Genomic DNA, 72089 nt, shown 5'->3' on the forward strand with positions numbered 1-72089 from the left:
TTATAGTTTGAAAACCAATGAGAAACTATGTATCTAATGTTTCTGAAGATGACATGTTTTAGAGGTAGGCATATGGTGTCCCCCTGACAGCGGGCAGCCAATCACAATCATAGTTCCTATAGGAAATATACTTAGATGTTCCCCTTAAGCCAATCCTGGCCCTTAGTACGTTTGTCATTATTGTCACGTAGTATGTGGCCCAAGATGGACCTGCCTGCTCTGCAGCGCAACAAGCCTAGGTGGGGCTCTGCCATCAGCACTGCAGTCCAGACGTTGCTGTGCCCCCTAGCGGGCATGTCTGCTTGTGTGCTCCTTCTGCGGTTCAGGAGCGGGACGAGCCCACTCCTCATGCTCTGCTTTTGTGGCACTGAGAAAAGGCCCTCCCCCACTGTCCCGTCTGGGCAAAAGTGTTCTTGAGTGAGCCGGGCCTGGCAGATGCCGGCCTCGTCACCTTGGCTGCACTGCATACACCACCTGGGAGATCTTTACCCGGGTGCACCACCCAGGTCTTCTGACCATTCTGGGCCCGCCTCTGGGAGGGCCATCAGCACGTAGGCCACAATTCTTCTATCTCACTGGGTCACACCACTGAAGTGGCCTAGGGTTTGTATCTGCCACGCCTGCCCGAACTAGCCACGGGAAGGGCAACGCACCCTCAGGCCACTACTTTACCCAGGCTGTCCCGCTCAGGCAGCCCAGGACTTCTACTCCTTGCTGGGCCGCTCATGGCATACACAGCCAGGCTTTCTTGAGTACTGAAGTCTAAGGGGCCAATCAAATGGCTGCGGGCCCAAGGGAGCCGTGCCACAGTGTCCCGGCTCCTCTTCTGTCTCCCTTTGATTGTTTTTTCTAACTGTCCCTTTCAATGGTTCCTCTTTGCCTTTGGCTATCCCAAAGCCGGTCTATTGTCCTTGGACATGGTAGGTCTGTTCTTTGTCCTTGCCCCTTAGAGTTCCAAAGACTACCTTAGTGATGAAAGAGCCCTGCTATGCTGTGATTCAGTACAGCACCAAAACACATTTACATGTAAATAAAGTATGTTTAAAACAACCCATTGTTGTCTATGTCTTTATTTATCTTTTTCCAGTAGGCAATGCAACCCCATCTAGCCGGGACGTAATTTGGTCAGGGATTACATGACCTCCCCCACTCCGCGCTTCAGGAACATTCTCGTCCTCGGGAATGCCTATGCCTGGTGACATATATTCAGGCCCATACAGGCTCAATCCATCCCAATGGTGCGCTGAATGTAACCCTGGTGTTATTTGGCCCTTCACGATCACCACAAACCCTGGGTTGGACCACTCGACACACCTCTACACCACAGTTCAGCTGCAAAAGTAGAGTGTGCTAGGCAACCTGCAATATACTGATGATCCTCGAAAAAGAATATGGGCTACCATCTGAGTGCTTATGAAGAGCCTCTTGCCATGCAACACTTAAATATCATTTTGCCGCAATGCATTACTCTATTTTTAAAATTATACACTGACACATGTCAACTTACAAATTACACATTGCCTAAATATTTGGACTCTCCCTGCACAACTCCATCTAAAGAAGACCTTATTCCTGCTACCCACCCCATGCTCCAGGAAGTTATGAGAGGACTCCCCGAGGCAGGCAGCCAGAGCAAAGCCTCCATTGGGGCCTGCATCTTCATCTTTTTCCCTCTAGGGATAAGCAATGCAACCTCACCAAGCCAGGCCCTAATTGGACCACTTGTTACAGTTCTATGGCACAGAATGTAATCTGAGCTGTTCAAGCTTCAGCATCTTCTGCATCCAGAGACTTAGTAGAAGTGGCCCACGCTGAGTTAACCCAGCTGCTCTCCTACGGTGTGGACAGCATCATACATGCCAACCCTCCCAATTTAGGCAAGAGACTCACAATTTTGCTATCATAAATGTTGCTATTTTTTACTTTTTCCCTACTAAAATTATCCTATCCCCAATGCGATTCAATAGGAAAAGTGTATTCTCACGCTTTCTAAGACAAACTCTTCCTCCCAGGTGATCCAAAATCTATGCCACATGACCTTCAGAACGTTAAAACATAGAAGTACCCCTGAAGAGAACACCAGCCCTGCTGTTAGTAATTACACTTTAATACCCAAAGGGAGAGAAATCCCCTGTTCGTTACTGAAGAGCAGCAACCAAAGACAGAGGAGTCCATACCTCTCAACACACAAGCTTTAGGCGGTTGTCACTCACCTTGAAATTAATTTATTCATCTGTCAAGCCTCCTACCCATCCACAGAGCCAGCCCGAGGCATGGGACTTTTGTGCGGTGACACAGGGCCCTGCAGCGGGGGAGGGGGGAGCGCAGGCATCTGACTCGTGGAGTAAGAGCAGAATGAATGCGCATCCTGCAATTGCATTCATTGGCACCTTTCGGCAGGCTCTGGCCGACAACAAGAGTGCAGTTTCACAGTTGAATGAATCACAGGCTCCGTATTGTGAAATCTCCTAAAGCAGCAAAGGCCCTTGCTATCACATCTCCCACCATTCAGGAAGAAACAATGCATGGGCAGAAAACCATATTGTCTGGTGTTCACAACCACCCACCCTCCATTCAAGCAGTTAAGAACTAACAATTTGACCCTGCAGTCACAGGCAGCCCATGGTCAACAATCAATTTAGAAGGTAAGCCCACTGTAAAACTATTTCGAATGGATTGTGTCCTCAAATGTATTCCTCATCTTACATGTATTCCATCCAGCTTCAGCTGCTTTGCAAATGTTTTCTCTCGGCAGAGGGCGCTTTGCGTCGATGTCGTCAAGTCAAAGTCCCTCGAAGGCCTCCGCTGAGGGTGACATCATCGGGTATACAAGAAGCACGCGCAGTGCCCGCTGGCCTCATTTCTGTTTTTCCGCAGTACATGTTGCTTCGGAGACTCTGAGTGCCTCGAGTAGTTCTGTGACGCAGTTATTGTGAAGTGATATTCGAGAATATTCTTGTCATCGACCCCGACTGCCCTGCGTTCGGGGTTCAAAAAGTGTAAATCCTGCGGTTCCAAAATGTCCATCGCGGATCCGCACTGAGAATGTCTGTGGTGCATCGGTGAAGGCCACAACATGGAGGACTGTACGAAGTGTCAGGCAATGATAGGGAAGGCCTTGCACGAGAGGAAGGCTGCAGGTAGCCAAAAAGCCTCTAGAGTCGAGTCGAGGTCCCATGAGCAGAAATCTCCTCGACGTGAAAGGCAAAAGCATCGGTCTAGGTCCCGAAGTGGTTTACACCACTCTTCGTCTTCCACGAAAAAGTTTTTAAAAAGACACCACCCGTCCCCTTCCACCTCGTCCACGGACAAATCCCCCAAAAGAATGAAATGCCCCACAAAACATTATTCCTACGAAGAATGGGAAGCATTTAGAATTAAAATGAAGGAGGTTTTTAAAAAGACTAAGTCTCGGTCTGCACTTTCTTCGGAAAGCCGGCCGGGAGCGTTACCATTCCGACACTCGCGTGCCCCCGAGCCCAGGTGATCGAAGGAGAAAAGATTGGGAACCCTCCAGGACCCCGAGCGAAAAAGATCACTCGAGTCGAGTCGACCGTTCGAGGTCACCAACGCTGTCCGGAACCCAACACACCTCGAAGGGCGAGCCTTCGAAGAGCGCCTCGACGCCCTCGAAGCCAGCTCCGTCGGCGACCACTATTTCGTCAGTGCCATCGACGCCCTTGTCGACATCGACCCCGAAGCCCTGAGTGCCGAATGTTTCAAAGGCTCCAATTCAGCCAGAAGCTGTCAAAATAGCAGCAAAAGAAAAAGCTGCAAGGGCTGTAAAGCCTTCAGTCTCTACTGCTACAACTCTCCCAGAAAAAATGTTTAAACCTCTTCCAAGGAAAGAATATTTTAAATCCTTAACTTCAATTTTTGAAGAACAAGAGAGGTCTGAGGATGAGGATGTTCCTTTTGGCCTGGAATATGGCACCCCGAATGTCCCAGAAGCCTGATTTCTGAGGAAAGCACAATAAGAGATCTGGTGTAAACCTTGCATAATGCAAGTGGAATTGACACTTCACCTAAAACAGATTTTGGCAGGCCAAAACCAGGGGAGCATGCCAGGCCTTCATACAGGCAGCTAATAACAAAGGTGGTAGATTATTTAGGATGGGCTAGACCACTAACTCAGTTCATCCAGGATGATCTGACCGATATATTGGATCATGGTCCCACCGAAGATCCGATTTTACCCTTCCATGTAGCCTTACAAAATAGGGTGGCCAAAAATTGGGATACCCCGGACTCTATTCCTCACTTCAAAATACCGCCCTTCCAGTAGTGACCCTGGCTATCTGTCCAAATACCCTACTCCTGAGAGTCTGGTGGTCCAGGCAGCCACAGCTTCAAATAAGGTGGCCTACCCTTCCACCCTCCAGATAGGAACGACAAGCGTGTGGATGGTTGGGAGCACAAGGTATTTTCAGCTGTGAGTATGGCGATAAAAACAGCCAACTTCACATGTGCCTTGGCAAAATTTTCGTACACTCTGTGGGAGTGCAGTGCAATGGCGGCGGAGCACATACCAGAAGGGGAAGAAAGGGAAGGATTCCTAGCCATTGTTAGAGATGGAAAGGAGGCCATGCAGGAATCCTTTCAGTCTGAATTGGACACTGCAGATAGTGTGAGCAGGTCCATAGCCACTAGCACGGTAATGCGCAGATTTGCGTGGTTGTGAAAATCGGGTTTCGCACCAGAAGTGCAAAACCGTCTTTTGAACATGCCCTTTGACGGGTCTCATAATTTTGGCAACAAGGCTGACGATAGCCTTCAGAGGTTGCAGACCTCAAAAGCAGCTTCCAAATCTTTAGGAGCTGCTATTAGGCAACCTCAGCCTTTTCGTGCATCAAGACAATCTTGGAGGGGACGATCCTATCGTTATTTCTCCTCATATGGAAAGGCGAGAGGAATGGTCAGTCAAAGAGGCCAGAAAAAGGACACTCGTGGTGGACGAGGAAACCATGCAAAGCCAGCCCCAGCTGCAGCCTCTTTAACATCAGCGGCCGCAGCAACCGCCACAAAACCACTTTGAGGTCTTCCATCACAAGACACCTGTGGGAGGCAGGCTGTCACAGCATCTGCAAGAATGGCGAGCCATTACTTCAGATGTTTGGGCTCTAGAAATAATAGCCCAAGGTTACTGCCTTCCTTTTCTAACGCAACCCCAAAGCAATCCACCAGGGAGACACTCTTTGAAGTTTCCAGACCCGCTCCTACAGAAGGAAGTCGTAGCCCTGCTGGAGAAAGGTGCTATAGAACCAGTACCTGTAGCGGAAAGGAACACGGGATGGTACTCCCCATATTTCTTGATTCCCAAAAAGGACGGAGGACTAAGACCCATCTTGGACTTAAGTGGCTCTTTTCTCAGATCCTTCAGGCCCTTCAACTTCAGGATTGGTTGGTGTCATTGGACCTCCAGGATGTTTATTTTCATGTGCCAATCCATCTCAAGCACAGAAAATACCTGAGGTTCGTAGTTCGCGATTCGCACTATCAATTTCAAGTCCTGCCATTCGGGTTCTCCAAGTTAATGGTAGTGGTGGCAGCGCACCTCAGGAGAGGGGGGATTCACATCTACCCCTACCGGGACGATTGGTTGATCAGGGCACGTTCTGCCGAACAAGCCCCAGATCATCTGAAAGTCATCTGCCACTTCCTCCACATACTGGGATTCTCCCTCAATTTCAAGAAGTCACAAATGATACCTTCCCAACAGCTCCAGTACATAGGGGCTGTATTAGACGAATCCGAGTGATTTGCCCGTGGCTGAAAGTACCACGGGCTAATCGTTTGCATGAGAAAGGTGCGAACTACCAAAAGTTTGCACCTTTCTCATGAAAACACACATACATTCTCACACCTACACACACACCCACAACACACCCATAACACACCACCCCACCCACACCCTCAGCACACCCCCACCCACAACCCCAACGCAAACAAACCCCACTTACCTGCAGGGTCCTTTTCTTTTCTTTTTTTTTTTTAACAGAAGGCTGCAGGGGTGTCCCCCGCATTCCCCGCTCACTATACCATAAGGTATAGTGAGCAAGGCGATGCGAGCCCCCGCTCACTATACCTTAAAGTATAGTGAGTGGGGCGATGCGGGAGACACCCTCGCACCCCCCGTTTTTTTGTTTTTTTGTTTAACGGAAGGCTGCGGGGGTGTCCCCCGCAGCCCCCGCTCACTATACCATAAAGTATAGTGAGTGGGGGCTGCGGGGACACCCCTGGGGCCCCCATTTTTTTTGTTCAATGCTACCACCAAAGGTTCGAACTTTTGGTGTTCGAACCTTTGGTGGTAGCATTTTTAGAACTTTTGGTTCATGAGAACCTTTAGATGCGAGAAAAACGTCCTAAACCGTATTAGACACATCCATGGGAAAGAGCTTGCCTCCCAAGTCGAGGGCTCAAGACATTCTTCAGATGGTTTCCAAATTCCAAAATGCCCAAAATCTCCAAACCTACGACTTCTTGAGGTTGCTCGGACACATGGCATCCTGCATTTTCCTAGTGCCAGAAGCACGCCTGAGGATGAGATCCCTTCAATGGGCTCTAAAGACTCAATGGTCCCAGTTTTCAGGTCAAATGACGGATCTCCTTCAAATTCAGAACAAGGTTCGGCACGATCTTCTGTGGTGGACTTGCACAGAGAACATCCTAAAAGGAGAACATTTTTGGCAACCATGGCCGGAGATTACAGTAGTGATGGACACCTCACTCATGGGCTGGGGAGCTCATGCCAACGATCTCACAATCAGAGGTTGTTGGTCTCCATCGGAGTCCAAACTACACATCAACCTTTTAGAGTTGAGAGCAATCAGACTAGCGCTGAAGGCTTTTCTGCCATCTGTCAGAGGAAAAAATGCCCTGATAATGACAGACAACACAGTGGCCATGCATTACCTAAACATAAGAGGAGGTGTAGGGTCACCACCTCTATGCAGAGAGGCAATGCGGCTCTGGTATTGGGCAATTTAAGAAGAAATCTCCTTAACGGCAGTTCATCTCGCCGGAGAGGAGAATATGACGGCGGATGCTCTGAGCAGGCAGAGTGCGGTGTCCCACGAGTGGGAACTGGCTCAGGAAGTCCTTCAGTAGATCTTCACCCTTTGGGGAACCCCTCAGGTAGACTTGTTTGCGACCCGAATCAACCGGAAGTGTGAAAAGTATTGCTCAAGAGAATTTCCCCCGAGAAGAGCCCTAGGGGACAAGTTTGTGTTGGAGTGGAACTTCCCACTGCTATACGCGTTCCCTCCAATTCCCGTCCTTCCTCAAGTCATCAGGAGATTGAGACGGTTCGGAAACCGCATGATCCTAATTGCCCCGGATTGGGCCAGGAGAACGTGGTACCCGGACCTTCTAGACATGTCCATCTGCCCTCTGTTACGTCTTCCTTAGAGAGAGGACCTTCTCTCACAAATGGAGGGCCAGGTTCTCCATCCAGAGGTCAGGACTCTCAACCTTCATGCTTGGTATCTGAAAGGCTTACAAGGATTGGGATCTTCCAGATGACATCATGGAGGTGTTGCTTTCCGCAAGAAGGCCAGCAACAAAATCTCTGTACCGTTGCCGGTGGAAGAAGTTTTGCAACTGGTGCAGGGAAAAGAATGTTGATCCTTTTCTGTGTTCTATCCCGGAAGTGTTGTCCTTCCTCTTGTCCCTGGTACATAGAGGCCTCAATGTTGGGACCATTAAAGGTTATCTTGCAGCACTTTCCATTTTCAAGCGCTTTTCGGAAGAATGTTCCTACTTTAAAATTCCTTTGATAATACAATTCTTAAAGGGACTCACCAATGCGTTCCCTCCTTCTTCTTTCCAAGTCCCAGTTTGGGACCTTAATCTGGTTCTAAAGTTTTTAATGTGTGCCCCTTTTGAACGCTTGCACACTTGTCCATTAAGATTACTAACGTTGAAAACCGCTTTCCTGGTTGCTTTAACATCTGCACGAAGAGTGAGCGAATTGCAGGCACTGTCTTCTGGGCCACCCAATACTGTGTTCCATGGGGACAGAGTGGTATTGAGGGTTAAACCCTCATTTTTACCTGAAATTGTGTCTGATTTCCATTTAAATCAGAAAATGATACTGCCAGTGTTCTATCCTCCACCTCATCCCAGTAAGGAGGAGGAAATATTGCACAGGCTGGGCTGGACCCGGGAAGAGCTCTAAGCTTTTACATTTCTAGGCTTTCCAAGCTTAGAGTGGATAATCAACTTTTGATTGGCTACATCGGAAGGAAATTGGGTCAATCGGTGTCAAAACAAACCATATCACGTTGGATTGTGCTTTGCATTTCAGAATGCTACAGATTGGCGTGCAAAGACCCACCAGAAGGCTTAAGGGCCCATTCCACCAGAGGCATAGCCTCTTCCACAGACCTTCAAAGAGGTGTTCCCATAAAATCTATTTGTGAAGAAGCAACTTGGTCATCGCTGCACATGGACCGGCACCCGCGAGCAGAGCATGTCGGATGCACCGGCACCATTCTGAATGGGGCTCAATGAGAATGGGGAGTAAAAGTTTCCAGCCTCTGGCAATGGGCAAATACAGGGTACGCCAGGGTTGTAATGGCCCTCTATTTCCCCATTGCCAGGTGCCGGAAACATTTGCAAGTTTGGCGGCAGCCTGCCGGTTTTACCGCCAAAGCTACCGCCCAACTTGTAATGAGGCCCAAAGTCTTATCCTATACACCGCAGTTGAGCCCTCAAGCTCCTCGGTACTGAGAAAATCACATAGGTCCTCTCACAAGAAGCATAAATGCACTCCCTTTTGAACCAGGAAATTGGGTCAATCGGTGTCAAAACAAACCATATCACGTTGGATTGTGCTTTGCATTTCAGAATGCTACAGATTGGCAGGCAAAGACCCACCAGAAGGCTTAAGGGCCCATTCTACCAGAGACATAACCTCTTCGACAGCCCTTCAAGGAGGTGTTCCCATAAAATCTATTTGTGAAGCAGCAACTTGGTCATCGCTGCACACTTTTTCTAAATTCTATAGTCTGGATCCTTCCCAGTCTAAAGAGCTTGCTTTTGGTAAACCAGTGCTATATTCGGCTATATAATAATATTAAAAATCTCCTCCCTCCTCCAGAGAGCTTTCTACACTGCTTTGGGAGCCTATCTAAGATGAGGAATACGTTGGAGGACACAATCCATTCAAAGAACACGTTACTTACCAACTGGTAACGTTCTTTCGACTGGATGTTCCTCCAACGTATTCCTCATCACCCTCCCATCCTACCCCTCTGTAGATTTTTCGTTTTATTGCCACTTCAACTCTTGCAAGGTTGACACCTGGCTTCCTACACTATCTATACAACAGAGCAAGAGGGGAAAAACAGAACTAAGGCCAATGAGGGCCGCGTGTGCTACTTGTATATCCGATGACGTCAGCCTCGGCAGAGGCTTTCGAGGGACTTCGACTCGACGACATCGACGCACGGCATCCTCTGCCGAGAGAAAACATTTCCAAAGCAGCTAAAGCTGGATGGAATACATCTAAGATGAGGAATACGTTGGAGGAACATCCATTCGGAAGAATGTTACCAGTTGGTAAGTAACTTGTTCATCATTAGTACTCCATTCACAGAAAAGTCTGAATGCCTGTGAAATTATGTGTAAATTCTGTTTTGGGCATTGCATCGCAGTGTTTTAAATTAAAATCTTTGACTTTTTTTCAACGCATGTTCATTTTGTGTCCCTTCCTATGACATCACTACATGTGAAAATTGGAGGGGGCCCCACACTTACTTTTCGCCCAGGACCCCGCAATTCCTAGGTTCGACCCTGCCCGTCCATTAATTTCAATGGGCTCTCACCTGCGCAAAACAAAACTCTCTTTTTGCACTCACCCTGGAGAATTAAAAGTTTGAGAGTTATGATTAGCTATATGGCCTTTACAGCAATGGGTCTCAGTCAAAGGATTGGTGGAGATTTTATAGTATGGGAATACTCAAATTAAAGAGAATCATGGGTTGTGCAGCTGAAGGTTTCTGTTAACATGCTTTTAACTTGTTTGATTTAAAGCAAATACCACCTATCCCAGAAAAAGCCCAAAGCTTGGCTCCATGAGCAAGACACCATTCTGATTGTTTAACCATTTCTTGATTTACATCTCCCTGCAAATATCTCTTACCCTGTAAAATCTGATGTATATACCTAAATCTGTAATTTGCACCATTCTATGTTCTCATAGTGTATATGTGTAAATGTTGTAATTCACTGATTGCCTATAATATGCCTGGACTTTCTTTTTTTTTATATTTACATTTTTATAAAATTACAACCATAACACTTAATAAGAGCCAAATATCAACAAGGATATCAAACCAATAAAAAAACTAAAAAACATACAATACATCATGGATTCTGTAACATTTAAGATTAGCGCTCAGTTGCCTAAGTGCTCAGTACGCTCTATAAATAAATAAACTAAACTAAACTAAAGATGCATACTTGCCAACCCTACGGATTTAGGCGGTAGGCTACTGCTTTTTATGTAGTCCTACCGTCTACAGATTGCAGTGTATGATCCTACCGATTTACAGTGGCACATTTATTGCTCCACAGGCTGCTGCCTCAGAGCCTGGCCCGGGATACCCGACTGCTGATCTCCAGTGAAAGAAGCATGTGTCTGTTTGTACGAGTCTGTCTGTGGACTCCTGTTTAGGCAGGTTTGTTTGTCAACTTAAGTAATTTATTTGGATTGATGTGTTGTCGCACTCCTGCTACGGACCTGACCAAGACTCATTCAGCCCTGCATATGGTGTGCAGAGGACGTCAGGTTTTCAGGGGCAAGCAGAACATGACTTGATGCAGCTGTGTCTGAGCTGTTTCTGTATCTTTCGTGCAAATCACTGCCCATGCTGGCTGCGCTGCTTCACACAGGGTGGCGAACCTGCCAGAGTAGTTCTTTATTGTTCATAAGAATTACGATCACATTCAATATAACAAGATTTGACCATTCAACATATTTCTACACTTATGTGCATGGGGTGCCGCTGTTACTTTTCTCTATGGGGTGATATTCTTTATGGCAGTGCACATACTGAACCTTAAAAAAGTAAGGTAAAATATTGGATTCTTTGTTCATGTGTCTAAAGGAGAATGTAGCACAATAGGTGTTACTATCAAAAATGTTTTGAGACTGCCTGCTTGAATTCTACCATATGAATGTAAGTTGCGCAAAGTTCTCTGGGGATCCACATATATGTGTAGATATTCCCGTGGGATGAAACAGTTTGAGTGAAAGAGGTAATTTTTTCCCCTTCGGTCGCACAACAGTTATCTACATGCAAAGTAATCTAAGCAACATCAAAATTCTAAAGCCCACCAAAGTTAGAAATACTGATAAATCGCTGACAACTTTTTTCATCTGGGGTGATTTACTTTATTTACACTCATGAATATATATATTTTTTTAATCAAACATTTTATTGTTTTTCGGAAACATAAAAACATACAGCCTGGCGCGGCGAGGTAACGCTTGTTTCCCTTTCCCGCCCAACAACAACTTCACACCATGGGTCCAATGCGATGGAGTCTCTAAACACATCTTGTTGCGTTTGTTGCACTAGCATCTCGTAATTCTAGTTTCCTGTGCATGTCCTTGAGTGCTGGCTCGGTCTACTGATGTTGATTACCTCTCAGTGTGCGTCTTCCCACTTTTGCCATATTTTCTGGGCTTTCTCAGGACATTCCCTAGCTGTGTAGACTCTTTTTTCCATTGCAATGCAAATGTCCACATCCGTGGTCCATTGCGCGTAGCTCGGTGTCGTCTCAGAACCCCAGAGTTGTGCTATGTTTCTCTTGATTAGTGCAGTAGTGGTAGATATAAACAGTTTTTCGTAACGTGACAGCTTGACTTCCTCTTCTATCCCCAACAGTAGATGGTTCTCAGTTCTGTGAATCGTCTTGCCCATAACCCTTGAGAGTTCATTGCAGCACTGCTGCCAGTATTGTTGAATTACGGTACATTCCCATAGTATGTAATAATAAGAGCCCTCTTCCCTTTTGCATCTCAGACAGGATGAGTCAGTGGTTTTGCCCCAGTTAAATAATGCTACCCTCGGGTAATAAATTCTGAGCAATATCATCAGTTTGATTAGTCTGAGCCTAGAAGAGATAGCTGATTCTCTGGGGAACATCAGAGCAGTTACCAATTCCTCTGGGAGTATGGCACCCAGGTCCCTTTCCCATTTGGTTTTCGGACCCGACAGTTCCCCAGTAGCATAGAAGGTTATGGCATTGTACATGGTGGACGTAACTTTGTGCTTAATCATTTCCGGGAATAGGTTGCCTTCTAGCGGGGTATAATCAGGCTTGTCAACCATTTCGGGAGATGGGCCTGTAGCGCATGTTCAATTTGGGTGTAGTGATACTGCTCATTTGGTGGGAGTGCGAAGGCAGTGGCTAAGTCTGTGAATGATATTGTTTTGTTTTCTTTCACTACATCACCAATTTTGGTAATGCCTAATTGGGCCCAAGAGTGCCATTACGGTAGTTTATTCACTTCTGGGAGGTGTTTATTATTCCACAGTGGTTGTACTGGAGTTAGCTTTTTGTCCCAGCCTAAGTATTTGTGTGTATCTGTCCATATGCAAGTTATGTGTCATCATGGACGGGGTAGCAGACCAGACTTTTTTGCAGTAGAGGCGTTTCATAATGGGTCTTTCTTGTTGGTTGGGGTCTTGCGTTCTGTTATGCAGTAGTGTGGTGTCCCCATGGAGTCTATTGTGCACTATTGGCATCTGGCTGTCCCAGTAGTAGGTTTGGAGGTGGGGGAGTCCAATTCCGCCTTCCCTTATGGATCTTTGTAGTGTGGTGAGGGCCAGACGAAGGTGACCCCCATTCCATGGCAATTTCCTTAGTGTCTGGTCTATTTTGTGGAATTCACTGGGCGCTATAGGTAGTGGTGCGTTTTGTAATATGTAGAGAAAGCGGGGGAGCGCCAGCATCTTAAAAAGTGCAGCTCTACCTAGTAGTGCTAGTGGCAAGGACATCCAGTGATGGATGTCCTCCTTGAATCTCGCCTTTATTGGGTGTAGGTTCTTGGGCACATAGTCTGTTAGGTTATTCGTAATCTGTATGCCTAGATATTTGAATTGTTCCTTCTCCACACGGTAGAGGCAATCGTCTGGCACTGCGTTATCTGTTTGCTTCAATGGGAATAGTATGGACTTAGTCCAATTGACACGGAGACCGTATCCAATTGACACGGTTGACCGTATCTAATTAGTAAAGGCGTCACTGTGGGGCAGGATTCACATGGGTCCTTCAGGTATATTAGCACGTCATCCACGTATAAGGATACCTTCTCCTCCCAGTCGTTCGACCACCTGAAGCCACTCCATGATTGTGTGGATCTTAATAGAATTGCTAAGGGTTCAATTGCTATAGCAAAGATCAAGGCTGATAGGGTGCAGCCTTGTCTCGTGCCTTTGCCTAATTGGAAAGGGTTGGAAACATGTCCATTCACCTTTGTTACCGCTTTTGGGAGGTTATATAGCAGTTTGACCCCGCTCATAAAGTACGGTCCTATGCCCATGCGCTGCATAATTACCCATATTGCTTCCCAGTAGACAGAGTCGATGGCTTTTTTGAAATCTATGGCGAGTAGGGCCAGGGGATCCTGTATCTCGGATAGTTTTTCTAATGCTGTATGCAGTCTGTATATGTTCTGCCTAGTAGACCTCTGTGGCATGAATCCACACTGGTCCGGATGTACCAGAGTGTGTATGACTTGTTGCAGCCGGTTGGCTAATACCTTCGCCAGTATTTTTGCCTCACAGTTTATCAGAGAGATAGGTCTATAGGAACTGCACTTATCGGGTGGTTTATCTGCCTTGGGCAGAACTATTATCGTGGCTTTCCTTAAGTCTGGAGGGAGACAGCCCTGTGAGTGTGAGTGTTGTAATAGGCGTAGCAGGTGTGGGGAGATTACATTTGCGCCTATTTTCTTCCATATTTCGATGGGGAAGCCAATCAGGCCTGGGGTGTTGCCAAATTGGAGTTCCGACATGGCTTGGGTTAGCTCTTCCTCAGTGATTTCTTGTTCTAATAAGTTAGACTGTTGTGCGTTTAGGGTGGGGATGGTAATTTCCTCCAGGATGTCTGCCGCGGGTGGTGAGGATGGTGCTTTGTATACCTCAGCATAGTTACACTCATGAATATTAAAAATATACGTAAACAGCTCTAAAGTAATTCTCTGCAAATTCAGGCATGCCATTTTGCATTGCTTTTAACATTATAAATGCTATATTATAAGTACCCGAATGCAACATGATAGGAGCCTAAAATCTAGGAATGAGTCATCATTTTATACCTGAGATTAGAAAACTTGAGATTGCATTAAACTGTCCTCAAGGTTTTACTAAATTGAAAAAGTAGACACCGCCCAAGAGATCCTTTATGGTGCCCATCTGCTTGTAAGTCACCATTTGACAAAGCCTACATTTTGTTTTGTAAAGCATGCAAAACGAACCATCCACATTAGTACTTAACCTGAGCTGAAATGTTTCAGAAGTATGAGCCACTTGTACACATGATTGCCACCACTATTAATTAAACTATTTCCCATTAGCAGAAACACCACTGGAAACAAAGACGGTGTGAAAAATAACATATTTGCTGTTCAAGAGGCCTGCAGGAAGAGCATGGACCTCCTGATGGCTCTTAGAGGGGGAGACAGCGGCTGGGATGAATAAGCATTGGTAATGCCGACAGTGTGGGATGTTGTGTAGGCATTTGCCAGGCACTGCTGTGATGTTTGTAACTGACCATTAATGGCAGAAGCTGCAATATAGCCACGGTACCTGGGCATATGATAGTAGTGCCTGGCAAATGCTTATCTAATACCCATACACAAGACAAAACTGCTGGCTTCGCCATTGCTTGTTTTTAGCAGGACTTCAGTAAAGACATGCACACTAATTATGAATCAAGAGACTGAAGGCACCCTTTGGTAAGCCATTTTACTGCTCCAATTAAGCCATGAACTCTCAGAAGACTGCTTTGAAATAACACTAGCAGGCACTTCAAGAACAACGTTTAATGTTACTGCTCAAAGGGATACAAGGAGGATGTGTTTTGCGCGGGGGTGGCAGGAAATGGGTGAGAATGTGCATAGGGATTAGGATTGGACAATGGGTGGGTCAATTATCCAACAACACCTACAAGCTTTGTGTATCTCCTCATATGCAATGTACCGCCTAGCTGTACTCCAATGCAACAGTATCTTCTGACAGGTGCATAGCCGCATAAAAGCCAAAACTACAAAGCCCATGCAAAGCTCTAAAATGGCAAACATTTCCTCACTGGGCGCCTAGACAGAATTTCTCCTTGAAACTTTCAAGATTTGCGTGAGGGCAAAGTGATGTTCCTATCCCTATTGCTCTAGGACAATAGACCAGTTGCCACCTCTGCCCCCATATCCTCTGCGTCAATGCTTGTGTGGATTGAAAAATCCAGTGATGGTAACAACAAAAGTTGTCATAACCCAAAAGGTTAGGCAATAAAGTCAAAAGCATACACTTAAAAAGCTTTCGGCTGAGCTTTCACGTTTTTCTGGCCATGCGTGAGAAGTCATCCAGTATTGTTTTTTCATGGAATTCTTGGATTTGCAGCTTCCTTAAATCTAAATGGGAAAGAAAAAAACGACACATCCCTGCAAGTTAAGGGGAAAAACAGGAATAGATGGCCTTTTCACAAGGGCCACAGGAAACTGTGCTGTGCGTTGTACTACAGTGCAGACTGTACGGAAATAAATTACTGTGGTGAACTCTGACCACAGTGCTCAGAGGTCACTCATTTACTAATATGATTTCTCATGATGATCTGGGTTAGACCATGCAATCCCATGCTTCACTGTGATCTTTTTACTGCCATATGTCAGGTGATGTTATTTCTTGTGATGTCATCAGGTCAGAAATGCAATTTCCTAAGATTTAATCATTATGCTAATTACTATTTTGAACGTAAAGAATCCTACATCTTTTTGGTTACAGAATGTTGGCAAGTATGAAGCTGCTGGAGGAGTTCAATAGAGAAGGAAAATAATGTCTGCCATAGAATTGGCAGCCGCACTTAGAATACCATTATTGGCTTCAAAGACTGTTAGCTACATTATAAAGTGATCGACCACTCTCAACGCGGCTCCCTCTGCCAGCATGGCGATCAGTAGCTGCACATTTTGTTAGTGATACTATTTGGGGACTCTCCCAAGGTCCGTTTTCTATGTCACGCTCACGTCGGCAGCCATCGAGTATCTAAGTACGTCAGGACGTTACGCAGCAGCGTTGCTCGGTTTGTCTTCACGTTTAGCACCCCTCGGATGCTGGCAACAGTTTTGCCGCTTGTTTTGGTCGTTTGAACGTTGCTGGCGCGCGACTGAGATTTAAACTTCACCACCTCTTCTGCAGCCGAGCCGTGGGGCGTTTGCCGACACGTGCGTGGTTCCCACAGCTTGTGTCTGGATTGGGCGGTGCTATGTCACGCTACACCCGGCCTCCCAATACCTCGCTCTTTGTGCGCAATGTGGAGGACGGGACCAGGTGAGAAAAAGGCCACATATCAGCCAACGGTGAAAGGTACACAGCCGAAGAAGGGAAGGCCTTACAGCCACCTTTCGGGCAAAGGGATGGGATAGTGTGACCTTACCCCTAGTAAGGGGCGGTGTTGGTGTGGGTTAAAAAAAAAAAAGTTACCACGCGGTACCCAACCCGCGAAAAGATGGTACTTTGCAGATACAGTGAGTCTGCTATTCTCACAGTGTGGACCGGGCACTTTAAAGTGTTTTTGAGAATCGTGCTTAAGTACTTAAGGCGCCGATTCGGAGGTGCGTGCAAATGTAAAAGCGTGTTCTCTATGAAGGAGGAACACGTTCCTTACACACGCCATGTTCTGATTAAAGAATGTCACGCAGAGACAATAGCACAACTGTGTTCTAGTTTAATGAAAACTTGATTATATTCTGAAAGTGGCAGTCTTTTAAGAAATGTTTGCAATGCCACTGGAGCACATGTTGGTTATTTTTGCATTTATAGCAGTGCATAAAGCCCATGGGCATCTAGGTGATAGTGAGTGCTCCAGATAAGATTTTGAGGTGGGAGTATTTTACTCCCTATTTTTAAACTTTGAGAGTAAATGTGATTTTAGAGAGTAAAAATGACTTTCTCCTTTGCAAGAAAGTAAAATGTATGCGACATCCAGCTGAAGTGTGCAAAAACTGTATCGAAATCATTACTATTTGGCAACTTTAAAGTCTGGCCATTTTATCTGTCCTGTATATGTTTAAAACACCAAAACCTAGCCAGTTACATAGTACATCAAGCATGATTTATATTGTGTATTTTGAGGTTTGATAGCAGAATTCTTTTGATGTTTAATGAAAGTCCTTGTTTCCAGGAGCTATTTATTACTAACTAATGGTATTGCCAATGTTATGGTACAACAGTGCAGAGAGACAAGGACTCCATGCTAAATTCTATATATAATCTCATGGTCAAATGGTTATTTATATAGCACTTTTGGCAAAGCGCTGTACATATAACATATTCATCACAATTATCAAACTGTTGGTACTCCTTTATGGAACTTGAAAGGCTGAGTTGGCCGTGCTGGGATTCGAACCTGCAGTCTACAGATCGCAGCAACAAGTGCTCAACCGACGGAGCTATCTTATTGGCTAACATCCTTCGTTGATTGGTTAACTGAGTATCAACTGAGGTATAATATTCACAGTTCTTAAATGTTGGGTGAACAATGAAGTTAAATACCTTCTGGATTATCACAGGGACAGGTTTTGTGCTACGTGGAGTCAGGTTTTGGATGTTTTGATTGTAGTCTTGACGATTTGAGAGGCTAGAGCACCTGTGATTGGTGTAATGACATCACCCTTGAACAAAAGCTTTGCTGCCACTTACAGTAATGTACCCCATTGACTGCAAGGTTGAATGGATGTAAATTAAACTGTGCATATTCCTCATTTTACATACTGTTTTTATAATTGGAGTGTAATATAAATTATAAGCGTAAAAATGATCTGCCTCTGCATGATTATGCACACAGCACAGGAACTCTGGAAAAATACAATTGTGCAATACTGATTTTGCTTTCACTGGTTAAAAAAAGCATACTTTGTTACAAAATATTCTCAATTGTAATTTAGTTTTCCATTTTATTAATTTTACAATCCTAAAATGCTAGGAAAATATGCAACGTGCTTCTGTTTGCTCCATGAGCAGCAACACAGAAGCTGAATGGAAATAAACCATTCCTTTATCAGTGTGCAGTTTCTTTTTTGAAAGGCTTTAGAGAAATGCATCCTGTTTCAGAGGCTTTATCCGTGGCTTGCAATTGCATCCATGTAGATAAAATCAAAAGAAGCCTTCTGGTTTCTGTCAAGTAACCTGCCCTTTGCTCTAAACTTGTGTGTAAATGTACACAGGGAAGTAATAAAGCTGTTGTATTTACAAGATTTCCATGCATAAAAAGGCCCAGTAAGCTCCTTATCTGGAGGCTTGTTGCTAGTTACAGAAAGTACACTTGTTTTGATGTTGTTCAGTGAGGTTAGTTGAACGGGTGGGTTTTTGAGATTTTTCCTGAACAAGGGGTTGGAGGATTCGCAGTGAAGGTTAAGCAGAAGGTAGTTCCAGAGAGCGGGCACATGAAGCGGGAAACTGGATCCTACAGCTTTCTTATGGATAAACCGTGGTAAGATGAGGCACTGGTGATGAGAAGGATGTAGGGCTCTAGCAACCTATGTCTGTCCTGAGCAAGGTACAGAGGTCCTGTGTTCCGTGGACTGTGGAGACAGGTCACTTCGGAGGAGTCCGTGGTCCTGGACACCGTTGGAAAAATAGGGGGGGGGGGGAGGGGCAGATGGCCCTAAGTACCATCAACAAGACGTCCCAGCCACACCGCCCTCAGCAACCCTACTCTAACTGCTGGTTAGTGTGATAAGCTGGAAAACCTAATTGTAGACAAAGATGGATCACCACAGGTTTTGGAGTACATGAAGAACCAAGTTCCAAGAGGAGTGTCTGCTGCAAGGAACCCTGACCCGAACGGCACAAGGGTGCAAACTAATGGGGATATTTTACTGAAGAACAGTGTCCAACCAAGAAGAAAACGGCAAAGCGTCCCAAAAGTAATAACCCTATGTGGTGACCTGTGTTGAATACTGCAGAGCGTCCAATACGTCACCACACGTGGGGGAAGAAGGCAGCAGAGCGCCCTTTAAGTGAAATGGTGTTTAAATCCTTTGGTGTTAGTGCTGGGTAAATCTGTGTTATTGTGCAGCAAAGCGTCTTCATGGAAAAGCGCTGATATGCAGGGCAAACGGACAGAACAGTAATTACACAGCAGCATAGGAATTGGAGCCCCGTGAAAAAAAGGAAAAGCAGACTCCGAAGCAGAAGATCGCGGGGAATCGGGTGTCGTACGTAAAGGACAATTCTTTTAGAGTAGTCGCAGGGGGGGAACAAAGCCAGATGTCAGATATCCACAAGGAAAGCAGTCAGAAGGGACCAGGAGTCAGAAACCAACCAGGAATTATTACGTGCAGAGTCCGTGTTCAGTCCTGAATTTGGTAACCAAGATCAATCAGAAATTTCTAGACAACTCGTGAGGCAACTTTCCGGAGCCGGTTCTCAGCAGTTGCGGAGCACCGAGCCGCAGCTGTCTGTTGACTAAAATCCGCCGTGCTGCGAGTTGCCAAGGGAATGTTGCGCACGCCACCATGAGATTGTGTCGCCAAGTCTACTGGGAGTCGTAGTTCGCCTACGTTTTCAGCCAAACTGATGCTGAAAAAGACGCCAGGGCTGCCTCCAAGAACTGCAAGGGAAAGCCCTGGTGTCTGCGCAGGAGAGCCCAGGATATGACGGGTGCAATGTTTAAAAGGCGCAACAGTGTGAGAGAGCCACTGAGGGCCCATGCGACTATGGATGCGGTTCGTTTTGCTTGACTTCGTGTGGCGATCAAATAGACACCCAAGGTTTTCATGGAAGGTGCAACAGGGGTCTTGTGGCCGTCAATAATGAATGAATTGTAGGCCGTGTCAAGTTTGGTGAGGAGGGCAGGATTTCCAACAAGAAACTTGGTTTTGTCACTGTTCAGGCATAGACAGTGTGAGGCCATCCAAGCTTGGATCAATTTGTAGGTGGTGTTGACTTTGAAGCTGTCCTGGACATAGTCGCCGTAGAGGGTGAAACAAATGTGGGTGTTTGCGTAATTTGTGTAAGAGATGCAGTGAGTCTGGGAGGCTTGGGTTGGAGATCAGGATGCCCTTTTTAAACCTCTTCCTACCAGATTTAGTGAGACAAGCAGGATAGTCAATAGAGAAGCGGTTTGAAAAAAGATAGCCGAAACAAAGGGCACCATCGGGAAGGAGAGGAGAGATGAAGAGAGGGGAGAGATACTAGGAAAGGACAATAGTAGACAATTGACCAGTTAGCACTACTGTCATCCTGACCCTGCCTTATGGTGTCTGTCAACAAAGGGATGGTCTGACATAAAATGCCCAGGAGTAGGGTTAGGAATGAGCATCCCAAAGGCTACCTTACATTAGACTACTGGGGGACACGGGGGGGAGGGAGGGGGGCAGTTGGATGGGGGAGGTGGTGTGGGGGTCCGAATTAGTAAGTTATCACTGCCACCAGCCATTAAAGTTATTTTGTCCTTTTAACAGAATTTTGTTTTTAGTGTGAAAGAGGATACATTGTATCACCCCAGCACTCCAAATTGGTGGGGTGTGCTGGTTTCATCCAAAAAAGTTAAGCCAGAGAAAGTTTAAAGGGGAGTCCCTAGGGCAACCCAGCAACAAGAAGCCCTAAAAAAGATTGTGAGTGTGGGGAAAAGGTTCCCACCCACTCGCAAAGGTAAAAGGAAAAATAATCCACCAGAAATGATTACTATTGAAATCTTACCCAACACTCCGAAGGCAGGGTTACCCTCCCTCCCCCACCTCCCCGGTTAGTAGCTTTTTCACCTGTGTGAAATGGCTACACTTGTTGGACTCACTTCATTAAGTAGTCACACAAATCCCCCTATAATATTTTGTATGTCATGGGAAGTGGCCATCTTTGGCCACTGGATGCCTATGTACCAGGACATGGGGCTGTGATCGGCCTGAAACCAGAGTGTCTAGGATCATTTTTATTCACTTCTTTGTGTGAGCCCTTCCTGTGTGCATGGGGGTGTTTTGATGGATGGTCTGCATTGGATGAGTACCCCTTTGAATACTACTTGGTGTGCAATTAGGTGCTATATCCGTTCACTGCCTCTTGTGGAGGAGAAAAGCAACTCTCCTCCCCACATGCCCACTCACTGTCTGCTGCTGGAGCTCTATGCCAGCACTCCTGGAAACCTGCTTCTTGTGGAAGGAGCAAGGCTCTGCCCCAGCATCCTTTTGATCCTCTGCTGCTCCAGAAAACAAGAAGAAAATTGCGCCCCTCCACTCCTGATTCGGTTGGGCAACTGGGTCACAAGTCCTGTTTCAAGTAATACTTTCTCTGAAACGTCTGATTGTCTCAGTTGCGGGAGCCTTTTGCTGGCAGGACCCAAAGAAAAAATGAAAATTCATCCAAGGACAAGCGCCCTGGTTTATATTCCTCCTCTTTGCACCGCCTAGCTCCTTTCAATCTTGGAAGCTCCAGGGGCCTGTGCTGCCTACTGTTCTGCAATTGCACTGCCAAACACACTTCCTGGTCCTCCTTCGATTGCTGGCCTGTCTGAGTGACTTAGCAAACTTTCACAAATAATTATTCTTCACTGTGATCTTCTCAAGGTCGATTTCCCCCACCATGCAGAGCCGAATCCTGTGCCGACGAATGAAGGGGCAACCCTGACTGATAAACTCTACATTGCTGACTTCTGCAGACCGGGCATCTTTACCTTTCAGCTCCTCTGGCTCAGACCCTCTTTTGGGTACCATAGAATCTTCAATAACCTCTATTCCCAAAGGTAGAGAGGGGGGGGGCCTAAATAAATTGGTGTAAAAGTAAGGTGTCAAAACAAGGTTTTGGTAGTTTGTATGCCTTCCGTTTACACACCGGACCATGTTTGTGTCCTTCCAAGGCCTAGGAGAGGAACAAAGCAGAATGCATCTCTGCTTTGCTTTCGTCCTCTGCCTTGGAAAAGTATTGGATTAAATGCTTTTCCAGGGATTGAAATTTGGTATTTGTTGACCAGGAGCAAATAGCAGCTCTTGGGTATTGGGCATGGCCAGTCAGGCAGGGGCTACCTCTGGAGAACCAGGAGCTAGTACATTGTGTGCAGCAAACGTAACCTTGCGCCAGATGCAAACTAACTTTTTGTCCATTTTATACTGTCCAATAAGCTCCAACTTTCCCTTAGGTGTGTTCTTTATTCTCCTTTTATAGACCTTCCCAAACATGCAGTTCATATCGCAAAGCTAGGTTTGTATGGCACAACTTGTCACATGAGTCAAAAATAGCTCCTTGTAGCTGTTGGTTTTATGCTAACAAGACTCCCCTTGGCTATAGCCAGGAGCTAAATGGCTCCCGGCTCCTGTCAATTTCAAACTCTGCCTTTCATGCAGGCATAAAACCAATGGATTCACATTTGCTTGGTGAATCCGTGCAAATGTTGGCAGTCACATTCATGCAATTTGCATTTCATGTAAAATGACCCCACCCCGGTGTCCCTCGTGCTCCAGTGTGGTGTTGCTGAAACCTTTGATGGTCTCCAAAAAACATGCTCAGTGACCGCCTCTGGACAATGCAAAACCGCCTGCTGCAGAACTTCTTGTCGGACCCATGGAATAGCTCTCAGGACCTTTGGGCAGCTGGCGAATCCTTTCTTTGCTGGAATCTTCATATCTGGGTCATCTCTTCTTTGCTACGGTTCTTCTGTGGCATGAACTCCAGAAACACCCCTTTCTAATTTTGCAGAAAGTAAAATCTTTTGACTCAAAAGCAAAGCCCAAATTCGCCTGAACTGGACCCCCTCCGTGTTCTCTTCCCAACTTTCTGGCCTAGAAAGGAACATTTGTAAACTTAATTTTTTATTTTTTTCTCTTGCCTTTTTATTATATGAAGATATTATAGTCTCATTTGGTATTCATGAAGTGTGTACTGTACCTGTTAACCAAGCTACGTCACCTCCTGAATTAGTCCTGTGCTGCTCTGCCACACTACCCCTTACAGAACCTGGTGAGTTTGAGGGAATCGCTGGTAGCTCTTTCAGGAAGGTACATCTTGAAAAAGCTCCATAATAAATGCTAGATGGCTAAACTAGTTACCAATCTTTATTAGGATTCCTTATCCTTGGGCCTCATTACAGGTCAGGCGGTCCGGAAATAACGGTGGTGTTAAACCCGTCTGCCACCGTTGTTTCCGGACCGCCTGATTCCAACTCCTGCAGGCGGGAGGTGATGTTCCCGCCAGGTCTGACCTGGCGGGTTTACCACCACCCGCCTGCAGGCGGACGAGGAAACACCGGCACCATCACGAGATGGTGCCGGTGTTTCCATGATCCCCATTCCCATTGAGTCCAATAGGACTCAATGGGAATGGGGATTAACACCATTCCGCCTCCGTGATTCCCGGGACACCGGGGTTGTAATGCCCCGGGAATCACGGAGGCGGAATGGTAATACGAGTCTGGCGGTAAACAGGCGGTTTTACCGCCGGACTCGTAATGAGGCCCCTTGTCTTTAAATCTATCCGTTTAGCCTCCTCGCCCCTCCTATTCTCCAGACTCGAGCACCCATTCTCTCCCCGCCTCGGTTTGTCTCCCGTTCCTTCTCGCCTCCTGTCCCACTACTGGAACTAATTCCCTTATTACATTGAAAATGTAACTTCTACTTCTATCCCAGCATTCAAACTCTCCTCTCTGTAGGGGTCTGCTGCGCCAACTCATTGTTTTCCCCGGCCCCCTCCGTGTAACCCCTACTCACCATCTGTACGTATTATGCTATCTAACTTGATATATACACTTTTGTTTTGAGTCTTTGTCCACAATATTTACCTCCATCACCCATACCAACTACTTGACTAACCATCTAACCTGTTGTAAGGGACAGACTCGACATCTGTCCTTCTCCTCCTGTAGGGTGCTTCATATCGAAGTCTTCTCCTTTTTCTCAGTTACTACAATACAATCAGAGGAAAGCTACACATCCCTAATGCCCATCTCAGCTTTTCACTCTCTGCCTGCTCCCATCTGGATACTCTTGAGCTCCCCCTCTGTGCTGTGGAAGGAGAGGTTCTCACTGAAGACAAACACCTGGATACAGCTGTAAGCTTAGAAGCTGGTACAGCTTGTTGGTAGACAGTCTCAGTAACTTTTAAAATCCACAGTTGCCCTCTAAGAAACATCCAACCCCATTCTACCATGCCAACCGTCGGCTTTGTGGTTCTTGACGTTATGGTCCTTGTGGTCACAACACTGTTGGTGGAAGCTATTGACCGTAAGCTCTCACAGAAAGATGTCTAGTGGCAGCATGGTCCGTATGAGTCGTAGGACAGAGCGAGGAGCACAGACCTTGTGCAAGCAGAATAGGAAGTGCTGTTGTGCGTGGGACATGAACTGACCTCACAAGCTGTGCAGAAGTGCAGCAGATAGATTTTTGAAGTGATGGATCAGGCAATATTGGAGCTCCTCCCTGTGACACTGTTCTGCTGGTATCTCTGAACATATCAGTGAGCTCTGAGAGTTAAAGCATGCATCGGGCGCTGATGTCTGTTTTTAGGCAGTAAAAGTAACTGGTGCGCTGCTTATTTGGGCTTCTGTCCACTGAGTGCCCCCACCCTTCAGATAACAATTTCTTGCCCTTGGTAGTAAACTTGCTACATGCTGCATCCACATAACCCATTGCTGGACTTCTGGATTATTTTTCAGTGTTGCTGAGTGAGTGGGAATCTTCCCCACCCCCCACTAACCCTTTAGTTAACTTTCTTTTTTTTTGTTACTTTTTATAATGGGTGTCCTTTTTATAACTCCATACTTATACTTTGCAGTAACATTTTGGGCATCTGCATTTTCCTATTGCAACACACAGTACATTCTATGAAGTGCTGCTGGGGTGTCCCTTGGGCTCCACTTTTATTTTTTTCTCAAGTTCCTTGGGTGAACTACTGTTCCTGAGGGTAGAAAGATACTTTTATCCTTTCTGCAATCGTCATTGTGAGGTTGGGGCACCCCACCTTGTGGAATGCTGAGATGCATAGTATCCCCTTTCTCACGGTTGCTGTAACTTTATTTACTTACCTTGCAGAACACACGTTCACAAGGGTAGAGGGAGATTTGTAGCCTCTCTAAATTTTATATTGAGTCCAGCACACCCTACCTTATGTGGAGATCTGAGGGGTGCTCTGTATTCCCCTTTTTCACCTTTCTGTTAGTGAGAAGCTTATAATTATGGCTGGTGGCAGTGGACATAAGTCTACCGACTTTAGTGATTTTTTATTTTATTTATTTTTGCAGGCTGTCAAGCCAGCTGCAGTAATGCACAGAAGGGCCACCATTCATCTAAAATTGTGGCTGATTTCCTTTTACACAAGTTTTAGTGTTCTTGTCCTTTCTTGGTCCTTCTGCAGTTCTGGGAAGGGGAGGTAGGTACTAGTTTGATTTTTGTCTTCGGTGGGAACCCTTTCGTGTAGGCTCCAGGTGTCTGTGAATATGCAAAACAAGGGAGGAGTCTAAACTCTGCAGCCCTTTATCTTCTCTGGTATGCCAGTTTGGGACCAATCCTAACTCGGAGGCTGGAAGTGACAGCAATTTTCTCCCCCCCCCCCCCCACACAACCCCCAAGTTTGATTGTAGCATGTGCTGATTGGCTGGGTTCCTGGATAAATGGCCTGCTGCAAGTTTTCATCCAGTGTTTGTTTCTTTCATCACCACGACCAAGAATCCAGAGACTTAAGGCCTATTTTTGCTGCATCGTGAATGTGTCCATCTGCGAGCTCTTCACTGCTGAGGTAGTGTGTGGCTGAGGGTAATGCTTACCTAAAGTCTTGTCACTCCTGTGAGGCTAGGGTGGTGATTTGGGAAGTTGCGAGTTCGCCCATACTGTTTGCCCAGGCCTAATGCTGGAATGCATCTATGGAGCCTTTTACGAAGTCCCTGAGCACTCTACTAACTCTAGTGTCTGTACGTACTTTTTAGACAAGAAATCCTCTGGAACTCTGACTTTCCTGCACCTCATCCTGACCTGCCTACTGTTGGCCACTGGACCACAAGTATCCCCTCCCGTCCCCACTTTCATTTTTTACTTGTATATTATTTTACAATTTTTAGTGTACATATTCCACATCAAAAACAACCTCAAATAGCAACTGAAAGCCCCCAAAAACTCAGATGCTTGCTTCTATAAATGGCAGCAGAACGGACACTTAACAATACAACCCACTGTAGCACATTAGTCCGGTGGAACCATCTCTACGTAGTTGGGCCAGTAACAGTACTTAAGGTAGCTCTCTTGTTTGTCATTGTGATCTCGCCCCAACCATTTCTCCAGGACCAAAGCCCTGAACCTTGCACCATACTTGTCCCCTTCCACTGTCTCTCCCCTCTACTCAACCCAATTCCTCTTTGCTTATCAATGGACCACACTCTTCCTGGAACATTCCCACATGGTCCTTCACGATAACCATGAGCTTATCTATAGATATCCCTTAACTTCGATCCCAGACAGCACTATCTGGTACTCCCAGGGACTTCCACTTTTGCACCAGCACAACCCTACCCGCTCTAAAAATTTCTCCCCATAGTCTTGGGAGCCTCGCCTCTCCCCAATCCAGGGGGGGGGGCCTCCTAGTAGGTTCTGGAGGGGTCTGGATCTAGAGGGACTCTGGTAACCTTCATCCAACTCAGGACCTCTGACCGAAAGGTCTGAATCACTGGGCAACCCACCACATGAAACTGTGAGGCTCCTTTCCACAGGCCTGTTGACCGAGCAGGGAGGAGCCGAAACATTTTGGAGAGCCTGACTGGGTCTCTATGCCATCTGTGCAGGACCTTGAAATTATGCTCTATATTGGATGTAAACAGATTACCATGGAAGGAGACCTTAAATATCTTGCCCTTTGTCACCTCTGGGATTTCCCTCCCCACCCGCAGCCCCCTGCCCCTAGTGCTTGAAGTCCTGTCTGTTTCCAACCTCTGCTGTGATCATAGCTCTATATAGGCGTGAGAGGATTCCCCTGCGACCCTGCGCAGAAACCAAGACCCCCCCTCGAATTGAGTAGAGTTCTTAGTCTGTTCATAATTCTAGTTTCTTATTTATAACACATTTAATACCCTGAGGTTTCTAAGCGCAGACCCAGGGATTGAACCTGTGTTGCTCCCTGTCGTCTTGTTTGCAAGGCGATCGCGTTGACACAGAGCTTATCCTCTCGTCTGTGAGAAACCCTCTTACCCTGAGATAAAAAAAAATATGCTGGGCAAGGAATAGATGTCTATCTGTGAAAGACCCCTCCAGAAACAGCAGGCCTACCCTCTCTAACTTACGGTCAGACCAAATCTGAGAATGACAGTGGCCGTGCTTAGCTAGGTCTAGTGGGGCCACCATACTGATGAAAGTGGGATAGTGTCCCCCTTCTGCCTCGAAGATAACTCATGCCCTAGAATAGGGAAGCACTTCTAAAGTAAGGCTTCTGTCGGCGTCTGTTGCAAAATACTTACTTGCTATGTGTTAGTGCTGTAACTGATAATCTCGGAAACAGAATAAGTTGGTGAAGTTCTTACTTACCTGTGAATATATTACTGCCATTCTGAAAGGTATAGAGTTAGTTACTTGCCTTTGAATTGTGTTCCTCTATTCTAGAAAGTAACATAGTTGGTAACACTACATTATTCCTGAAACTGGTGTAACTGTGTACTACCAATGGGGGCTTAATCACCTTGAATAGCATACTGCCTATTCTAAATGTGTAATACTGAGTTCTTATTTTTGAAGTGCATACTGATATTCTGAAGTAATTCATGTTATTTATTGTAATGTACTCTTTAGGTGTAACTATATTATTCCTGAAACTGAATAAGTAACATAGTTTACTATCAATTGGGTCTGCTTACCATGAATTAGTCATTCTAAATGCTATATTCTGTGGTTTTACTCCCCTTGAATAGCGTACTGCTATTCTAAAAGTAGTTTCTGCTTTGGCTTACTTGCCCTAACTAAGTATTGTGATTGTTTTTATTGTTTGACTTCTAGTACTTTCTATTTGCCTGTTAATATATAAATGAAACCATTATTTGTGTTTCTTTCTGCCATATGTAGTTCTTTTTACCGCTCTACAACCATCTCTTCCCTTCGGATCTATGTGATCACCGCGCCGACCGTAACTGCGACGGCCAAAATGCCGACGCCAGCGGCGCGGTGATCATATGGATCACTGTGCCCCTTCCCCTGGCCTGCATTACCCCTCACCCCCACCCCACTTACCTTTAGGGCAGCACATGCAGAAGTGTGCCGCACGTACTCTGCGCTCCCTGCAGTGTCAGCTCCTCCCACTAATGTGGGTTGGAGCGGACGACGCAGGGTGCATTTTTTTTCTTGCTTGCCCCCCCCCCTGTTTACGAAATGGTAAGCAGGGGCCAACCCCGACTGCTATTACTGTGCCCAGGAAGAGGGCCACCCCCGCAACCCCCTCTCTGGGCGCAGTAAATGTCACCCTCATTTTGTGCACCTCCTAAATCGCAGTGACTGTGGGGGCGCACAAACGAGGGCAACATTTTTGTACAATACCTTCCCTCCTAAGATAAGCCTGGCTGCTCTGTCATTGCTTCCAACATACCAGGTGGTACAGCCTTATACTAAGATTTGGAGTTTCTGTATTGCCCAATGGAAAAGTCCTAACACCCATCACTATCTGACTACAGGCCAGTGGGTTATGGGGACAATTTCACACACAGCTTGGTGGGGGGGGGGGTGTCTTTCTACAATCAAGCTTGCTACCATGACGGTATGTAATATTTAAAAATTACATCCTGGACATATCCAAATAATGAAGGTTGCTTGTGTAGTGCTGTCCAGTAGCTTCATTTAGCAGTTTACTCATGTATGTTTGTTACAAATTGCCACCCCACGTTTTAAAGTAGTAACCTTGATTTTAAGTGTTTTTTACAAAATGTTTGCTCTATTTACTGTGAATATAATTGAAGACCAGGCTTATTTTCCCTTTTACGGTGGATGTGGTTATGAAACATGTTTAAAAATGGGCCTTACCGATCTGCTTTATCGGATGATAATGGACTGGGCCTGCATAAGATTGGTGGACCTCAGTTGAAAAAATATATGTACGAATACCTTCAATATAAATACTTTGTACAAACTGCTACAGAGGTATAGTTATCGACCCCTAAACATTTGACTTGCCCACCTCCTACTACAGTTGCCCTGGCAAAAGGTTTTGGTCAAAGACTTTGGAGAGGGGTGTAACAGAACCCCACTCTAATATAGGAGGTGTGTACTTAATCAAGTCCTGAGGTTATTGAAGGGTTGAACATTCTGAATAGATTATAGAGCTACGTTATGCTTATTTTGCAAGACCTAGAAATCTCAAAGCAGACTGATGCCATCTTTACCTTATTTCTGAAACAATTCAGGCCTGAGGATTTGCGTCGGGAGTTTGGTCGATATGGCCCAATAGTAGACGTGTACGTTCCGCTTGACTTCTACACTCGTCGCCCAAGAGGATTTGCTTATATCCAATATCCTTTATTTGTGTAATTATGTTTGCGTCAAAGTTAAAACTGCTTGTGTCCTAATTAAATGTATTTATTTCTTTGTCTCAGAAAATGTAAAGCACTCCACAGTATCTGTCAAGAGTCCCAAAGTTTGAATGAACCTGTTAGATAGAATCCAAGCATAAAGCAAGCAGGCAAGACAAAAGACACCTTTGAAGTTCCAAGCTTCAAGGAACAAAGAGGGAGGGTGGCAAGAGATAAAAATGAAAGCTGGAAGAGGGGACGCCAAAGACAAAGCCATGACCAGGTTGAGGCTTCGGCTTTCCGAGTTACAAAGTCAAAGCCAAGTCTGATTTGGTTGGTCGTACCGCTCTTGTCCAGTCCATCTTGCAAGCCATAAAGAGTAAAGGTCAAGGTTTCAAGATCAAGTCAAATTGAGGTAACTTGCAAAGTCTCCTTTTTGTATCCTATTCAGTCTTTTTATGTTTAGTTAAAATGTTGTGAACTACCGTTGGGGTGGGGTGGGGCTGGGGGGACGGGGAGGGGTGTGTGTGTGTTCTGTCTCCTTTTTATAGATGAACAATATTCAAAATGTTTCAAGTTAAAGGTCTTTGGTTATTTGTACCATGGTTGCAAAATTAATAGCGTGATGTTCTTTTCTGAACATAACTAGTTTGTTTGCTGTATTTCATGTTCAATTGATTTTAGTAGCAAGGGTAAATGTTCCCAGCGTCCACTCCGAGCCACCCCCTTCACTGACTTGTTACTCTGCTCTTTGCCCATTCTGGAATTAATTCGTTTAAAGCTTCCAGAGTATAATACACGTGTAAGACCTCCACGATCCACTGAATTGAAGACTGCAGAGAGATCGAGGAGCACAATCAAAGGGAGATTAATCCATCAGAATGTGGATTGGCTTCATCAGCGCCTGAAGTATGGCTTTCTCTATTACAGCTCATGCATGCCCCAGATTGATGGGCATGGAATGAGACATGAAAAGGGTGCTTTTGCACTTGCAGAGGTTTACCAGGGAAGAAGGGTAAGCTGGGGGTGGGATGTACAACAATATTTTGGGAATGGCTTTGAGAGCTTCGGGGATGGGTTTATCCAGCTAGCTAGTAGGTACCACTGAGGCTAGAAATGTTCAAAATTCCATACAGAAACCGTGAATTTAGATCGAGGGGTGATTTACTAAGTGGTTGCTTCGGCATGTTGTGAATTTTTAATACCTTTTTGCAGGGGTTATAATTTCAAGTCAAACCCACTAGTTGGGCATTAATGATGTGAAGAACTGTGCCGGCAAATCATTCCTTATCCGCTAGGAGTCAATTCACAATCTTCAATTGAGCCGTGGGAGGGGAGGGACTAGTACCATGTTTCACCAGTGTGTAAAGTTATTTGGCTTTGTTCTTTGCAGCCTGAATTTTTACTATGGGGCGATCTTATGGTTAGTTTAAATGTTTGGGCAAACCAGTTATATTAATGGTTCTCATACCACGCACTGTTGCCACCTGCATGTGTTTTAATAGCCGGAATTTGTTGTACATAAATTACTGAAGTGTCAAAGAGGCCTAGAATATCTAATGGCAAAGCAAGAGTTCCAAATCGGTCACAAAGGGAAGATTGGCAGAGTTGGGAACAGCAATAATTCAAATTTGAAAATGCATTGAAGCAAATCGGAATAATTGAAACAAACTTGCAAGGCTATTTGGTGCAGGTTGTTTTTGGGGGAAGAAAAATGTAAAACCTAAATTGCAATCGCCAGTAGCTGGAAGAATCGGGTCCTGAAAATGGCGTAGACGGGCAACAAAGGATTTTTGGACTTAACACTGTAGTGCCTTATTTTGAGGATGGGTGTAAACATGGAATACCAATGAACGAAGGGGCAAACCGGTTTGGGCGGGCGCACATACCATTGTATCTTCACATTGGAATACCATTGTCTCGGGAGGATAGCTCAGCGGCAACGTGCTCGCCTTGGAATCAAGATGATACGAAGCAACAAGGGTTTGACCCCTGGGTCCGCGCTTAGAAACCTCTGGGTACTAAGCGTGTTATAAATATCATATCGCATACAAATCTGCATGAAATCTGAAACGCCATATTGCTGATTTCAAAGTGATGGCCTAGCAGAGAAATTAATCGGACAGACAGCAGAACTTTGAGGAATTTTGACCCAAAGGAAATGTCACCCAAGCAGGGCAGTGACTCTTCACATATGAGGAAAGCCAATTTTACACCATCCTAGAAATACCTAAAGGTGTGGAAAGTAGGATGAGCCAAAGCAATAGATTTTTAAAAAAAGCACTGGATTAAAAACAGATTACGTGGGGGGGGAGATGAGGTATAATGGGCTCTGGACAGTGGTTGGAACTAAGAGAAGCATTCCGTCTTGAATGAGACAGAATAGTTAAACATGTTCATTAAGACGGGCAAATAAAAGAAGACTTCGCTCTAAATGGGTGAAATGGGCTAAACTATTGGATTAGCTTGATCGGCCACTGAGCAATGGGGTATGGGGGATTAGTGATAATTAACTGTAGTATGGAAGGGAGGGGCTGCGGAAGGGAGGGGCTGCAAAAGGAGTAACAAATGTATTAAAGTGTTTAAAGAAGCACACAAGCTAAAAAGATGACAGACCTAACATCCCCAATGAATAGCCTTGAAAAGGTGGGGGGCCTTGGAAGGGGGGGGATGTGGGGGGGGTCTGCTGGAGGAAGAACAAATGGACAGATTCCTGATGGAAATGTTACTACATGGCCTAGAACTTGGCAGGTGTGCATGTTATAAATCCCAATAACCCATACGTTTAAGAAGACTTATACAGAAAATTAGTTTTGCTTCAAGAGCTTGGGCTAGAATTTTTGAAGATGGGGAGTTATGGAAGTGTGGCGAAATTTAGTCTTAAGAGGCCTGGGGTGAGTTGGATATCATAGGATTCAAGCAACCATTTGAGCTTCTAGAAGTCACCACTGCTGGGACATTCTGCTTACAGGCAAGTAACCTCTTTTGCCATGGGTACGTTCATTTAAAAGGACTCTGCATTGTATTCATAACTCCACTCAAACGTCAAATAAACCAGCAAATCTACTATGCATGGCACGCTACAAACTAACATATGCAAAAAACAAGTTTCGAAGGGATTGTGTCCTCCGACGTATTCCTTATCTTAGATATCTCCTTCCAGCTCTGCTGTCCTCGGAAAATTTTTCTCTACAGGACGGACGTCGACGTCCCTCGACAGCCGCCGTATCGACGTCTACGTCATCCTGCCTATAAAAGCAGCGTGCAGCGTCCGTTCCTCAGTTCCGTTTTTCCGCGCTTACTCAGTGCCTCGGAATACCGTTGCTCAGTTTTCAGGTTAATCCTATTTACCTCAAGATATTCGATCCGTACTCGATGTCTTCTTCGTCGGAACCGACAACTCCTCGGTCCGGCTTCAAAAAATGCTGAGATTGTGGGGAAAAAGATGTCGCTGACTGGCCCTCACAGAGTTTGTCTGTGGTGTTTGGGAGCTCATTGTTCGGAGTGCAAGGACTGTATGTCCATGACAGCTAAAGCCCTGAAGGAGCGTAGGGGGAAGCTGGAGAAAGGTAAGACTTTTAAAGCTTCTTACTCGACGAAGTCGATACATTCGTCTCCTCGTCACCATTCGCGCTCCAGGTCTCGGAGTGGGTCCCATCACTCCTCGAGATCGAAGCACTCTAAGAGGAGACGACTAAGATCCCCTTCTCCGTCTTCCTCTTCCTCTGTTTCTCCAAAGAGAATCCCTTGCCCCACGAAACATAGTTCCCGGGCTGAATGGGAGGAATTCCGCAAAAATATGTGCGTCTTCGAGAAAGCGGCCCGACCCCCTCGAAGGCTGCCGAGAGCGATGCTCTGGTCGAAAGACCCGAAGGTCAAAAACGCAGCGAGTCGCAGTACCCGGCGAAGGAAGCTTCTCGAGCGCGTCTCGAACCCTCGAGTAAGGCTATGACCTCAAAACCTTCTTCGAAGGTTCCATCGACGCCGAGGTCGGTGTCTTCGACGCCGTTGTCGAAGGGACCTTCGACCACGGGTCTGTCGACTCGACACCAAGAAAAGTCACGGTTACGACACCCAGTGGCTATCCCCAGGTCCTCGATGGCGTCTAGGTTGTCGACTTCCTCGAGCAGAATCCCAATTCTGTCGGTCATCGAGGCCTCTGCCTTTGTTTTCGACGCCACGCCTGAAGCCGTCGACGACATCGACGTTTTCGAGGCCGATTATGACAAGTTTGGCACCCTCTGCCTTGGAGATGGGGTTTACAGAACAATTGAGAACTATGTCCTCAATTAGGGAAGAGGGTGAATTGTCTGAATAGGAAGACACATTTGAGTTGCAGGGACCTGCAACCCCAGTTAGAGAGGAGTTATCCTCTGAAGAACGCAGGTTAAAGGATTTTCATGATTCCTTACATGAGGCAAGTCGGTTGGACACTTTCCCTGAGGTGGAATTTGCTAGGCCAGACCCGGGGGAGCATGCTGAAACCCCCTATAGAGCCTTAATGGCCAGGATCACAGAGTTTATGGGGTGGTCTGCACCTTCAGTCTTTCCAACAAGATGACCTCATGGATATTCTTGACAAAGGCCCACAGGAGGATCCTATAGTGCCCTTGCATAAAGCTCTTCAGAGGAAGATTATGACGAACTGGGAAACCCCAGATGTCGTCCCGGCAGTAAATAAAAAACTAACTACAAAATACAGGGTATCTTCTGCAGACCCAGAGGTTTTTGTCAAAACACCCATCCCCAGAAATTCTGGTGGTACAGGCAGCATCTTCTACTGATGTCAAGACTGCTTACCCTACCGTCCCACAGGACAGGGACGATAAAAAATATGATGCTATGGCAAAGAAAGTCTTTTCAGCATGTAGCATGGCGTTAAAATCTGTTAATGCTACTTGCACCCTTGCTAGGTTCAGCCATACACTTTGGGAGTGTGCTTCTACAGCGGCTGACTGCATCCCGGAGGGAGAAGAAAGGGAGGCGTTCCTGAATATCATACAGGACGGTAAAGACGCTATTTGCGAATCCCTCCGGCATTGATTCGGCTGACAGTATCAGCAGAGCAATGGCGGCAAGTACAACAACAAGGAGATTCGCTTGGTTGAGAGTCTGGTTTTGCCCCAGATGTGCAAGCCAGGCTCTTGAACATGCCATTCGATGGCTCTTCTTTGTTTGGGAAAAAGGCGGATGACAGTTTAGAGAAACTGCAAACATCAAAAGCAGCAGCAAAATCCCTAGGCGCTGCAATCCGTCAGACACCTTTTCGTCCCACAGGAACCTCTGCGAGGGGCAAGTCCTTTCGCTTCTACTCCGCATTCGGAAGAGGTAGAGGACGACCGGCTCAAAGGGGACAAAGAACTACCCGAGGTGGACGGGGTAGATATTCAAAAGCCGCAGCAACAGCAGGTGCCTCTTTACCATCTGCATCAGCCGCCCCAAAACCACTCTGAGGACTTCCTTCACAGGACACCTGTAGGAGGCAGGTTAACTCAACATCTGGCGGAATGGCAGGCTATCACGTCAGATGCTTGGGCATTGGAAACAGTTGCCCAAGGTTACTGCCTGCCTCTCCTACGCATACCTCAGTCATCCACCGGGGATCAGCTCTCAGAAAGCTCCAGATCCGCTCCTCTTGCAGGAAATTTTGGACCTGCTAGACAAAGGTGCCATAGAACCGGTAACTGTAGTGGAGAGGAACAAGGGCTGGTACTCCCCTTGCTTTCTCATTCCAAAGAAAGACAGAGGACTGAGACCCATCTTGGACTTGCGAGAATTGAACAAATTCCTCAGGAAAGACAAATTCAAGATGGTCACTCTTTCTCAGATCCTTCAGGCCCTTCAGTTCCAGGACTGGTTGGTATCTCTGTACCTTCAGGACGCTTATTTCCATGTGCCTATCCATCTCAAACACAGGAAATACCTGAGGTTCGCAATTGGCAACTCTCATTATCAATTTCGAGTGCTGCCATTTGGGCTGACCTCCGGCCCGAGGGTCTTCAAGTTAATGTCGGTAGTGGCGGCAATTCTAAGGAGGGGAGGGATTCACGTCTACCCCTACCTGGACGATTGGTTGATCAGGGCTGTATCTTCGGAACAGGCTCAGATCCAGCTAAATCACGTTTGCCACTCCCTTCACAGACTGGGCTTCTCCCTCAATTTAAAGAAGTCACAAATGATACCATTGCAGAGACTCCAGTTCATAGTAGCGATCCTGGACACTTCCCTGGGAAAAGCCTCGCCACCAGAGGTGAGGGCTCAAGATATTCTACAGATGGTTACCAAGTTCCAAGATGCCCAACGTCTCCCAGGCTTCGACTTGTTGAGGTTGCTAGGCCTCATGGCATCCTGCATTTTCCTAGTGCCAGAGGCTCGCCTGAGAATGAGATCCCTCCAGTGGACACTGAGGACTCAGTGGTCACAATTCTCAGGGAGAATGACAGATCTTCTTCAGGTTCCCGACAGGGTGGCTCGAGAACTTCAGCGGTGGGCCTGTCGGGAGAACATTCTGAAAGGAGAACAGTTTTGGCAACCCTGGCCGGAGATAACAGTAGTCACGGATGCCTCACTCACGGGGTGGGGAGCCCACGCCAACGACTTGACCATCAGCGGTCGTTGGTCTCCATCGGAGTCCAGACTACATATCAACCTGTTAGAGCTGAGGGCCATCAGACTTGCGCTGAAGGCGTTCCTGCCAGCTGTACAAGGGAAAAATGTCCTGATAATGATGGACAACACAGTGGCCATGCATTACCTCAACAAAAGAGGAGGCGTAGGATCACTACCCCTGTGCAGAGAGGCGATGCAGCTCTGGTTTTGGGCAATCCAAGAAGGAATCTCTATTGGCAGTTCACCTAGCCTGAGAGAAGAACTTGACAGCGGATGCTCTGAGCAGGCAGAGCACAGTGTCCCACGAGTGGGAACTAGCTCAGGAAGTCCTTCAAGAGATCTTCGCCCTTTGGGGAACCCCTCAGGTGGATCTGTTCGCCACCAGCGTCAACAGGAAATGCAATCTGTTCTGCTCAAGGGAATTTCCCCCGAGAGGAGCTCTGAGAGACGCGTTCATAGTGGACTGGGAGTTTCCGCTTCTGTACGCGTTCCCACCGGTCCCTGTCATTCCTCAAATGATCAGGAGGTTGAGAAGATTCCGGAGAACCATGATCCTAATTGCCCCGGATTGGGCCAGGAGAACGTGGTACCCGGACCTTCTAGATTTGTCCATCTGCCCTCCAATTCGACTTCCACTCAGAGAGAACCTACTCTCACAGAAGGGAGGTCAGGTTCTCCATCCAGACATCAAAACCCTCAACCTTGGCTTCTGAAAGGCTGAGGTACAAGGATTGGGACCTCCCTGATGATGATATGCAGGTGTTGCTTTCGGCAAGGAGACCAGCAACAAAGTCTTTATACCGCTGCCGTTGGAGCAGATTTTGCAGCTGGTGTAGAGAACAGAATATCGGCCCCTTTTCATGTGGTACACCAATGGTTTTGTCCTTCCTACTATATTTGGCAAATTCAGGCCTTCAAGTTGGCACCATTAAGGGCTATCTCGCAGCGCTATCCATCTTTAAGCGCACTGCGGAAGAACCATCCTATTTCAAGTTTACCCTTGGTAATACAGTTTCTAAAGGGGTTAACCAACGTTTATCCCCCAAGACCATTCCAGGTTCCCCTATGGGATTTAAACTTAGTCCTAACTTTCCTGATGGGCACACCTTTCGAACCACTCCATTCTTGTTCGTTAAGATTCCTTACCCTTAAAACTGTTTTATTAATAGCACTTACATCTGCTAGAAGGGTGAGCGAATTACAAGCTCTTTCTTGTAAACCCCCTCATACAATCTTTCACAAAGACAAAGTTGTCCTGCAAGTGAAGCCTAATTTCCTCCCAAAGGTGGTTTCTGAATTCCATATCACTCAGAAGATTACCCTACCATCTTTCTATCCTCCTCCGGGGGAAGAGGAATAGAGGTTACACAGGCTGGACCCTAGAAGGGCTTTAAGTTTTTACATCAGTAGACTAGCCAGGATAAGACAAGCAGACCAGCTGTTTGTAGGTTACACAGGTCACAAACTGGGCTTACCAATAACTAAGCAGACCATTTCCAGATGGATCATTCTAGGCATTTTGGAATGTTATAAACTGGCAGGGAAAGAGCCCCCTCAAAACCTTAGGGCTCATTCGACCAGAGGTATTGGTTAAAGACATTTGTGCGGCCGCCACATGGTCGTCGGTCCATACCTTTTGACGATTTTACAACTTGGATTCCTCCTCCAGTCAAGAGACTAGGTTTGGAAGGGCTGTACTGCACTCTATTCATCAATAGAAGACAGCGTGAAGTCAGTACTCCCACCTCCAATAATAAAATACTGCTATGGGAGCCTATCTAAGATAAGGAATACGTCGGAGGACACAATCCCTTCGAAGAACAAGTTACTTCTTACCTTGTAACGTTCTTTCGATGGGATGTTCCTCCGACGTATTCCTTATCGACCCTCCCATCCATCCCCGCAGTTCTACTTCCCTTGTTGTTGCAGATTACGCTCCTTCAGGGTGATTAGTCTAGTCCAGACAGAAATACTGTGGGCTACAAAACTGAACTGAGCAACGGACGCTGCACGCGGCCTTTATAAGCAGGATGACGTCGATACGGCGGCTGTCGAGGGACATCGACTCGGCGGACGTCGACCCGCAGCGCCCTCTAGAGAAATTTTCCGAGGCCAGCAGAGCTGGAAGGAGATATCTAAGATAAGGAATACGTCGGAGGAACATCCCATCGAAAGAACGTTACAAGGTAAGAAGTAACTTGTTCATTCGCCCAGTTGCCACCTGGAACACTCAATAACCCCACAGCAACCTGCATCATCGCTTTTCAAAAAATCAACAAAAAAACAATACCTCCTGTGCCATGTATCCCAACCACCTTCTTTTGTCCTGTAAAAATGTGACTTCTGTTTCATTGGCTACCTTTTTGAACCTTATGTTTCTCAGAGACCGCCCTGGGTTGGCCCAGCGCTTGACAAATTAAATAAAATAAGAAAAACAGCGATTATCTATGGTCTGAGAATGTAAAAGGCTCTAGCAAGGTGGATTTGCTTTTAATTTTGTGTAATTAATTTGGTGACCACAATGAGCAGTCTGATAGTTAAACTTTTTAAATTAGAGTGTGAGTTACGCTGGTTCTTATATTTTCTGTCTTTGATCTGGCACTAAACCAGCACAGAAAATAAGTGAACCACTCCTAACCTCGTAACAATTGATAATCTGCTTCTGTTGTGCACAAGATAGTACCACAAGCCAATAAGCATCCAAGGATGGATGCAGCAAACCAAGTGTACAGTGTTCTCAGTATTTCACAATACCATAGTCTTATTGCCGAGTAGACAAAAGTGGGCCAGTTTGAGATAAGAGTAAATAGTTTTCCAAGAATGAGGTTCTGAAGGAGCCTGCAGCTAGTCATGTTGGAGGCTACACTCGACATCTTTCTGTGAGCAGGTACCTGTGCTGCTTTGTGTTCACGATGGGTCAAGTGCATTACTTTCTTACTGGAGTATGGGTGCTATGTTAGACAAACCTGCTTCATTGGTGGTGGTCTAAAGTTGGCCGGATTTGAGTTTGTTTTTTTTTTTTTTTCTTGGTGTTGCTTTACTGCATATACTTTGTACAGAAAGTTTCAGTCTCCTTAACAGCCAGCCATATTTGAAGATGTTCGCGATGCTGAAGATGCCTTGTATAACCTCAATAGAAAGTGGGTGTGTGGCCGTCAGATTGAAATACAGTTTGCACAAGGTGACAGAAAAAGTAAGTGATTGTCAATGAGAATTACGTTGCTAGCAAAAGGCATGGCCCGCTAGGTTTTCGTCTGCCACAAATGTCTCAATGTAATGCTCTATGTGGCGGATTTGTGGCATAGCGAATTCCTATATGAAACTACCATTAGTAGATCAGGTTAAACTGTATATTGCATCATTGCCCGATTACTAAATTTAAAAATCGGAATTAAATTTTGGAGAATATAATTTGCTTCTGCCTGTAAATGTCAAGTCACCAGTAGATGGCGCGATATAAATTAAGCAACCTTTAAATTGTTACAAGAACCTTTTTCATATTACTGTTCTGTGGTTTTGTATTCCAACCGTTTTTTTAAATGTAGCTCCTGGTCAGATGAAGTCGAAAGATGATAATTCTCCTGATAGAAGGTCCAGAAGTCGTAGTTGGAGGTCACGTAGCCGCAGTTGCTCATGGGATCGAAGCCACAGAAGATCATATAGCCCAAAAGAGTGAGTCAAATTTTTTAACGCTGGTCATCGTTTTTTTTTTTTTTTTATAGCCTTAGGGCATGGGTGCACAACATACGGCCCGCGGGCCAGTTGCGGCCCGCCATGCCCTTTTGACCGGCCCGCGAGGCACAAAGACTTTCCTAATGGAGGGCGGAAAGTCTTTGTTGTCTTCCGGGCCGGTGAAAACACTGGCCCTCATTGGCTAGCACACACACGCATCACGTCGCTCCTACGAGCCGCGTAATGCGTGTGTGCTGCACCAATGGAGGGCCAGCAGCACTACGGCTGGCGTGGCCCATAAGGCTTGATGCCGGAAGGCATTTCAGCCTTGGACCATGCCAGCCGTAGTGCGATTCCAGCTTACCTGCCTGCCTTCCAGCACGTCTCCGGTAAGTGGTCTGTTTGTGTTTGTGTGTCGGGTTTGTTTTGCTTTGTTTGTGTGTATGAATGTTTGTGTTTTAATTTATTTTGAGTGTATGTTGAGATGCGGGGGTGGGGGGGTGTGTCGGATGTGTTTGAATGTTTGTGTTTTCATTTATTTTGAGTGTATGTTGAGATGCGGGGGTGGGGGGGTGTGTCGGATGTGTTTGAATGTTTGTGTTTTAATGTATTTTGAGTGCATGTTGAGATGCGGGGGTGGGGGGGTGTGTCGGATGTGTTTGAATGTTTGTGTTTTCATTTATTTTGAGTGTATGTTGAGATGCGGGGGTGGGGGGGTGTGTCGGATGTGTTTGAATGTTTGTGTTTTAATGTATTTTGAGTGCATGTTGAGATGCGGGGGTGGGGGGGTGTGTCGGATGTGTTTGAATGTTTGTGTTTTAATGTATTTTGAGTGCATGTTGAGATGCGGGGGTGGGGGGGGTGTCGGATGTGTTTGAATGTTTGTGTTTTAATGTATTTTGAGTGCATGTTGAGATGCGGGGGTGGGGGGGTGTGTCGGTAGTGTTTGAATGTTTGTGTTAATGTATTTTGAGTGTATGTTGAGATGCGGGTGTGGGGGGGTGTGTCGGTAGTGTTTGAATGTTTGTGTTTTAATGTATTTTGAGTGCATGTTGAGATGCGGGGGTGGGGGGGTGTGTCGGATGGGTGGGGGGGTGTGTCGGATGTTTATGAATGTTTGTGGGGGTTCGGGTCTGTATGGGTGCATGTTTGTGTGTGTGCTGAGTTGGGGGGTGGGGGATTTGGGTCTGTATGGGTGCATGTTTGTGTGTGTGCTGATTTGGGGGGTGGGGGGTTTGGGTCTGTATGGGTGCATGTTTGTGTGTGTGCTGATTTGGGGGGTGGGGGGTTCGGGTCTGTATGGGTGCATGTTTGTGTGTGTGCTGATTTGGGGGGTGGGGGGTTCAGGTCTGTATGGGTGCATGCTTGAGTGTGTTTGGGGCATAGTGTTTGGTTGGGGGTGAGCGGGCCATGGGGCATAGTGTTTGGTTGGGGTGGGAGCCATGGGGCATAGTGTTTGGTTGGGGGTGAGGGGCCCATGGGGCATAGTGTTTGGTTGGGGTGAGGGGCCCATGGGGCATAGTGTTTGGTTGGGGGTGAGGGGCCCATGGGGCATAGTGTTTGTTTGGGGTGGGAGCCATGGGGCATAGTGTTTGGTTGGGGGTGAGGGGCCCATGGGGCATAGTGTTTGGTGGGGGCCATGGGGCATAGTGTTTGGTTGGGGTGGGAGCCATGGGGCATAGTGTTTGGTTGGGGGTGAGGGGCCCATGGGGCATAGTGTTTGGTTGGGGGTGAGGGGCCCATGGGGCATAGTGTTTGGTGGGGGCCATGGGGCATAGTGTTTGGTTGGGGTGGGAGCCATGGGGCATAGTGTTTGGTTGGGGGTGAGGGGCCCATGGGGCATAGTGTTTGGTTGGGGGTAGGGGGCCATGGGGCATAGTGTTTGGTTGAGGGTGAGGGGGCCATGGGGCATAGTGTTTGGTTGGGGGTGAGGGGGCCATGGGGCATAGTGTTTGGTTGGGGATGGGAGCCATGGGGCATAGTGTTGCACTCCAAGAGTGAACTCAATAATAAAGCTAAAACAGGCACAGTTAGGAGATGTACATCCTTTGCTTTTTTGAGGAAACCTGACTCAACGAAGGCCATACTCCTCTTGGGTAACCCAAACAGCAAACTATAGCAGTCCAAAATAACGGAATGTCCAATCAAGGGTCAATAAAATATATATAATTTAATTAAACAGACGATATACAATAACTAAATCGAAATAAATGATAGCAATGGAAAATGTGTAGTACAAAATGTAAGTTTGAAATGCAATAAAAATCGTTACCCCTCAAAAACATATCTTTTTCAATGTGTTTAATACAAATTGGGGGTTGAAAAAGCCTCCTGACATGTCCCGTCTACCGCCCCGCCCACTTTTACTTTTCGGCCCACTATAGCCCTCATGTAAGGTACTTTCGGCCCTCTGTCAAAATCAGTTGTGCACCCCTGCCTTAGGGTTTTGCTGATGTAAACGGTTTTGTTTGGTCCACGGTTTATAGCCTAGGCACTTTGAAGGCCATTGCAGCAGGATTGGTGTCTTCTATGGACAATATCTCTCCATAGGTAGGAACCTGGAACACTTAAAAAGAAAAATCAATTTAAAAACGTTTTTAAACAGCATTTTCAGGGAAATCTTTGATATAAATCTCTGAAGTGGGGGAAACAGCACTGCTTAAAATCGTACTCTTGTAATCCTGCCCCTTTCCCTCCATCCCCCAAATTGTACTACTAACTTGCAGGGAAAGAACAGGGGTGCTAACCTGGGGCAAGTGGTTTAAAACTAAAAGCCTAGAAGTACATGATTTTGTTGCGCAAGTAACCTTTTCTTTCTCCAGCACTGATATCCAGGTTGTAATCGCTTGATTTAATACTCGAAAACTATAAACTGAACTACAACGCCAGTAGGTGTTTTACATGGAGAACATTGCACATCAGGAAAGCTCCTAAAGGGATGCAGCGTCACTAAAGCATTGTATTCAAAGCTTTAAAAGGGGTATGACAGTTTTTACCGAATGCTCGTCAGCGGTGAGAGGTTACTGTCTGAGAGATGTTTAGTGTCTGTGAACCCAAGGTGTTTGCCCTCCCTGAAATAAAGCCACACAAAGTATGTCCGTGTGTGCCAAACCTGTGAGTTTGAACTGATCAGCACCGAAGCTACACAAAATCTTGCCACATAACTGCTATTCAAGAGTCAACAACTGAATGGAACTCTCAAGCTTCTGTCTAGCCTTAAACTCCATAACCACAGTGCTCATGAATCGCAAAATCCTCTCCCCAACTGACTACGCCTCCTGCCACCTTGGACCATACGCAAACCACCTAACATGTGGAAGTTATATACGTACCACATGAGCTGCCAAAGCTCAAATCTTTGACTTTGTCCCCTTCCACAAAATCGGTGGTTGACCTGGTCTTGTGGTGCTGTCATTTAGTAGACCTTGTAGTGGCCGCTCTGAATTAAACGGAAACCTGAGGATCCCCCCCCCCCCTCCCACCACCCACCAAAAACTACATAGACCCACTTTAGCTCTGCTACTTAATCGCCATCTCATGTTTTGAACTTGCCTTCCCTTCTATCCCACTAAAATCTCTGCCGGAACCTCGCACAGGCAGCCAAGTAGCACAGTTGCGCTCTACAATACCACTTTACATAATGTTAGCTAACATGAGACTTGTCTTGTCACCCCTAAAACACGGAGAGTGCCTAAAAAATGTTGTCCTCAGGATTTTGAATAAAAAGCTTAAAGCCACCTGTGAAAATGCTTAAGGTGGATGAATACAGGTCGTCTTTTGCTTCTACTAGCCCCAACTATGGCCATGTCTCTGAGACATGACTGCATATTTGAAGTGTCTTGCGCTGTGAACACTTGGCCGATTATTTTCTTTATTGAACCAAACGCATAAAGAGCAGCTATAATTTCATACACCCACAGGACAAATTGCATTGTTAAAAGGAATTCCTTATAAAGGTGGTGCGCATTATATTCAGAATGGATGGAAAGTAACCCTCCCTGAAATAAAGTTGAAATAATTCGGAAAATAAAAACGAAATGCTTTACTATCATGGTGTTTCCCTAATGCTGCTAGGTGTTTCCCTAATGCTCCTAATTTGCAGTATTTACAACCTCACGTGTGCACGTTTTTAAGGAATATAAATCAAATGCAGGTCACGCAGGAAAGCCACCTGATTGCTTAGCGGAAGAGCAGTGTAAAGCTGCACGCGTTGGCACTTTAAAAAGTGACAACAGTGGACATGTACACTCATTAATGTGTAGTAGAACGTTCAGGGGATGAGTGGTTCTCCAGCATGGGGTCTGGCATGGATTCACATGCTCATGAATATTCCCCGTCAGGCTGGGAATCCTCGGTAAAGAAAAAATCGGTATCAGTTTCGTTTCTGATCTGTCTTTCTTAGTAGTAACTAATCACTGATCTCTGGGTCATACTGCCCCCAGCCAATGACTGCCCTCTCCCGAAGCCCCGCCACCTGGCTGGAGAAGGGCACAGCAAATGAGAAGGCGAAGAAGAAGTCTGGGCAGGCTTCGAAGTCCTTTTGAGGGCGCCCCAGCAACGGGGGCCCAACTGAAGGCCAAGCACTGCGAGTCCGTGGGCTCCGGGAGCGCCGAGGTCGGGCTCTTCGGTTGCCAAGCAGGGCGCTACTTCCCCGGCACGTTCGACCACGAGCCAGCGCTCTGGGTCGGGGAAGAGGAGGTCCGAGAACCCGGGTAGGCCGCTGGAGCGGACCCGGTCGATCTCGAAGGGGGAGCGAGGCGTTGACCCCCCCCCCCCCCCCCCCCACGGCGAAGGCCCAGGATGCACCCAAGGTGGTGAGGGCCTTCATCCACCCAGCTAAGGCCTCTACCGAAGTGGTCTCTGCGACCCCGGCAGAGCCGGCTGAGACTACGGCAATGGAAACGGCCTCTGGGCCCAGTATCCCTGCCGCCGCGGAGGGAATCCTCTTTCCTGCCCATCGCTAAGACCCCTGTGAAGCCCCCGGCTGAAAAAGGGGGGGCGGTGGCTGTTACAGACTCGGAATCGGGAACTGGTGGAGACCGAGAGGGGCCTCAACGAGAGGTCCATAGGCCTCAACGAGAGGTCCATAGGCCTCAACGAGAGGTTCGAGAAGGTTCAATCCCAGGGGATGGTCCCTACTGACGTGATCAATGTTAACGACGAGGACGACGAACAGGGCCCACGGGAACGGCCATCCCGTCCGTCGCAGCCATTGCCCGAGCCGCAGGATAGCTCGGTGGCCATTTTGTTGGCAATCCAATCCTTATGTACCGAGATGGACGAGATTACCACGCACCCCAACGGAGGAGCCAGAACCAGGCCCGTCGGGAAGCCCTCCGAACAAGCGGAGGAGAGCCCACCCTGCTTCGCCCTTCGTGCCTGCGAGACCGGCGGACCCCTCATCCCCCTCGCCGGGAGAGGATACGGCGACTGACTTCGGCGGCGATGACAAAGCGGACATCCCGGCGTCCCCAGCTGACGAGGTTGGCTCTTTCCACGCCATGATAACCAGGGCATCCGAGCTCTTCCAGCTCTGCCCTGAAGAACAGAAAAAGGAGGGGTTTATGTACCAGCGACGAGAGGCTAAGAGGAAGACTGTCCTCGCGGTGCCTTTACTCGACATCTGGGACGAGGGGCTTGCTGTCCTCAAGAACCCTGCCATGACACCCGCCAAGAGGGACCGGCACGAGAAGAAGTACCGAGTCCCCGAGGCCACCCCCTTGTGCCTCAGGGCCCAGCCCACGCCGGACTCGGTCGTCTCGGCAGCGGCTAAGAAGAAGGCAGCGGGCGCGGCGGCTTCAACTTCCACCTCCCCGCCGGACAGCGAGGGTAAGAAGTTGGACTCTATGGGACGACGAGTCATCTCGGCGGCGACTACGTTTAAGGCGGCCAATGCCTTAGCGATCGTGGCCCGCTACGACAGGGAGCTCTGGTTCAAGATAGCTCCCCTGCTAGATTTTCTGCCTGATGACAAAAGGGCGTAGGCCCTAGAGATTCTGCAGGAGGGTGAGGTGGCGTCGGATCACGCCATTACGGTGGCAACGGACATTGCCAATACTGGATTTCGCCAACTGGGCCACGGAGTTTGCCTCAGACGACGAGGATGGCTCAAGGCGACAGACTTTCGCCAGGACGTCCAGACCAGAGTGTTGGACATGCCGTTCGACGGCAACAACCTCTTTGGTCAGGCAGTGGATGAGTCTCTACAGGCCATCAAGACCGACTCTGAGACTGCCCGGGCCCTTGGGGTGCTTCAGCAGCGACGGCCCTTTCGGAGCTCTGGAGGCAGACGGGGTGCCTTCAAAGGATCCTCTTCCCAGGAGGCCTACAGAGGTCGCTACAAACAAGGGTGTTCCCGCCGTCGTCGGCAAGGCCGCCTCCAAGCAAGAATGACCCGCTGTGTTGCCGGGCCCCCACCGAAGCACCCCGGTGGGAGGCCGGCTGACGAAGTTCGGCGTGTGGGAGTCCATCTCCGCTGACCTTTGGGTGTTCGACACCCTGGCCAACGGGCACTCGCTGGAATTCCAAAAGAAGTGCCCTTGCATTCCTCCCCTGGCCAGGAAGGGGAAAATCATGTCCCTCAACTGCTGTTGGAGGTAAGGGCGATGCTCAAAGGTGCCATTGAGCTTGTCCCCAGGGGCTCCGGTGTACTCAAGGTACTTCCTCGTCGGGAACAAGACAGGCGGTTGGCGCCCCATCCTGGACCTGCGCCGCTTAAACAAGTACATCAAGGCACAGAAATTCAGGATGGTCACCCTCCAGCACGTGCTGGGATAGCTGGAGGAAGGCGACCCATCGCTGGACCTGGAGGATACTTACTTCCACATCCCCATTCTAAGAAGGCACAGGAAGTTCCTCAGGTTTGTGGTTCCAGGACGCCACTACCAATTCAGAGCCCTACCGTTCGGATTAAAGTCGGCACCCAGGGTTTTCACCAAGTGCCTGGCGGTGCAGCTGCGCCTGCAGGGGATCCACATCTACCCCTACCTGGACAACTGGCTAATCTGGGCAAGGTCAAGGGAACTCGAGGATCGTCGAGTTGCTCACGGAGCTGGGGTTCTCCAACTACCCCAAATCCCACCTGGTTCCGTCGCAAGTAGCACTGTTTTTGGGGGCAAAGCTCGATACAGTGGAGCAATTGGCCTCCCCTTCAGAGGAGAGGACAATACCATCCTGGGCAAGGTACGGCAACTGTTAGCCACGGAAGTGGCCAGGGTGAGGTCCATCAAGTCCCTTCTCGGGATGATGTCCTCATGCATCTACCTTGTACACCTTTGCAGACTTCACATGCGTCCGCTGCAGGAAATCCTCGATGCCCGCTGGTTTCAGGCGGGGGGCTGCTTCGAGGACAGGATTCCCCCCCTCGACGAGGAGTTCCGTTGGGCGATCCTATGGTGGGGTACCCGGGCTCACCTCACGACGGGCACGGACTTTCAAACCCTGGCTTTCAGGAGACGGTGACTACGGGTGCCTCTCTGGAGGGTTGGGGGGGGCCCACACCAGAGATCTCCATGCAAGAGGCCTTTGGCTCCCGGAGGAGAGGTCTCTTCACATCAACATCTTGGAGCTCCGTGCAGTGTTCTGGGCGCTCAAGTCGTTCCTCTGTCCCTCAAGGACAAAGTGCTGAGGATCTTCACCGATCACACCACCACAATGTTCAACATACGGAAGCAGGGGGCGCCAGATCCCCAGCCCTATCCAAGGAGGCCCATGATCTGTGGCACTGGGCCGTCGCCCAAGGGATGTTTCTGGTTCCCTTCCACCTGGCAGGAATAAAAAACACCATCGCCGACTCACTCAGCAGGGAGCTGCGCTCGTGCCACGAGTGGGAACTGCGCCAGATCAAGTGGATCGACTCTTCCGACGATGGGCAAACCCCAGATCGACTTGTTTGCGACGAACTCAAGTGCCAGAGGTTCGCCAGCCGGTTCCCCCAGCCGAGGAGCATGGCCGATGCTTTCTCGTTCCCTTGGGACAGCCTGTTTCTATACGCGTTCCCTCCATTGCCGTTGCTGCTCTGCCTCATCAACCAGCTCAAGAAGTCCAGGTGCAGGATGATCCTTGTCGCTTCGGCGTGGTCGAGGCAGATCTGGTTCCTGGACCTTCTGGACTTGTCAACGTCCCCGCCAGTCAGGCTGCCGGCGGACGCGGATCTTCTCTCCAGAGAAGGAGGCGCCATTCTACACTACGACCCACAGTCACTGAACTTGCAGGCCTGGCTCCTGCAGCACTAGAGTTTGGAGGGTACGATATCCCGGCTGATTGCAGAGAGGTTCTTGCAAAGGCCAGGGCGTCCTCAACTCAAGTGTTACGGTCATAAATGGAAGAAGTTCTCTGGCTGGTGCCGTGCACAGAAGATTAACCCTCTGCGGATTACGGCACCTCAAGTGCTTCTGTACTTACTGCTGCTGGACTGGCTCACGCCTCCATAAAAATACATCTGGCTGCCATCTCCCGATATACCAGGACTACGGGACGGGCCTCCTTGTGGTCTCATCGCCTGGTAAAGGAATTTATGAAGGGACTATTCCAATGATCATTCCCGCCGGTGAAGGCCCCTGCCCCGGCGTGGGAACTTAATGCGGTGCTGACCAGGCTCATGGGGGAGGGGGGCCATTCGGGCCTATGCATTCGGCACCTTTGAAGTTCATGGAAGACAGCGTTCCTCGTGGCTATCACCTCTGCACGACGAGTGGGAGAGATTCAGGCCCTATCTTGCAAGCCTCCATACTTGACTTTTCATGACACGAGGGTGGTGTTGAGGACGCACCCCTCCTTCATGCCCAAGGTGCCAACGAGCTCTTGCTGTTACCAGTTTTCTTTCCGTCTCCTTCGACTCCGGCCGAGAGGACTTTGCACTTGCTGGATGTAGCTAGAGCGCTGAAGTTCTACGTGGACCGCACGAAGAGTTTTCAGAAGACGTCACAACTGTTTGTGAACTTTGGGTCTGTGAATCAAGGGAAGGCTTTTTTGAAGACTTCCATTTCCAGATGGCTCTCCGGCTGGATTATGCATTGTCACCGGTTGGCAAATTGACCGCTGCCCAGCCGTCCGAGAGCCCATTCGACCAGAGCGATCGCTGCTACCACGGCGTTCCTTTCTGGTGTGCCCCTGCTGGACATCTGCAGGGCTGCTACGTGGAGGTCGATGCACACCTTCACAAGATTCTACTGTGTCGATCGGGAGTCCAGGGTCAGCCAAGCAGTGCTGCGCAACCTGTTCGCTTAAGATGAGCCTGGTGAGGAGGCAAGAGATGCTTAATGTTGAGTTGTTGTATTGCTTAATGTTGAGCCTGTTGCCACCTCCCGTGGTTGTGCATGTGTATACTGCTATGTATTCTTTTATTCATGAGCATGTGAATCCATGCCAGACCCCGTGCTGGAGAAGGAACAAGTTACTTACCTGTAACTCTTGTTCTCCAGCATGGGTCTGGCGTGGATTCACATGCGAACCCTCCCACCTACACCTCTGCGGCTCTTCACTTGGTCATACTGCCTCTTGGCGTGCTACCAAATCTGAGGATGGCTGCCAGGGGCGGGGCTTAGGGAGAGGGCAGTCATTGGCTGGGGGCAGTATGACCCAGAGATCAGTGATTGGTTACTACTAAGAAAGACAGATCAGAAACGAAACTGATACTGATTTTTTTCTTTACCGAGAATTCCCAGCCTGACGACGGGGAATATTCTATTCATGAGCATGTGAATCCATGCCAGACCCATGCTGGAGAACAACAGTTACAGGTAAGTAACTTGTTCCTTCACCTACATTGTCAAACAATACACTGTTCAAACGAAAAGGAGTTGACAGGCTAGCATTAGGGAGCTGGGAGCATGGGCAGGGGGGGCGGCATTGTTTCAGTAGTTCATCATACTTTTTCACAGAACTTTTAAGATTGAAGAATTAGGTATTTTTAATCTGTCATTTCTGAGTTTAGTTTTAAATGGAACATACTGTTTTACAAAAATAAAATGTTGTTCCTTAATAATACTGCTACTACCGGTAATGTGCCTTTTAGTAATCTTACTGCTCCACATACCACCAGTAACACTAGCAGTACTTAAGTAGACCTATTTGTTAATCAACTACTGCTAGTAAGTTGTATTACTGGTATTCCTATTGGGAGTGCTATATCTATTAGCAATACTAAAGCAGCAACTTCTGATAGTAGCGGCTCTAAAAACTATCAACCCTAGCAGAACGACTTTCAGATGGCACAGCTACTAGCATTAGATGTAGTACTAGCACAAATAGCAGTATCCAGGTTACTACCATTTATCAGTAGTACTATGACTACTACCTCCAATAGCAGTACTCTTGTTTAAATGGACTATTTTTTGGCAATAAATAGTTCTAGTACAAGCAGATGCACTAATTCAAATAATGCTGCAGTAATGGCAGTGCTACTAGTATTGTTTCTGCCAGTAGTGGTAATACTGGAAGTAGCATTACTGGTAATGTTGCTACTAGTGTTTATTTGTAGTAAAACTAAACTTCGACTGGTACTACTGATGGTAGCAGTATATTAGTTGTACAGGTACTGCTAATAGTTGCACTACTGATTTTATCCTGGGGCAGAATTGGTGGGAAGGCTTCTTCTTAAAACAAAGTGCCATCTTTTCCTTTGCTGCTATAATGGATCGACTAGGCATTACATATTTCTATTTGAGGAATTGAAAGACACTCCCAAAATGGAGAACAATTATAAATATGCAATAAATAAAACCATAGCAAGAGAAGTATGTACAAACATTTTGAAAATTGATAGATGCGGAATGAGTGGGAACCACACAAGTCCCTGTAATGTAAAATTCGATTTTGTACCACTTTATTTTACCTGCTCGGTTTTGATGTGGGATATTTATACATGGAACCAGCAAAATACTATCCAAAGAGGATTGCCTTCCTAAGTGGGGGTCAGTTAGCACTTCTAGTTAATTGTACTGCATGATGTTTGATATAGATACACTTGTGTGTGAAGTACAACGCAGACCCAGGCACTAGTATTCTCACATGATCCTGTGGCCTTGAAGACCACCCTCCCAGAGCAGCATACCCCTGCAAAACAGTAAACTTAATGAATCAACCATAGCAGGTTTCATTAAGTTAGAAAGCAAGTCAACTAGACAGCCTCATCCATTTCTTAGACATGTAAGCTGATACATGCATGTACACGGTACCTCTCCACCAACAGTTGTCTCGCACTAGTGAGAGCACTAATAATGTCCAGACTTGACTACTCAGACGCAGGACTACTGTATGCAGGAGCCAACAAAACGGTACGGAACAAGCTCTACAAAATAACTGGTTAAGAACTGCCTTAAGCATACCTAGGAGAGATCACATCACAAACTAGAAGGAACCATACATGGCTCTCCATCAAAGACTGGATCCAATACAAACTATTATCCATTACCCACAAATGCCTAAATAATGCTGCACCATAGTACTTGAAAGACAAAATCATCATGAAAACATCATCCAGACTCACAAGTACAGCCAACTCCCACTGCATCATAGTTCCACATTTCAACCCGAAAAGAGCTGGTGGCAACAGCTTCCCTGTGCAAGCAGCCAAAGCTTGGAACGCTCTCCCAGTTCACTTGCGTTCAAACCAGTCCTTCCAAAAAATGGCTGTAATAAGAACGACTCCAAGAATCTGGCTGCTCAGAGCTCTATAATCTAATAAACATCCCTCTTGCTCCACTAGTATAGGTATATTTGTATGTGATGTAGGCTACTTTACTGTTTCGCACTGATGTTTGCCCATATCTGGTTCATATTTTCTGCCACCATTACTTGTATATTCGCTGCTGGATACCCTCAAACTCCTTCCTTATGTGTATATATCTAACTTGTATTATCAACTGTATTGTTTGTATATATCATTTGTATTATCAACTGTATGCCACTACCATGTTAAGATGTCTTGTAATGCACCCAGATACCCTAGGGTCTGCTCTATAAATCAAACAAATGTTGTACAGTTTGCATTTGTGTTGTACATGATGCCGTATTCTTCTTGGATTGTTTGCAGGTCAAAGCGCAAACGACATTCTTCCAGTCATTCACGATCACGCTCAAGGGGGCGCTCAAGAACACCGAAAAACTCTCGGTCAGGAGGTCACTCCCGGTCAAGATCCCGATCACATAGACGGAAGTCTGCCTCAGGAGCCAAGTCACGTTCACATCGAAGACATTCAGGCTCGGCCAAATCCCGCTCCAAATCTCCACGTGGGCATTTCAATTCAGCTTCTAAGTCCCACCACAAGAAGAACGCAAGGCACACCAGTTCCAGTTCTCGCTCTTGATCACAAGCACCAAGCTAATCATCCGTCAATATCTGAGGAAGACTTGATGGATGATGCTGTTGATTTAACTTTCAATGTAGTAACAGAACACGTTAAACTCTCGTTTAAATCTTATCTGAAACAACCTAATGCATCCAAATTGTATCCCACTTGTCTCTCCATTAAATAGACTGTTTGTAATCAGTACCACGTGTTTCTAACAAATACAGGACAACTATTGTCTATCCATAGTGCTGATGGAGGTATGCCAGGAGCTGTGCTGCCTATGGCAAAGTCTTGTGTGGGATTTTTTGTAAACTACAGCTTCACCTTTTCCAGTTTCAGGAAAAGGTAGCCTTAGTGTTGCGAACTCGGAAAGAAGAGTAGAATTTATTGTACAGTAGTGCACTGCTTAGTTTGCTTTTAAATGCTGCACGTATTTAGAAGTGCTTCATTATAATAGGTTTGTAAGTGTTGTCTACTTTCGTTTTTTTTTATTCTAGAGAATTGCACTTCCTCTTCTCCTGGAAGCTACCCATGTAACACCTCGCTGTTTTGATAGAATTTGACATCCGAGCACAGCAGCCATTTTTTCCAGCTACTTTCTGACAATAAATTTTAAGTGAAAAAAACATGCAATTGTATAATTTTTCTCAGAGCTGCATATTTCGCAGTTGTAAGAATGTTTTCAAATGTTAGATTTTTCACATGCTGATTCAGCATATTCACTTTCCAGTTTCCTTATTTTTACCTTCGCTTTTCGAATAATTTGCTGAAAATGCCTGCCTGATTTAGTGAATTTGATCCTCCTATTTGGGGGTTGTCCATTTTCAGTGCTGGATCGTTTAACTCCTGTCTTGGTTTAGTTGTTTGCTAGAAAAACAGCTTTCGCTTTCTTCGCCAGCTCTTCAAGAATCTTTTTAAAGAGGCAATAGCGTCCATCTGCTGCTCATTGATGCAGAGTGGGTGACTCCTGAGGAAAGCCCTGTAATAGTGGCAGTCGTTTTGTTGAATCTTTCAGAACCTTTGAAATTTCAGAGGGAGTTGTTTTAAGAGCTTATTTTTTATTCCATGATGCTTGTTGCATTGGGTTTACATTTTTTGCTGCGTTACATTGTTTTAGTAATGGTGATCACAACAAAAATGGCTTTGGCTGCCACTGTTCATGAGGGTATAGAATCTGGCCCTGTTGGATTCGAGTGCCGCCTCAGTGTAAAAGAGGGGAGCTGTACTATGCATGAGGTAATGATAATTATGAATAATGGGGTCGTTGTAATAAAACGCTAATCGGGTGAAACCATGAAAAATAGGGTTCATTGTATTCACCTTTACTAAATCCTGTAGTCGCAATAAATCAACTTAGTTTCCCGCAGTATCTGAAAACCTTGTATAAACCAAAGAAATGATCTGCCACAGAAAATGCTTTTCAACAGCAACCAATATTCGTTGTTGAACCTTCTTGAACAAATGCAAAATGCTTGAAATACCACCAGGTGGCATCCATTGACAGACTGTTTCTCACATTAGAGAGACTCCCCAAAGAGCTTAATCAAAGAACCGGCTTTTAAACCAATCTAGTTGTATTACTTAAACCTTTTGACTTACATTTTGAGATCTATTTTACCATTTGTAAGGGCAAAATTAAAATGTATTAGCAGCTATGAATGTTGCCCTACTAAAAGTTGGCAGTGAATGACAGACATGTGAAGTTAGTTGGTAGAAAGCTGTATCCTTGGCTGAAGGAGACTGCTGGGTATAGGCAGGGAGGTGCTTTTACCTCAAAGCAGAGAATGTAAATCCTGAGGTTAATGGCTGGGAAGGCTTTGAATTAAGGATTATATCACGCAGCTGCTGGCCGTACAGGATAAACCGAGAAGGCTGACCAGGGTGCATGAGTGGCCAAGTGAAGCAAGGGCACATAAGGGAAGGCTGAGGGATCATAAGATTGCGTATTGGCCATCAGTTGCAGGCATGAAAGCTATTGGCAACCCACATCCAGGTTCCAAAATGTTGGGAAAAGGAGAAAGTGAGGCATTCTGCAACGGCTGATCGCACAAATCTAAAGAATGAGGGATTGATTGAGTTCACGTCCTACTCTGAAATGAAGCAAGCATTGGATAAACTGGATGGTACTGGTAAACGGCCGAAAGATACGATTGGTGGAAGATGAAAGCCGCAATAGACGTCAGCGCTCATACTCCAGAAGCCGCAGCCGTTCCAGGTAACTATTCATTAAGTTAAATCTATGGGCTCTTGAGTTATCCTTGTATTGGACGGTATGCTACACGTGCTTGCAATGACCCGACTGCTAATGCCTGCACCATGGTGACGCTTTTTGTGCAGTGTCATGAAGGAGCCACCTTGGAAAGCTAACATCTGGGTTTCACTTGGCAGTTGCATTCTGCATCACCACCTCTAATCTTAGTCTGTCGAGGTTCCATGCGCTTCCTGTGATTTTTTTGGGGTGTGATCATTGTTATTTTGCATTTATATAGCGCCTTATGTACCATGTAACTTTTATATCATTCCGCCCCCACTGTACCAGTTAATGAAAGGGACCCTTGAATTGTATTTTTAGTAGTTATTGAGAAACTTGGCATTTCAAATAAAATACTTTCAAGGTAGGCAAACATGTGGCAAAACCTTCTCACCCCCATATCACATTGCCACACCCAAACCCCCCCCTTTCGTTTTCATGGCAAATATTTGGTACAAAATGGTTTGGTGAATACTGGATACAACCATAACATGGCATTTTATGAGCCATCCCAGCGGCGATGGGCAGACATATCTTTTATATAGTGGTCCTGAGTGCTGAATCCAGCTGAGGTGGGCCAACATTTAGTTTGCATGCGGGGGCAGTGTTTTGGGGGCTCTTTGTCACTAGTTGGAGTTTAAGCTGGGAGTTGTGCTGAACAGGTGATGGCTGGGAGCAGGATGTGCTTTCCTTTGTAATGCAGAACTAAGTGGTAGAAGAGATGTGGTGTTGGGATTGGATTTTTAGACCAGTAGTTGGAATGTAAAATTGCTGATTTTACTCAGTGGTATCCAGCATGGTGAGCTTAGGTGGAGCTGGATCTATGATCGTTGAAAAGGATGCTTTTTGCAAAGTCGAAGACTTGAGGGGTGCGTATGCGTAGAGGAATACAGTCCAATTTGTTGCACTGCGCACCAGAAGTCTTTTGTGTGGGTGGCATTTTGTAAAGTTTGGGTTGGTTCTGGCAACAGTGAGTGGCCATGACGAATTGGGTGCGGTTTAAGGGGCTGGTGTTGGAATTGAGGCAAATATGATGTCTCTTTGGGGAGTGTAGGGTGATGCAGTGTAGTGAACTGAAACCACCCTAACCTCAATCTGGGGTGAACTCAAAATGACGGCAGACACAGCGGAATGCGCCGCACTAATCCTTCTTGACCTACCCGACGCCTTCGACACAATCAACCACTCAATCCTCCTAGACCGCCTCCACTCCTAGGAATTCGTGGAACCGCTCTTAAATGGATAGCTTCATATCTCAAAGATGGGTACCAAATAACAATACTCTCCACCTATACCTCCCAAGCCCGACCAGTAGGCCCGGGAGTCCCACAAGGAGCATGCCTATCCACCCTCCTGTTCAAGCTCTACTTGATCACCCTCCCACCAATAATTAGTTCACACAACATCCTGTGTTATAACTACACCGATGACACAACTAATTCTAAAACCCCTGAACTCAAAACCCATCTCCCGGCCTGACCTAGCCTCCTGCCTCCTTGACATGGAACTCTGGAAGACCCAAAGCCACCTCGTGTTAAACCCCTCCAAAGCGGAAATCATGGTATGTGGCAACTCGGAACTTCTTCCGCACCTACTACCATGGCCATCCGCCATGGGCAACTCACCAACCCCCTCCAACTCAGTGAAAAATCTTGGATGCACTCTTGACTCTGACCTAACACTCTGGCGCCAAGTCAACGTCTCAAAGTCCTGCCACTACCACCTTAAAACCCTTAGGCGCATTTTTCCATATCTCTCCTTTCCCAACAGACACTCTGTGGTCCAATCAATCGTTATATCAAGACTGGACTACGCAAACCCCTTATACCTCGGAGTCCATGCGTACCAACTGAATAAACTCAGAGTACAAAACGCGGCAGCCAAATTGCTTCTTGTGCTCGGCCCAAGAGACCACATCTCCCCAGCCCTTAAGATGCTGCACTGGCTTCCAGTAGCCCAAAGAGTGGCTTTCAAAACCTTATGCATCTCCCATTGAGCACTGCATAAAACCGGACCTCAATATCTTCAAGACAAGCTAAAACCCTATCACCCCCCCACGCACCCTAAGATCAAGCTCAGCCGGCCTCCTAGTCATACCAAAGACAAACTCATGTTAGGCGGATCATCATTCTCGGCCTTGTCCCCCACGCTATGGAACTCACTCCCTCCCCACATCCGCCTAACTGAGGATTTAATGTCTTTCCGCAAACTGCTGAAAACCTGGCTCTTCCCCTAAAACCAACCCGTACCAAACTAACCCAAACAGACTAACAGCATCTCAATGACACCGATCCAACAAACTACCTGATGCGAGAAATTGATAGCTAATAACCCCTAATATAAATTAGAAGGACAATCAAACAAAGTAGATCAAAGCAATGAAATGGTTAATAAGAGTAAATTATACGGTAAAGAGATTTAAACTCCTGAAATGGACACAATGCACGAGGAATGAACGAAGTGAATGGCTTGGAGGAAATAGTTAGAATGGATGAAGCAGGTGGAACAGATGAATGCGCTGAGTGGACAAATGCATGAGTGGATGAACAGATGACTATATAGTTCGAATGAGTGTGGAAATCGAAGGTGTATGTAGATCGGATGAACATGTTGAGCGGATGTGTGTAAAGCGAATGCGTAAATACAGAGAAACGAGTAGAACGCAGGAGTGCGTAAAACAGACGAATGTGTAGAACGGATGAGCGTAAACCGTTTGCGTGTGGAGAGCACGGAGAATGTGTAGATCGCTGGAGCAGATGAATGTACAGACCTGGCGAGTGGATAGAGCGCGTGAGTGGATAGAGCGCGTGAGTATAGAGATGAATATGTTGAACAGGATATTGCTGTTGGATGCGTGAAAAGCACAAGTGCATAGAGCGGATGGGTGCATAGAGCGAATATGCGCAGGGAACTGGGTTCAGGAAGCGGGTGAGTGCCTGGAGCCGGCGATTGTGAAGGGTGGGTGATTGCGTAGAGCAGATGAAGGTGTAGTGCATGCAAGGGCATAAAGCGGACAAACTCCTAGAGCGGATGAGTTACACAGACTGGGTGAGTGCGTAGAACCGATAAGCATGTAGAACGGATGAATGGGGAATGCATGCAGAGTGCAGGGAACGGATGAACGAGCGGAGCGGGATGGATGAGCAGAGTGGAAGACTACACAGAACAGACTAGTGGGTAGGGCCGGCAAATATATAGAACAGACAAGTGCATATGAGTGCTTATGAAAAAGGAGTACGTAGAGGGGTTGAGTGCATAAAACGGGTGAATGGGGCGAGTGCGTAAAACAAGTGCATGCATAGTACGTGTGAGTGCCTGGAGCGAATGGACGCCTCATGTACGTAGAATGAATCAGTACGTAGAGCTACTGAATGCATAGACCGTGGGGCAGACAAGGCAGGCTGGAATGCATGGAGTGTGTGGAGCAGACTGGGGTGCAGAGAGAGGATAGGAGTGCCCGGAACGGACTGGAGCTCATATAATTTGCGCAATGTATATAGTATGGCTTGGAATGCAGAGAACTTTTGAAAGAGCATATAACCCATCATATCATACCACCATGCTTACCCTCTCCTTTACATCACCACTCGCCTAGAACACAGAGCTACTATGACACCATTCGGTATAACTGTTCTCATACCAACATCCGCCGCTCACACCACATCATTCGAAGTAAACGCTGCTGGTTACACACCCCCAGCCAGGTGTTCTCCTCAGGCCTTATGCAGCCACTCGGTCTGGATAAATCCTGCCAGAACAAACACATACTCGTGATCTCTCAACCACCACACCTACCGCTAAGAAGCAGCTATTACACGAATACCCACCAGCTGCACACATACCCGGTGCTCACACGCACCGACTCTCCCTACTCTACTGATCTGAACTTCGGTTCCCAAGGGCGTTCAACCTACCAGTGCCTTCAGACCATACCAATGGTGTATAAGGCGCTATATAAATGCAAAATAACATAACATATCTTTCTTGGCAGCCAGCAGTTTGTTCCATTTTGCTTTCTGCACACTACGTGGTACTCCATGCCAGAGGAAGGTGCTGCATACAAACATGGTGTGGGAACAACCTTGAAGCGATCACATGGATACAGCGCTGAACCGGTGCAGGCCGGCTGTTCGGGCACCAATTCTGTGGCTATTATGTTGGTAATAGCCCAATGACCGAGTGAAGCAGGGGCGTTAAAGGGCTAGATAATGTTACCACCTGTTAAAGGCCCAATGAGAGGGGCATTATTGATATTAGAAAATGCTATTCATATTTGGTGCAATGTTAAACATTAAAATGTGTAAACAAAGGACTTCTACCTGCCATTCATGCCCTCTCCAGTGTTTTTTCTTCAGTAGAAATGTCCACCTTTCAGTGTTCTATTCAAGCCTGATTGCCTGAGGGATGAGTGATTGCGGGATAATGGCTCCTGGTTTTCCCATAGCCTAATGGATATAAGTTGGGGATGGGTCCATTACCCCCAGAGATGACCATTCCTGAGGTATATTAAGGCAATTAACACGAGATGTGCAATTAAAAAGGGACCTATTTTAATCATGGGGGGAAATAGGCACATGCCAGCAAGATAATTACTGATTGTGGAATTGGTAACAATAAACATTACACATTTGCTTCTCACGTCAATGTTCAGAATTTGGTCTAAACCGGTGGTCAGGGGTTTCCAGGTTGGGGCGAGGGGAGGTGTTGGTGAGTGACCATTCGTAGACTGGCTTATACCAGCTAATGAAGCATTCCAACCAATGGGATGGCGTCATGCCCCGACTCCCACTCCCTCCACAGGGCAACTGCCCAAACAAGCGTTTTTCTTTATGCTAGACCATTGCAAGGGGGCGGGGACGATATGAAAATCTGTCTGGGTCCACCCCAAAGGGCTAGTCCAGCCAGAAATTATTTGCATTTTTAAAGCGCTGTTACAGGAATTTTTCTAAGCACGGACCGGGGATCGAACCTGTGTTGCTTAGTGTTGTCTTGTTTCCAAGGCGAGCATGTTGCCGCTAAGCTATCCTCCCAGGACGTTATGGACTGATTTGTTGAGAATGTGTACTGTGTGGATGATGGTCAGTAATTGAACGCGAATAATGCTGCCGGTCACACAGGGAGCGTATCCATTAGGCAGACGATGTGAAATTTAAGCATTTTTAATTCGAGTCAATGACGAGCATGAAATAACAAGCATTTGCCAAGTCCTCCCTTAAGGCTTTGCAAATGTTTTTATATTTATTTAAGAACAGGATATCCTTTCAAACAGTAATAACTTGCAAAGTAGGCCAGTACAAGTGAGCAGAGGCAGTCCCAGGATAGGGTGCCAGTCAAAGGAGTAAGAATAGGAACATAAACCAGGGGCATGGACTGGAGGACATCGACACATTTTAACATTGGGAGAATGAACCCAGTATTAACCAATTACATAGAGTAGTCTGCCTGCAGGAGAAGCCGGGTGGATGGATAGCGTGAATAGGATGTTGTAGGGGCTTGGGCTGTTGCTTTCATTGCTTGAAGGTGCAGTTTCATCCTTGTTTTAAAGCGTTCCATTGAAGAGATGGATTTGATGGCTGTGATTGGAGAGCGTTACAGAGGGGTAGGGCAAGTAAGGACAATAAGCTAAAGCTGGAGACTGATAGGCTATGAAGTGTGAGAGTACCATGAAATGCATTCAGTGATGTAGTGAAGGGGGAAAGCACGCCGCATCTAAGCAGAATTGTGAAGATTAGCCTCTGTCACATATAGAGAGATTTGTTGACTAGCCCAATCGCACCTAGAGAATTGTGTTGACTAGCCCGCGTCACATGTAGAGAGAATTGTGAAGATTAGCTTGCGTTTTTCTAACTGGCTAGTGTCCAAACGTAGCCGTGCCACATGGTTTTTCGCTTGTCCTTTGGCCGGTGAACTGTGAAGATAATCTTGCATCACATCTAGATATAATTGTGGAGATTAGCATGACTCGCATCTAGATACAATTTGGGAGATTAGCATGTGTTGGATCTAGATGGAACAGTGAACATTAGCATGCATCACATCTAGATGGAGTTTTAGAATTTGGCATGCATCACATCTAGATGGAACTGTGAAGATTAGCATTGATGGCATCTAGAAGGAATTGGAGAAGCATAGCATGCGCCACATCTAGATAGTAATGCCGTTAACAACCCTACTAAAAATCTCACCCCTCTGCCTCAGACTCGAACCAAACACAGCCATTCCTCCAAGCACAATACACTGCATGCACTTCACTATACCGCAACAACAAACCACACCACGCACTGTCTCACACAACAGCTCATGACGGCAACAACCAGAGAAGCACACTTGAGCTCAGCGAACTGTTAACCGAACTGATGCTGCCAACAGCATAGCAAATCACAGCTCTTGCTCTTATACCGCTCAGTCCTACTAACCCACCAGTTAAGGAGAGTTCTCATTTCTGTGTTAATTCCCTTCTACCTTCGAGACCCCCAGCTCTTTTGCTGGACTTTAGGACTTTTCATTTTTATCCTGGAGAGACCCTTTTCCCGCTCATGTGTTTTTCTTTGATTTGAACCCCATTTCTTTTTGGTTTTGGATTCTGACAAACTCCATAGGCAGCATCCTTTTGTATTGTGACACACAGCACCCTTGGTGCAGTGTCACAGAAGTCCTTTGGATTTCTCCAAGCTTTAAATACTCTCTTGGATAAACTATGGACTTTACTTCTCTTTGTAGACCCAGCACCCACTTATCTTATATAGAGTGCTGGAGGGGTTACTTAGTATCCCTTTTATGTTACGCTTTCTACAATTAATGGCTGGTGGCAGTGGTTTACTTTTTCCTGCCATTGTGCGTTTTTAGTGCAGGCCGAATCCTCGGCTGCAATATTGCACCCATGGGTGCCCATTTTGTCAAAATGGCCCAGTCTTTTTTTTTTGCCATTTCTTATTGGAAAGGTCTTTCTTGAGATTTACTTGGCGCGCCAAAGCAGGTTTGGCCCCTTGGTTTGTTTTGTCTTTGGCAGGATTCACTGGTGAAGCCTGTGTCTGGCAGGGCAGGAAGCAAGGTAGGTTCCCGCAACTCCCTGTGCTTAGTCTCCTTGGTTACAGGAATGCACCCATAGAGGATTGGCCAGCTGGCTGTCCATGGAGGGCACCCACCCTGCTGTGTGAGTGACAGCTAGGCTGCAAATGAATGGTTGATAATTGCATAAAAGGTAACTGCTTTTGCAAGGAAGGCAGTAGACCACTGGACGAAGGAACTGAAGAAACTGGAAGAGGAGCTTGCTGGACCTTTGGTTAGCCCGGTGAAGCCCTGCTGCAGTTCTGAAGCTCCAAATTTCTAATCCACTAGAGAAGCCCAGAAAGGACGACTTACACACCCACCTTGGGTTGGTGGCACCAATCAACTCCAACTTGACTGGAACCCCTCTCCCTGCTGGCTGTACTTCGCTGCTTCTGGAACCGAGCACCAGGGTACAGGAACACCAGAAAAGAGTGCATTGTTTTCAAGCCGGACCCAAGCTCCAGGAAGAACCTCCAGACTCCCTCAAAGCAGGACTAACCAAGCCTGAGCCACCTCAACAGAGTGCTGGACCCCAAAAGTGAGGAAAGCCCACCAGGTGTCCAAGAACCGATGTGGTGCTATTTGCGAGTAGCTGAAACCGCGCAGTGCCGCCGGTCAGGATCTGCAGGACTACAACAGGACCAGAAGCCAGCCGTAACCTTTTCTTCAAATTCAAGCTACTGGGTAACTAGAGGTACTTGTGCTTGTGTGTAGCTTGGTTGCTCTCACTGGAGACTTGCATTTGCTGCCCTTTGCAGAGTTGCTTGCATCTTTGCTTTTTCACAAGCCTCCCAGCTTGTGGCCCAACAGTGATTTCTTTTTACGACAAAACTCTAAACCTTGTGTAAGACTTTGCCTATCTTCGAGAAGTGCCTCAGCTCCCTAGACTTTGCTCAATTGACATTGGCTGTCCTTGCTCCCTGAAGACTCTTCTTACTTTGTTGATCTGTCCCTCCAAAAAGTCATACGTACCTTACTTGTATAGCTGGGAAAGGGATAACCTATATTTCATTGGGGGATTCGAAAGTGCTCATCTGTTTGAGAAACTTGGAAACCATTGTTTCCTTCCCTAACCTTTTCCCTTTTGCCATAACTTCAGTAGTGCATTGAATTGTGAAAGTGAGATATTAATGTCCAGTCATCTCAAGGTGTAGGAAGTGTCTGTATGCCATCCCAAAAGGGTATCTACTTAATTGACTGTATTTTTGAAGTGTATTTTATTGCCAATTGCCACTTCTGAAGAAGGCTTATTTTAAAACGGACTGTTAAATTGATAATTATTTAATCAAGAAACCTTGAGTATGTTATTTGAATACTTGTCACTGTGAATCTGTTATAACCCTACTGCTCACATTGACCCCTCTTGAGGCAAGTCTGGCTGCTCAGTCACTCTACCAACTTGTGTATGCCTATACCAAAGGTTGGGTTACCTATTGTCAAGAGGACAAGGCTGGTGTAGTCTCCCACAGGGTTACTACATACAATCTTGCCTAACACCACCCCACCCTCTTTCCCTTTCAGACCCGCCAGGGGAGCACTCCAGTGTTGATAGTGCGCAGTATAAATATCCTTTAGCAACTTAACATGTGATGATTTTAGCTTTGTCTCCTCAATCTCCTTGTTAAAGGAATAAAATAAGCGGCATCACATAGCAATTTGCTATGCAATTCTGGGACACTTGTGTAGCAAAGATAGCTATTTAAGTTGCCCTCTTCAATGAAAGCACAGCTCGCCCTGCATTCCTCTTGTCCTCTGTGCTCTCTTCCCCCCTCTTTTCTATATTCCCTTCAAGTCCTAATGGAGAGACATTGCAGCAGTAAGTCTCCTCCACTCTTAAGTGCTAAAGGCATGCGTGATAATGCTAGGCAAAAATTTCCTTTTCAAATAAGTGCAGACCAGAAAGAATCGGGACGCTACTTTTATTAAGCTTTCTACACTGTATTGTATTTGGTTATTTATATAGCGCTCTTTCCTCACATTTGTATGGCCTCAATGCGCTTTGTGGTTGGAACGCCCCCTGTGACTGTAGTCAATATGCTGGAAGTTCTAAAGGTTTTAGATTAGAGAATAATGCAGTAAGTGATCAAATGTCCCTGCTCTCAGCCGTGAACGCAAAAATCTCGGTCTTGAAAGTTTTTCCCAATCGATAACCACAAGACTTGATAGCGAAGCAGAAACATCTGCAAAGTGGCAAAATAGACTACGCGATCTTGCCCGTCAGGCATTCAGTGACAAATCTGCATTAACGGATGCGGTAATCGAAAGCACAAACTGGATGCGCCACAGTGTCTTCAAACATGAGACCAGGTGATGATGGGTCACATGTTCAAACCTGCAAATCTCTTTTGGGTAAAGAACCTCTTGTGGTGGATGGACAAACTTCCAAAGAGCACGCAGTGATTGTCAGTGGACCTGTTTGCAGTGAAGCAGTGGGCACTCAAGTCGTTAAACTAATAGCACCAGAAAAAAGCACATCTCTCTCCCATGGGATGAGCCTGGCGGGAAACTCAAAAAGCGATCGGAGCCAGCCCGCTGGAGATAAAATCCTTGATCCTCAGCAAGACTGTCCCGTGAATATTGGTGAGGGAGCCGCTACATTTGCTCAGTTAAATGTAGAAACTCAGCAGGCAAAAGGGGCAGTGGTTCAGGAGCCAAAACAGATAAACTCTCATTTGGGATTTTCAATAAGCCTACAACGTTGGACAAAGAAAATGAAAAGCGTCCCCAGAAAACAAAGCCTTGTGGAGCAAAATCCATTCAAAAACGTCCAAGCTTGAAACAAGTTGCCAAACGTGCTCGCACAACGTGTCTTTCAACTCCGCCGCCGCCTGTATTGTTTAATCGCCCGGCAAAAGGTTCAGAGGGCATATCGAAAACAAAAATTGACTCAACGAAAAAACGGACTCCCAAACCAAATGCTAAAAGGGCAAGAGAAGCCTCAGTCAGTGATAACGCAGTCTCCGATGCCTCATTAGAACTATGTGAGTATTCCACATACTCCATTGATGAGGGCGAAGACACTGCAGAGACAAGTATACCGGCTCCTGCGAAAATTTGTATAGAATTTGAGCCACGATCGGTTGTCGTAATTAAAACTCCTCCCAGAGCTGGCGTGCTTGGGCCAAAAAAAATTCCAAAGGTACTTTCAATACAAAGTGCGACAAAGGAGATGAAAGGTTTAAATTCGAACAATGGGGTGACGTCTGACCCCCCCAAATCTCTTGTGCGATAAACTAAATCCAAAATTAACAAGAGCACAAGTTGAAAAACTTAATAAAAGTGAAATTATACCCTGTAAAACAAGAAGTGAGGGATCCAAGAATGGTTTATGGAAAATTCAAATCAAAAACGCCCTGCCGGAACAAAAAAGTAAATTTGAACCGAAGAAATATTTTAACACTGCTGCAATGTATTCCAACGCTGCGTGCAATAAAATCTGAAGACATAGCAGTTGTAGAATATATGTCAGAGGACTTCTCGGATTGGGTAAACTTACATCTACATTCCAGATCTCTTAGAACAGCTTTAATGGATGCTGCGGACGATATCATGTTCTTTTGTTTTGAAGTCATAAGTGTGGAGGCCTGCATTGAGGAAAGTATACATCCCTCACCGGGGGACACATCCGAAAATGAAAAGAGAAGGGATGCACTGCGGGCCCACATGAACATCAAAAAAGTGTCTGGTGTGAAAGAAACGAAACAGGACAATTAGCAAAGAGTGGATTCCATTGATGGAAACCATCAACTTCTATCCTGGAACACTTGTGGCTTCACGCATCTGTTTGATGGAAAGTGGCAATCCCCGGTGCATTTATCAATTATATGTCTTCAAGAGACTTGGATGCGTGAGTGCCCGGTGTGTGATGGTTATACAGTACTCCTGAATCCTGCTGGAAAGAACCTCTTTGGCAGACCTTTTGCTGGTCTGGTTACAATGATCAAACATAACAATGATTGGAAGATTGTATCTTCAGAAAATCTTAATATGTTCATACAAGTAACTAAAATTCAAATTACGCAACCTTCTCCTTCTGATAGTCAAATGATGTTGATTGTGAAATCATTGCTGTATTCCAGTATATATTTACAATCTAATTTTGTTGGAGCTGTGTTGTCGGCGGTGGATGAGTGTTTATTAGTCTACGAGGATCCCATAATTATAATATGTGGTGATTTCAATTATACTTGGTTGAACAATTCTATTGACAAATGCACCGAAACTGGCCCAACAAACAAACAAAGGAAGACTGCAAGATCGGGGAGATCGCTGGCTAAAAGAGATGGCATTAAGAGAGTGCTCAATGCTAAATGGATCCACCCGGGGTGATATTCCTCCAGGCTTTACATGGAAGCGTGGCGTGAGTAAAAAGACTCTTGATTACATTTGGGTGTCCAGAAATTTTCTATCAAGAATCTTAACGTTTGAAATAAAAAAAACAGAAAAAAGCGACCACAATGCTTTGCTGCTAAATTGGGAAAAGGTAACCAACTATGTTTCACCCAAATACAAGGAGAGTGTTAATATAAATAATGGAGCAAATAGGCTGCGACTGAGTGCGTCCCAGCTGTTAACATTGACAAACAACCTTGAGAAAGAAAACTCAACAACGGCAAGGATAAACTATCCATTACTCCTATACTACTTCAAAGTGAGGAACCCCAAGCAGAAGGGGGCTGCCACTGAAGTAAAACATCCTTTCAATGTAACTATAAACACTGAAAAGAAAAAACTTCGTGATGATATAAAATTGCTGAAAAAAGCTGATGAAGAAAGCACATTCATGCAAATAAAAGCCAGGCGCCTGAAATATCGGAAGTGGATCAAATCTTTTAACTCGATCCGGTTGCAGAAGCAAGCTGAACAGATGTTAAAACTGATCATACTAAAGGACAGCAGACACATTTGGGAGATTATCAATACTGGCAGCCTAAAGCACTCTTACTCAATGTCGAATAGTGTGAACGGCGCCAGTTGGGTCGCTCATTTCTCCGAAGTAATGACAACTGTATCGTGGTTCCACCACCATCTTTAACAGCGGCAAAATGGAATGTGGCAGACTCCGCTTATGACATTAAATGGGCGATTATGAAGCTAAAGTCCTCTAGGGCTGTAGGCCCAGATGGAATTTCCAATGTGTTGCTGAAAACCCATAGAAGTTTATGGGCAAATATGATGAGTGCCTTGTTTGAAAGAATTTCACATGATAAAACCCTGCCAGTTTCCTGGCTGAGGGCAGTGGTGGTCCCAATATTTAAAAAGGGCAATCGGGACGACCCGAAGAACTATCGCCCGATAGCCCTCTTGGATACAATTGGAAAGGTCTTCGGCTCCTTCCTTCAAAAGCGCCTGGCAAACTGGGCTCAAGAGTTTTCTGTGGGTGACCCTCGGAAAACAGGTTTCACTAGAGGAGTGGGAGTTGAGCTAAATCTAATCCTCTTAAATTGCCTAAAATTAGATGCCTTGAGGAGGAAGAAAATGTTGTACCTTGCATTTATAGATCTGAGTCAGGCATTTGACGGCATAAACCGCAACCTCCTATGGAAGAAACTAAGTGATTGGAATTGTCCAAGTGATCTGCTGGCGCCCCTGATTGCTCTACACACTAAGACGTCCATTTGAGTAAGATTAAATCAACAGGGTGATTTATCAGATGAGATATATACAAAAAGGGGCGTGAAGCAAGGTTGTCCGCTCGCTGCTCAACTATTTAAATTTTTCATCTCCTACTTATCAGTGGCCCTAAAAGACCTAAGGATATTTCCGCCAGTAGTAAATGGGCAAAAAATAAGTTGGGTCATTTACACAGACGACATCGTTCTCATGGACTCCACTCCAATTGGGCTACAGCGCCTGTTAAACGCGCTTCATAATTATTGCCTGCAAAACGACTTACAAATAAATTCTAAGAAGTCAAAGATAATCATGGCTGGTCAAGGAGCGCAAGCTCAATCAAGAACATTTCATTGGCAAATAATGAATGAACAGCTAGACTTATCGAATAGTATCAGATACCTAGGCGTTCAATTCAATAATTCCATTCGTGAGTGGGACTGGACGCAAGATCTAATGGCCCGGATGAAAATGTTCGCACTTCAAGGTTCCAAATTGCACGCAGCCTATGGCAAATTTTCCTTTAAGCCAATATTAACATTTTACCTTCAGAAGGTGGTGCCTGCAATAACCTTTGGGAGTGAATCAGGTTGGAATATCCCGCATGATTTATGGAACTTTCTTGAGGGGGAAATTCTGGCGTAAAGTTCTACATTTGCCGAAAAACATCTCTGTATTAGCTATACGATATGAGCTATGCATTGAATCACTCTATGGTACAGTTCTATGTAAATCAATCTCCACCATGAGGAAAATGATGCTGGAGCAACCTGCGAAACCATATGAAATCTTGCATACAGTCTCAGAGCACCCATCGGCTGTTTTGATAAATAAGTGGAAAGAAAAGTTGCTCAACATATTGCACAACGCAGATGTGTCACTCGACACTACTTTTGCGCCCGCAGGTAGCAAAAAAGAAAATTTGTCTATATAATTGGATAACCAATGAAGAGTGCCGAAACAAGTTGACTTCTTCTTTAGTACTTGGATGCGCCCTCAACAAACTAGACGCTCTACCAAAATATTTGGACAAATTCCCTTCATGTTATCATAGGCATATGTTCCTCCGTCTACGAATAAATCTCGATAAAAACAAGGAGATACAAGTAATGAGGCGTGAGATATTAGAACAAGATGTCCGATGTAGGTTCTGTAATCAAGCGACAGAATCCGTACGACACTTAATCACAGATTGTGAAGCGATTGGCGATCAGCGTTCTCTTCATTTAGCTCAATTCCTTCCCCAATCAGGAAACATGGATGCGTGGTGGTGGTATCTGATTGGAGGTTTTAACACTCAATTAATTTGTGCAACTATAAATTTTATGGATGCTCTGAGACTTTGAGACTAACAAACAGAGGACTCTTTTACTTAAGATAGTTGGGATCTTCGAATTTCTCTGTTTTTAGATGAGGAGAAACTGTAACTTAAAGTTTTCATTTCTTATGTATAAACTAATGTTACATAAAAAAGATTAGAGATGCATTTGGCCATTTTTTGCCAATTCTAGGACTTGGTGGCTGGCTAGGCTCGACTAAACAAAACACTGCATCTCCATGCTTTACAGTAAAGTTAAGGTTAGTGTATCTAAATTTCATTGTCAACTAGATTTCATTTTGTTGGGGACAATGGCATCATATTGACGAGTGAACACTTGAAAATGTACATGATCGAATGCTTTTGAGGGCAAACCTAGTTCTGTAACCTACAGGTTGCATACATCTTGCAACTGGTGCTCAACCTTTGCGCGAACCCATACTGCTTTACATACTCCTTGACATTCTAGATTATCACCCATTTGCTTTATTCCAGGTACCCTGAAATTGCAATGACAAACTACGATATTCCATCTAGTTTGCCCAGTTCTCGGTCTGCTACACAATCCACTCTTACATTCCTCGCACATAATGAATAAACAAAGCGAACTAGATGCTTACACAAAGTAGTGATCAATAGTTCCATCCAGTCAGTACATCTACAGATTGGTTGCAATACCAAACACTGTAGTTCGCTTCCAGAGCTCACTTTGCTTTATTATTATGATTGCATTATATATTACTACCTGCAGGAGACAGCTGGCCAAACTGTTCTCGGAGCCTTTTTATCACATCTATTTGTGTCCATTCATGCAGCTAACCTTTTACATTTTATAGACCCTTGGCTATGGCTGTCTTTTCGCCCACTCGCATAGTCTACTATATTGTATGACGGGCCAGTAGAATTTGCAAGAGATGTTTGAAACTTTTATGTAACATTTACTTTGTTTGAAATAAATTTCAAACACAAGTTTCTCTGTGCATGGCTGGCCTCTGAGTGGCATCGGTGTACCAAACAAAGTGGGTTTGTCGTGACATGCACCATTGTACACTAATGGCATTTTAAATTTGTTGTCCTCCATTGCTATGGGTAGAGTGCATTTCTCTTTAACTAAGTTACCCAACCTGTAGGTCTAGCTGAATTTTAAACAATTTGCAAGGCCTGACTCCTCTAGCTAATGTCTTATTTCAGCAGTATGCAAAACTTCTGTATGTTTGCTCATTTCATGTCTTGGGTACTGATGACGTCTGATGACATCAACAATATTAGTACAACATTGCTAATCAAATGGGTCTGTTTGCTAATCAAAAAAATGTTGATTAGTAAACAATATCAGTTGTTGAAAACTAATTCATGCCTTGCAACATGGTGTTGCTAAGTAGGGAAAGGGTTTGTAGGAGGGAGGGTGATCAACAGTGTCGGACGACTTAAAGGTCTAAAAGAATGAGAAGGGAGGAGAGTTCCGTGGTGGGCTATGGCAGGAGAATCGGCAATATGAATAAGTGCAGTCTGAGTCTTGACTGGAATCCGGATTTGAGGGATTCTGCAATTTACATCCTGATAGTGGGCTATCTAGTTGAAGACCCCCCTCTTGAGGATGTTGGAGTGGTAGGCAATGAGAGACCAGTGCAGAAAGAGGGATGGGTGTCAGCATTTAGTTTCTTTTGGAGAGGTTGGACTGTGGATGTTTTGTAATGGACTCTGAAGATGACAGTTGAGGGAGTTTGAATGAGGTGGCAGGGTGCAAGTGCCTTTAACTCTGGTGCAAAGGAGTCAGTTGGAGCGAAGGCTGGGTAAAAGTTCAGTGAGGGAGGTGAGGGAGAAGCAAGCTACAGGTGAGTGGGCAAGATGGCCGGGAAGAATGAGGGAGGTTGTACGAGATAATAAATGAGTAGAAAAGATGTCCCGTATTTTGGCTCCATTAGTGGAGAGAAGGAATGGAGAGGTTCTTGGGGTAGGGAGTATGGCCGGGAGGATCCTGGATAGTTTGCGAGGGTAAGAAGAAACAAGGTTAGTGGAGTCCTGCTGTGGCCAAGGTCAGTCCTTGTAGGCAGTATGATGAGTGGGCGGGATCAGTCTGTGTGCCAGCTGCATAAACTGTTAACCTTGCCCTCAGCTTCTGGTTGACAAGGTAGATTGAGTTGGTTGATTGAGGATGCAGGTGGGAAGGAGTGTGCAGGGTAGTGATTATTGAAAGGGTGGACCCTGCGAGTTCAATCGAGTAAGCTAGTGAAGGGAGGATCTTGGAGCCAGATGTTGGGAACAATGGAGTCCATCTTAACTTTGTTTGGTGATAGATGAGGGATGAGAATGGGGGAGAGGAATAGAGAAGGTGAGGTGTGAGTGGTCAGAGGGAGAAGTGTACATTGTTGCCACAGAGGAACAAGGCTGGATAGATGGACATGATATTGTACCTCACAACCATGCCAACTCGGAAAGTTGTGTAGGTTGACTAGGGAGTAGTCATTGGGCCTTATTTGCCTTGGGAAGGTTGGATTAAGGTCACCCATTATGTGACCGCAGGAACATGAGCTGGGATGTTTTAGTAAGGTATCGAGATCAGAGAAGAGCTTGTACATCGTAGATGACCAGGATAGTAAGAGGTGTGGGAAGTTGGATCAAGATCTCCCCAATAAGGAGGAGTGGTTGTGGTGGGGCTGGTTGGATGTACTCTCGAGGAGCTCGCAAGCGCCCCCATGATCCTGCTGCTATCAGTTCTATTTCAGCCCCTAACAACATCCTGTACTTGTCTCAGCGCTTAATTGATGACGAATTAGAATCTGAAACCGCTGCTCGATGGAGGGTGTGCCGACGAGCAGAGGCCAAAACAAGATGACAGCCAGAGCTGCATCCTCCAGCGCAAGGAGTTCACAAAAGACTGGTGATGATTGCTGGCAGTTGGGGCACATCTCTGCAGCGTCCTTGGACCCCTGCCCAGCAACAGCCAACCAACCGACAGACTGCTGTCAATGACGGCAAAGACCTCTGGGAAGACCTAGCAGCTTTAGCCTCCTGTCTCAGAGGGGTGTGGTGATACCGGAGGAGGAGGCTGCGGAGCAGGAGGATACTGCGAGCTAGCGGAGGGCCGGGTAAGGAGCGAATGGCCTGGGCTGCAGTGAGGCTGGCTGACATGGCGTCCCGGCCTGATTTGAGTGCCTGAAGGTAAGGAGGGGGTGGCATAGAGCACCCATACAGTCCTGCCATCGAAGACTGGGTTGGACCTTCGTTATTGAAAGCATTCTTAGACACTCGGCAAGAAGTGCCTACATGGCTTGATGCAATATTGTATATAAGGACTGTATCAGAGAGCATATTTACACTGATTGACAACATAAGGGGCATGTCTTTTAACTCCAACTATCCTGTGATGTTCAGTGAGGTCCCCACTGCCCCCCCCCCTGCAATCCCCTCTTGTCATGATGCCTGCTCCAGAAGAGCCAGGTCAGGCCCAGCGTCCCCGGAAGCAGACTTCATACTCACCAAGCAGGACCCAGCAAACCCCTATAGGGGCTCTTTGGACCTTGTCCTGGCGCCTTTGGCGCCAGGCTCATAAAAGACATCTGTCCTGGCGCCTATGAACATATGGTAATGCTTGGGT

General features: G+C 46.3%; 1 protein-coding gene across 1 annotated transcript; it reads left to right on the forward strand.

Moving 5' to 3' along the window:
• The first annotated feature begins 16294 nt into the window (after positions 1-16294).
• On the forward strand, positions 16295-52762 carry SRSF12 (serine and arginine rich splicing factor 12). The gene is made up of 5 exons (XM_069606511.1): positions 16295-16559; positions 29581-29685; positions 39384-39487; positions 39840-39966; positions 52001-52762. Exons 1-5 carry the CDS (start codon positions 16495-16497, stop codon positions 52272-52274), a joined length of 675 nt encoding a protein of 224 aa, XP_069462612.1. The 5' UTR covers positions 16295-16494; the 3' UTR covers positions 52275-52762.
• Positions 52763-72089: the final 19327 nt, after the last annotated feature.

The sequence above is a fragment of the Ambystoma mexicanum genome, chromosome 4p (genome assembly GCF_040938575.1).
Source record: "Ambystoma mexicanum isolate Mex_15411 chromosome 4p, UKY_AmexF1_1, whole genome shotgun sequence".
In the NCBI taxonomy this organism is placed as follows: domain Eukaryota; kingdom Metazoa; phylum Chordata; class Amphibia; order Caudata; family Ambystomatidae; genus Ambystoma; species Ambystoma mexicanum.

Coding starts and splice junctions, on each gene's coding strand:
- SRSF12 (XM_069606511.1), top strand. CDS start 16,495: ATGTCACGCTACACCCGGCCTCCCAATACCTCGCTCTTTGTGCGCAAT. Junction 16,560..29,580: donor AATGTGGAGGACGGGACCAG/GTGAGAAAAAGG, acceptor GAAACAATTCAG/GCCTGAGGATTTGCGTCGGG. Junction 29,686..39,383: donor AGAGGATTTGCTTATATCCA/ATATCCTTTATT, acceptor ACAGCCAGCCAT/ATTTGAAGATGTTCGCGATG.